The sequence below is a fragment of the Lepus europaeus genome, chromosome 5, assembly GCF_033115175.1.
Source record: "Lepus europaeus isolate LE1 chromosome 5, mLepTim1.pri, whole genome shotgun sequence".
Lineage (NCBI taxonomy): Eukaryota > Metazoa > Chordata > Mammalia > Lagomorpha > Leporidae > Lepus > Lepus europaeus.
In genome coordinates this window covers 124,110,407-124,182,495 of record NC_084831.1, presented here as the reverse complement: position 1 = coordinate 124,182,495, position 72,089 = coordinate 124,110,407, and the positions used below count along the sequence as shown (strand labels likewise).

General features: G+C 38.2%; 1 protein-coding gene across 1 annotated transcript; it reads right to left on the bottom strand.

Annotated features, from left to right (window-relative positions):
* Window positions 1-27,965: 27,965 nt before the first annotated feature.
* On the bottom strand, window positions 27,966-53,737 carry MNDA (myeloid cell nuclear differentiation antigen). The gene is made up of 7 exons (XM_062192548.1): window positions 53,520-53,737; window positions 41,115-41,399; window positions 39,984-40,129; window positions 38,997-39,149; window positions 34,117-34,533; window positions 31,645-31,833; window positions 27,966-28,430 (listed from the first exon to the last, which is right to left on the bottom strand). The coding sequence occupies exons 2-7, from the start codon at window positions 41,377-41,379 to the stop codon at window positions 28,296-28,298; spliced, it is 1,305 nt and encodes a 434-aa protein (XP_062048532.1). The 5' UTR covers window positions 41,380-41,399; window positions 53,520-53,737; the 3' UTR covers window positions 27,966-28,295.
* Window positions 53,738-72,089: the final 18,352 nt, after the last annotated feature.

Sequence of the window (72,089 nt, the reverse complement as noted above, 5' to 3'; positions counted from 1 at the left end):
CAGCACAGTGGTTAAGTTGCTGCTTGTGACCATTGCATTCCTTATCAGCATCCATGGGATTGAGTCACTGCTCAAATACTGATCTAGTTTCATGCTAAGTGCAACCTGGGAAGCAACAGGTGATAACTTAAGTACTTGGGTCTTCACCACTCATATGGGAGACCTAGATTGAGTTCCAGGCTCATAATTTAGGTCTGACCCAGGTCTAACTATTACAGGGATTTGAAGAATGAATGAGCATATAAAAGATATCACTCTCTTGTTGTCTCTTTCTCTCTGCATTTCCCATGAAATAGAAACTTTTTAAAAAGGTACTAAAGAAAAATAGCAAATAGAAAACAAAAATGACAATAGCAAATCCTTTAATCATAATTATTTGAAGTGCAAAAAAATTAAAATTTCCAATCAAAAGTCAGAGTGACTAAATAGTTAAAGAAACATGATCCAACTATATGCTGTCTTTAAGAGATTCTTTTCAAGGGTGCACATTTTGGTACATGGAGTTAAGCTACCACTTAGGAGTGCATGAGATGGAATCCTGCCTCTGCTTCCCAACCCGTTTCCTGCTAATTTGATACTGAGAGGTCACAGATGATGATTCAAATACTTTGTTCCCCGTCACCCATGAGGAAGACACAGGTGGATTATTGGTTCCTAGTTTTGGCCTGGCCCAGCCCCAGCTGTTATGAGTATTTGGGCAGTGAACCCATTGTGGAAGATCTTTCTCTTTCTTTCTCTCTCTGTTTCTTTCTCTTATCTTTCAAATAAATAAAAACAAATTAATAAACTTAAAAAAAAGAGACTCTCAACTCTATACTAAGTAAAGATTTCAACAATTTGTACGGGATAGCCAGTGCCGTGGCTCAATAGGCTAACCCTCCTCCTGCGGCGCCTGCACACGGGGTTCTAGTCCTGGTCGAGGCGCCGGATTCTGTCCTGGTTGCTCCTCTTCCTGTCCAGCTCTCTGCTGTGGCCTGGGAGGGCAGTGGAGGATGGCCCAAGTCCTTGGGCCCTGCACCCGCATGGGAAACCAGGAGAAGCACCTGGCTCCTGCCATCGGATCAGCCTGGTAAGCTGGCTGCAGTGGCTGGCTGCAGCAGCCATGGTGGGGTGAACTAACAGAAAAGGAAGATCTTTCTCTCTCATTGTCCACTCTGCCTGTCAAAAAAAAATTTGCACGGGGGAAAAAAAAAACTATTCCTCAACAGTTGAGACAAGGGCTGTTCAAAGTCATTGCATCTTGAAGTTAATTTCACTTTTTTTTTTTTTAAGAAATGTAATTACCTTTAAACCTTTAAAGAAGCACCCAAGAATAATATAGCTTTTGTGAGCACTTAGACATAATTATAAAACAATTCTTTGAGGACAGAGGTCTTGCAAGGGTAGTGCACAGTGACTCTTGTTGTTAATTTAACAATTAACACTCTTATGTATGACATCAGTGATCTCCTGAGGCTCTTGACATGAGCTGCTTAGGCTATGGAAGCCTTTTGAATCCAAAAACTCTGTCAGTGCTTAGACAAGGCCATAAGCAAAATAGAAGTTCTCTCCTCCCTTCAGAGAAAAGTATCACCTTTTTAGATGACCATTTCTTTCTACTGGGGTCTCACCACTGAGATCCTTCATGTAGGACATTTTTCACTACAGTGTCTTGGCATTCCATGTCTGAAATGCTCTCCTAGATTTTCAGACCAGATCAGAATGCCTTAACAAATATTCCTGAGGTCAGAGTGCTACTTAAAGCGATTGTCATTCTATGAGTCTGGTGTGTGGACTGCTTCCCATGTTGGAGCATTAACTCCTTTTTAATTCTACCTGTCATTATTATGAAACACTTAATCCTATACATATGATCACTTGAACAATTAAGATGGTATTTTTACCACCCAGCTTTATGGGATTTGGGGTCCAAGGCAGGTTTTTAAAATGTACCCTTAGAAGTAAGTCCGTAGGAATGTATGCAGAACTAAACAGCTTTACAGATACAAACTTCATACACTTCATGATTGCAACTTTAGGAACATGGCAGTGGGGGCTAGAGCCTAGGATGGTATACACATATGTTTAACTCTATGTTAAGTAAAGGGTTCAACAAATAGATGAACATGTATCTTAGTGGAAAATGGGACTGGGAATGGGAGAGGGAGGAGGTGGAGGGGTGGGAGAGTGGGTAGGAGGGGGGTATAGTGGGAAGAATCACTATATTCCTAAAGTTGTACTTATGAAATGCATGAAATTTGTAAAAGATTTCTTTGAGAGAAAATAAAATTAATTGAAAATAAAAAAGTGAAGAAATTATAGGTGAATGAAATAAATTTTTTTTTTTTTAAAAGAGACTCCCTGGAAGTTAAGAGAGGAAGAAAGATGCTCAATGTAAATCATAATCAAAAGAGAGCAGAGATTGGTATACTTAGGCAAGAGACAACTTTATTACATAATAAACAGGTTAATTCAACAGTACTATGTAATGTATAAATATGTATGCATATAATAACAGATTTCCTAAATATATGAAGCAAAAATCAAAAGAACTAAATGTAGAAACAGGTAGCAATACAATAATAGTAGAAGACTTAAATGCCTCACTTTCAATGATGGATAGAACAACCAGGCAGAAAAGCAAGAAGGAAACATACTTGAGTAATACTCTAGTCCAAATGGACCTAACAGATATATCCAGAGCATTCCATCCAATAGCATCACTCTACACATGTTTTGAAATAAGACATGGAGCATTCTACAGGATAGATCACATATTGTGTCACAAAGCAAGTCTTAACAAAGTTAAGAAAACTGAATTTTGTCAAGTACTATTTTTCAACTAAAATAAAATTAAACTATAAACCAACAGTATTGAACTTGCACTCATTTGGGATCATATGGACAGTTGAATAATATTAAGAATTCCAATTTGTAGACATGATGTATCTTGAACTATTATAAAGATTAACTGATATAAACCACAAGGCACCAAGTATATTATCAATAAATATAATATTACATTTCAGTCTCAGATATCTACATATAGAGCCTCTGTACTCTAAAATAAATTAATTATTTTTCAGTGTTTGTCTAATGTAAGTCCTTTCCTGCACTGACTTCCTGAGGAAATGTGGTTGGAGAACGAGCTACTGAGGACCTACTGGTACTTGAGTAAACAAATGGGAGCAGATATTTCAAATCAAACAGGTCCAGAAATTCTAAATATGTAGTGCTGTCTTGTAAATCGCCAGAAGGACTCTCATTCAGAAACAAGTGACCAATCATGCCTCATTCAGTAGATCAATTCTGAAAGGATATCCCAGGTACTGGATTAGAGCAACCCTTGTCATGATACAGGGCTTGACAATTGGAACAATGGCTGGATTCTATCCCCTTAAGTGCTCTCTCAGCCGGTATTCCTTGTGCAGAGAACAGCTTGTTCATTCTTGATCAGGGTCAAATAACAAAGTATAAATCCAAATGTTGCTTGAGGCTTTTGTGCCCCACCCGGACTTGCAAAGCACAACTATTTGCTTTTAAGCAACCCATAAGGAATAACAGAGATTCCCGGGGAAGTGCTCTTTTAGAAAATAAAAAAGGTTTGTTATTTTCCAAATTAAAAAATTATAGATACACAATATGGCATTTAGAAAATACAGAAAAGTATAGAGAATAAAGCAGAAAACACTCCTAATACCATATTCCCTATAATGAAGAAGTGGTAAATGCATTTCTAATACACACACATACTTTCTTTGTACTTAGATCTTATCTAGGTAAATATCCTTATCAGAGGCATCTATGTTCTCAGAAAGTGGACTGCAGTGAAGTTTCCATATGTGAATCAGGATTGAGCGTTTCTTCTTTCCTCACCTTGATTACTTGGAAGAAGAGACAAAAGCAGAAAGTTGAGATGCTTCTGGGCATATATTTCTTTCATTCACACTGAGTATTGGCTCCTGGGTTACATAACTTCCTCTATTCCCTTCTATAAGATCACTTTCTTTCTAATCCATTTATTTTAATGAATCTGTGTATGAATCACCCTTGGTTGGCACCATGAAATGAAATGTTCATGCCTGCCCAGCGTGAGTACCTGTGGAAGATCAGGAACTGCAGGGAGCAGTGACAGGAGAGAGGGAGGAACTGATATACACAGTGCTAAGAGTAGAGGGAAAGTTCTCATTGGGCAGAAAAGTGGGAGGAGGATACAAAAGGTATTCCTGGTGCAAGTGCTGTGAAAGGAAAAGTGGAATGTTTGATTCATGGTCCTGAGAGCTGGAGAGATCTAAGAATAAGTGCATTTCTGTGCTTCTGCGAAGCTCAGCCTTTCTGTTTGATCTGCTTGCATTCAAATGTTAACCTTTTTTAATGTTCCAACAATCCCATATGAATGTATGTGTCAATGTGACAGAGGATGAGCCTCTGTCTTAGTTTTCTAACAGCTGGTATGTTTATTTTCATGTTTATTTTAATGGCAGAAAAACAAAGAGAGCTCTTCAATCTTCTAGTTCACTCCCCAAGTGCTTATAAGAGCTGGGGTGGTCCAGCTAAAGTGAGTGAGGATGTAGTTCTCTTGACATTCCCTGTAGTAGTCTCCTATTCACAATTACCCGTGGCCCAGGTGGAGGTGACTGCACTTGGTCACATCATGGCCAAGTAAGGCAGGGTTGGATTTGATCTTAGCACATACATATGAAGGCATTTGTGCATGGTTGTCTGTGCTTCCTCTGGACAAAGAATCTCTAGTGTGTGCATTTTTTTTTTTAGCAAGGTTGAAAAACAACTCATTATTAGAGATTTGATAAATGCTATAAAGAAAATAAAGAGACATGTTCAGGAAATCTTGGCAAGGCACACTCAGTTGTGAAAGTGGGAATGCCTGTGAAGTTCAACTAGAGGAAGGGATTTGGGTCAGTCTAGCAGTATACTGGGACCAGCGAGGAGACTGGTGTAGGGGGCTCTAAACAAAGAAGTGCCATGTGTTAAGACACCTGATATGGGAAGAAGCAGGAACTTAGAACATGAACCCTGAAGTGTGGTCTTTAGCCATAGTGGGGAGTAGTGAAAGGAACCGGAATGTAAGGTATAAAGCTCCTGTGGTAGTCATCCCACTCTCACCTCCTCACACACTTTCTCTGCATTTAGATCAACAAACACAATAACCCCAAGTCTGAAGTAATTTCATAAGTTCACATCTTGTGCGTTGCAGAGGACTTAGCACCCAGTGAACTGTTCAACAATACGTTGACTCATGAAAGAGATATATTAAAACAATGAAATTATATTTAATCAGAAATTAGATGAGAACCTGTTTCAAGATTCTGATCAAAATCAAGCCTTAGGGAGTTACAAAGAATGGGAAGAGGAGGGAAGAGGAGCTGGTGCCTTGTTGAAGGAGCTGCTGAGTGGGAAAGTATGGGAGAATCATGGTGGGCCACAGTTGTTGCTGTGCTGACTGTATACGTTTATGGGGGCTGATGTTGTGGTGTAGCGGGTTAAGCCATGGCCTGTAGCTCCAGCATCCATATAGGTGCTGGTTGGAGTCCTAGGTGTTCCACTTTCTGTTCAGCTCTCTGCTAATGTACTTGGGAAAGCAGCTTTGGGGCCCTATACCCATATGGGAGACCTGGAAGAATCTCTTGGCTCCTGGCTTCGGCCTGGCACAGCCCTGTCATTTTGGCCATTTGCAGAGTGAGCCAGTGGATGGAATATCTCTCGTTGCCTCTCATTATTTCTCTCTGTAACTGTGGCTTTAAAAAAAAAAAGAAGTTTATGGAAGGTGACTCTGCTTGTGGAAGGGGCTTCATCCTTCTGGAGTCAAAAATTTGTGTGAAAAAAAATTTGTGTGATTAGCCTTTCGTTTTTGAAGGAAAGCACATTTCTTTTTCCTGGTTATTGTTTTTCAAGATGAGTTGCATATGATATACAATTTTTCCTTTATAAAAAGATTTGTTTAATAAAAGGCAGAATTACAAAGAAGGAGGGAGGGAAGGAGGGAGGGAGGGAGGGAAGGAGAGAGAGAGAGAGATCTTCTACTCCCCAAGTGGGCACAATAGCCTGGGATGAACCACGCCCAGGCTTGGAGTCAGGAGCTTCATCTTGGTCTCTTAGAGGGTGACAGGGGCTTAAGTACTTGGGCCACCTCCCACTACTTTTTCCAGGCCATAAGCAGGAAGCTGCATTGGAAATAGAACAACTGGGTCTTGAATTGGTGTTGATATGGGAAGCCAATGTCACAGGCAGCAGCTTTTACCTGCTACACTACAACACCTATCCCTTCTTTGTGACTTAAGTCCTATTTTTACACAATTTTTCCTCTACCATTTTTCTCTGGAATAATATAATAAATTTGGTTTTCTTAATTTACATTCTACCATACACAGGGTCCAGCATCATTGTCTCCAGTCTGAATAGATAAAAACTCAGAGGATGGAATTTCACCAATTTTAGACATGATCTTGGCTGTACTCTTGGTGCAATCTGATATGAACCAACCTGCCAGTCACATCTCTTGGGGTTATTTTTCGGTAGTAACTGTCCCTGGTTATGAGGGTAGCATATTTCAGGATAAAAATCACTGAACTGAAGAACACCGACAAGCCTTTCTTATCAAATACACAAGAGATTCTTGTTATCCGCTCCAGGCTGCTAGACTCAATTCTCCTTTTTGGGAGAATGGATCTTCACCTGGCTATAAGTATGCTCTCAAAGTCACAGCCCCAGAGGCAGGATTACGCTACACTTGCTGTTCACATTTAGGCAAGCAAAATTGTTGTGGATTCTGGTCCATAATCAGAAGTGTTTCAGATTACACCTAGGGGAATCCCAATATCTGCTTTTTTAGAACTTGTTTGAGAAAGGACAGGGTGTGTTTGAAAAATCATTTTCTTTTAACTCTCTTCCCTAAATTTGCTTATTCATTTATTCAAATTCAAAATAGATAAGGTCAGAATTTTTAGTTTTGAACATTCATCATTTTAAAGCAATACATCCTACAGAGAAACAAATACCAGGATAGATTTTTAAAAATCATGTATCAGGCGGAGCCAAGATGGCGGATAGTGAGGACGTGCGCCGTAGTTTGGGAAAATAAAGTTTCATAAAAGTGGAATTACTGTAGCCTCAGGAAAAGACTCAAGAAAAAAACTGAAGAGGAAATGCTTCCGGATCTAGTGGATGTGACACAGAGGACCTACAGGGAGCCCACCGCGTGGAAACCCAACCCCGGGAGACGAGCCTCAAACTCTCGCCAGCGCGGGAACCAACGGGAGGTAAGACAAAGACCTCAGAAACCCGAGACATTGGGGGGGGGGGGAACAGAGGCCTCTCCCTTCACTCACCAAGCAAAACAAAGAGCACCGCCATTTTACATATGTAAAGCGCAGCCAAACTCAGTAACTTTGGCACATTGGGGGCTGCATAAACTCTTTGTGTGGTCCCAGAGGTAGATCAAACGAATATTCACAGAGGCCAGATTTCAACTACCCTCAATTCCACTCCCAACTGAGTCAAAAAAAAAAAAAAAAAAAAAAGAGAGAGAGAGAGCGATCCAGCAAGGAGCAAGGGAGTGAACAATCTGGGAGAGTCGCTCTTTGCACAGCCTTAAACCTGAAGAATCAAGCATAGCTCTCTGGCCACACCCATCACAGCCCCTAAGGATCCAACAAAGTAGACAGCCCACTTAGAGGCATAGTATAACGAGAAAAAAAACACCACAGAAAAAAAAACCCCAAAAACATAAATTATCTCCAACATGCCAAACAACAAACATAGAAGCTGAGGTAACAAGAGCAAGGAAGACACTATGATGCCCCCAAATGAAAAAGACACACCAATGCAAGATTATGAAGATGAAGAGATAGAGGAAATGCAAGAAGCAGATCTCAAAAAATTGATAAGAACATTAAGAAGTTCTCAAAAACAAATTCTTGAACTACAGAAATCCTTAATGGACAAGATAGAAAATCTCTCTCGTGAAAATGAAAAATTAAGGAGGAATCAAAATGAAATGAAACAACTAGTAGAACATGAAACTGTGATAGTGACAAAAAACCACAATGAAATGAAGAACTCAATAGATCAAATGACAAACACATTAGAGAGCCTTAAAAACAGAATGGGTGAAGCAGAAGAGAGAATATCGGAATTAGAAGACAGAGAACAGGAAAGGAAACAGGCAAACCAAAGAAAAGAAGAAGAAATCAGAAATATAAAAAATACTGTCAGGAATCTACAGGATACTATTAAAACACCCAACATTCGGGTACTAGGAGTTCCTGAAGGCATGGAGAGGGAGAAAGGATTAGAAGGCCTTTTTAGTGAGATACTAGCAGAAAATTTCCCAGGTTTGGAGAAGGACAGAGACATCCTAGTACAGGAAGCTCACAGAACCTCTAATAAACATGATCAAAAGAGATCTTCACCACTACACATCGTAATCAAACTCACCACAGTGAAACACAAAGAAAAGATCCTAAAATGTGCAAGAGAAAAACGTCAGATTACTCTCAGAGGATCTCCAATTAGTCTCACAGCTGACTTCTCATCAGAAACCCTACAAGCTAGAAGGGAATGGCGAGACATAGCCCAGATACTAAGAGAGAAAAACTGCCAGCCCAGAATATTATATCCTGCAAAGCTCTCATTTGTGAATGAAGGTGAAATAAAGACCTTTCACAGCAAACAGAAATTGAAAGAACTTGTCACCACTCGTCCAGCCCTGCAAAAGATGCTTAAAGATGTGTTACATACAGAAACACAGGAACACGGTAACCAATATGAAAGAAGATAAAAGTAGGAAACATCACAGCAAAAGATCACAGGAGTCTCAAACCATATATTAGAAAAAATCTTTGGTAAATGACAGGGCAAAGTTACTCCTTCTCAATAGTCACATTGAATGTTAATGGCTTGAACTGTCCAGTTAAAAGACACCAATTGGCTGATTGGGTTAAGGAACAAAACCCATCTTTTTGCTGCTTACAAGAAACTCATCTTTCCAACAATGATGCATACAGACTGAAAGTGAAAGGCTGGAAAAATATATACTATGCCAACAGAAATGAAAAAAGAGCGGGCGTAGCCATCTTTACCACAAAAACTGTCAGGAGAGACAAAGAGGTGCACTATTTAATGATTAAGGGATCCATTCAACAGGAAGATATAACGATTATCAATGTATATGCACCTAATTACAGGGCACCAGCTTATTTAAAAGACTTGTTAAGGGACTTAAAGAGAGACTTAGACCCCAATACAATAGTATTGGGGGACTTCAATACTCCACTCCCAGAGATAGACAGATTAACAGGACAGAAGATCAACAAGGAGACAGTAGATTTAAATGACACTATAGCCCAAATGGATCTAACAGATATCTACAGAACATTTTATCCTACATCTAAGGACTTTACATTCTTCTCAGCAGTACATGGAACCTTCTCTAGGATTGACCACATACTAGGCCATAAAGCAAATCTCAGCAAATTCAAAAGAATTAGAATCATACCATGCAGCTTCTCAGACCACAAAGGAATGAAATTGGAAATTAGCAACTCGGGAATCCCTAGAGCACGTACAAACACATGGAGATTGAACAACATGCTCCTGAATGAACAATGGGTCATAGAAGAAATTAAAAGAGAAATCAAAAATTTTCTGGAAGTAAATGAGGATAACAGCACAACATACCAAAACCTATGGGATACAACAAAAGCAGTGTTAAGAGGAAAATTTATATCAATAGGTGCCTACATCAAGAAATTGGAAAGGCACCAAATAGATGAGCTTTCAAGTCATCTCAAGGATCTAGAAAATCTGCAGCAAACCAAACCCAAACCGAGAAGGAGAAGAGAAATAATTAAAATCAGAGAAGAAATCAACAGGATTGAATCCAAAAAAAAAATTACAAAAAATCAGCCAAACGAGGAGCTGGTTTTTTGAAAAAATAAACAAAATTGACACCCCATTGGCTCAACTAACTAAAAAAAGAAGAGAAAAGACCCAAATCAATAGGATCAGAGATGAAAAAGGAAATGTAACAACAGACACCACAGAAATAAAAAGAATCATCAGAAATTACTACAAGGACTTGTATGCCAGCAAACAGGGAAATCTATCAGAAATGGACAGATTCTTGGACACATACAACCTACCTAAATTGAGCCAGGAAGACATAGAAAACCTAAACAGACCCATAACTGACACAGAAATTGAAACAGTAATAAAGGCCCTCCCAACAAAGAAAAGTCCAGGACCAGATGGATTCACTGCTGAATTCTACCAGACATTTATAGAAGAACTAACTCCAATTCTTCTCAAACCATTCAGAACAATCGAAAAAGAGGGAATCCTCCCAAATTCTTTCTATGAAGCCAGCATCACCTTAATTCCTAAGCCGGAAAAAGATGCAGCATTGAAAGAGAATTACAGACCAATATCCCTGATGAACATAGATGCAAAAATACTCAATAAAATTCTGGCCAATAGAATGCAACAACACATCAGAAAGATCATCCACCCAGACCAAGTGGGATTTATCCCTGGTATGCAGGGATGGTTCAACATTCGCAAAACAATCAACATAATACACTACATTAACAGACTGTAGAAGAAGAAAAACCATATGATTCTCTCAATAGACGCAGAGAAAGCATTTGATAAAATACAACACCCTTTCATGATGAAAACTCTAAGCAAACTGGGTATGGAAGGAACATTCCTCAATACAGTCAAAGCAATATATGAAAAACCCACGGCCAACATCCTATTGAATGGGGAAAAGTGGAAGCATTTCCGCTGAGATCTGGTACCAGACAGGGATGCCCACTCTCACCACTGCTATTCAATATAGTTCTGGAAGTTTTAGCCAGAGCTATTAGGCAAGAAAAAGAAATTAAAGGGATACAAATCGGGAAGGAAGAACTCAAAGTATCCCTCTTTGCAGATGATATGATTCTTTATTTAGGGGACCCAAAGAACTCTACTAAGAGACTACTGGAACTCATCGAAGAGTTTGGCAAAGTAGCAGGATATAAAATCAATGCACAAAAATCAACAGCCTTGTATACACAGGCAATGCCACGGCTGAGGAAGAACTTCTAAGATCAATCCCATTCACAATAGCTACAAAAACAATCAAATACCTTGGAATAAACTTAACCAAGGACGTTAAAGTTCTCTACAATGAAAACTACAAAACCTTACAGAAAGAAATAGAAGAGGATACCAAAAAAATGGAGAAATCTTCCATGCTCATGGATTGGAAGAATCAATATCATCAAAATGTCTATTCTCCCAAAAGCAACTTATTGATTCAATGCAATACCAATCAAGATACCAAAGACCTTCTTCTCAGATCTGGAAAAAATGATGCTGAAATTCATATGGAGACACAGAAGACCTCGAATAGCCAAAGCAATCTTGTACAACAAAAACAAAGCCAGAGGCATCACAATACCAGATTTCAGGACATACTATAGGGCAGTTGTTATCAAAACAGCATGGTACTGGTACAGAAACAGATGGATAGACCAATGGAACAGAATAGAAACACCAGAAATCAATCCAAACATCTACAGCCAACTTATATTTGATCAAAGATCCAAAACTAATCCCTGGAATAAGGACAGCCTATTCAATAAATGGTGCTGGGAAAATTGGATTTCCACATGCAGGAGCTTGAAGCAAGACCCATACCTTTCACCTGACACAAAAATCCACTCAACATGGATTAAAGACTTAAATCTACGACCCGAAACCATCAAATGATTAGAGAGCATTGAAGAAACCATGCAAGATATAGGCATAGGCAAAGACTTCTTGGAATAGACCCCAGGAGCACAGGTAGTCAAACCAAAATTAACATTTGGGATTGCATCAAATTGAGAAGTTTCTGTACTTCAAAAGAAACAGTCAGGAAAGTGAAGAGGCAACCGACAGAATGGGAAAAAATATTTGCAAACTATACTACAGATAAAGGATTGATAACCAGAATCTACAAAGAAATCAAGAAACTCCACAACAACAGAACAAACAACCCACTGAAGAGATGGGCCAAGGACCTCAATAGTCATTTTTCAAAAGAGGAAATCCAAATGTCCAACAGACACATGAAAAAATGTTCAAGATCACTAGCCATCAGAGAAATGCAAATCAAAACCACAATGAGGTTTCACCTCACCCCTGTGAGAATGGCTCACATTCAGAAATCTACCAACAATAGATGCTGGAGAGGATGTGGGGAAAAGGGGACACTAACCCACTGTTGGTGGGAATGCAAACTGGTTAAGCCACTATGGAAGTCAGTCTGGAGATTCCTCAGAAACCTGAACATAACCCTACCATACAACCCAGCCATCCCACTCCTTGGAATTTACCCAAAGGAAATTAATTTGGCTAATAAAAAAGCCATCTGCACATTAATGTTTATCGCAGCTCAATTCACAATAGCTAAGACCTGGAACCAACCCAAATGCCCATCAACAGTAGACTGGATAAAGAAATTATGGGACATGTACTCCATAGAATACTATACAGCAGTAAGGAACAATGAAACCCAGTCATTTGCAACAAGATGGAGGAATCTGGAAAACATCATGCTGAGTGAATTAAGCCAGTCCCAAAGAGACAAATATCATTTGTTTTCCCTGATCGGTGACAACTAACTGAGCACCCAGGGGGAAACCTGTTGAAGTGAAATGGACACTATAAGAAAAAATGACCTGATCAGCTCTTGTCCTGACTCTAGATGTACAATGTAATACTTTATCCTTTTTAGTATTTGTTGTTGTTATTGTTGTTCTAGTACTAGTGGTTGAACTCAGTAATTAACACACAATTATTCTTAGTTGTTTAAATTTTAACTGAAAAGTGATCCCTGTTAAATTTCAGAGTGGAAAAAGAGAGGGAGGAGATGTACAATTTGGGACATGCACAATCAGACTTGCCCCAAATGATGGAGTTAGAAATGTGCCAGGGGATTCCAATTCAATCCCATCAAGGTGGCATGTACCAATGCCATCTCACTAGTCCAAGTGACCAATTTCAGTTCACATTCGATGGCTCTGATAGGTCTAAGAATCAAAGGGATCACACAAACAAGACTAGTGTCTGCTAATACTAACTGATAGAATCAAAAAGGGAGAGAACGATCCAACATGGGAAGTGGGATACACAGCAGACTCATAGGATGGCAGATGTCCTAAACAACACTCTGGCCTCAGAATCAGCCCTTAAGGCATTTGGATCTGGCTGAAAAGCCCATGAGAGTATTGTAGGCATGGAAAGCCAAGATACCATGGAAAAGAAAAAAAAGAAGAAGACCTAAATGAAAGATCTCTGTGAGTGAGATCCCAGTGGAAAGAATGGGGCCATCAAAGAAGGAGGTACCTTTCTCTGAAGGGAGGAGAGAACTTCCACTTTGACTATGACCCTAACGGAATAAGATCAAAGTCAGCGAACTCTAAAGGCTTCCATAGCCCTGGCAACTCATGACTAGAGCCTAGGGAGATTACTGACGCCATGAGCAGGAGTTTCAAATTGTTAAGTCAGCAACAGAAGTCACTGTGTACTTACATCCCATGTGGGAACTGTCCTTAATGTGTTGTCTAGTGTGCAGTGATGCTATAACTAGTACTGAAACAGTATTTTTACACTTTGTGTTTCTGCGTGGGTACAAACTGATGAGATCTTTACTAATTATATACTGAATCGATCTTCTGTATATAAAGATAATTGGAAATAAAAAAAAAACCTGGTGTTAAATTGGAAATGGCATAGAAAATTAATTAATTTTTAAAAAAATATTATGTAGGATCTCTGTCTTTAATGTGCTGTACACTCTTATTCAATGCTATAACTAGTACTCCAACAGTATTTTTTTTCACTTTGTGTTGCTATATGGGGGCAAACTGTTGAAATCGTTACCTAATAAATACTAAATTGATCTTTTGTATATAAAGAGAATTGAAAATGAATCATGATGTGATTGGAAGGGGAGAGGGAGCATGAAAGGGGAGGGTTGTGGGTGGGAGGGAAGTTTTGGGAGGGGGAAACCACTGTAACCCATAAGCTGTACTTTGGAAATTTATATTCATTAAATAAAAGTTTAATTAAAAAAAATCATGTATCATGACTATATTAATTACAACAGGGAAAGCACATATCTAATGATTTATATGTGGTGTCAGTTTGTGCAGTTTTTGACTCTTCTGGTATTCAGTGATGTAATCCTTTTGTACCACTTGCTGATAAAGAGGTTGAGGAGAGGGCTTGAACGGCCTGCTGCTGGATTGTGGCCCTCTGCTTAGAACAGACTCCTACTGCTGTCATGTAGCTCAGCAATCAGGGTATTAAATCCAAGCCTATGGGGCTGGCACTGTGGCTCAGTACTTTAAAACCCTGGCCTGCAGTGCTTACATCCCATGTGGTCACCTGATTGAGTATCACCTGCTCCACTTCTGATCCAACTCCTTGCTAATGCACCTGGGAAAGCATCAGAGGTTGGCCCAAGTGCTTGGGCTCCTGCACCCGCTTGGGAGACCTGGAAGAAGCTCCTGCCTCCTGTTTTTGGATTGGCACAGTCCTGGCTGTTGTGGCCATTTGGGGAGTGAACCAGTGGGTGGAAGACCTCTCTCTCCCTCTGTCTCTAGCTCTTTCTGTAACTCTTTCAAATAAAATAAATCTTTAAAAAAATCCCAAGCCTGACTTTATTTATCCTGAGATATCTATGTTCATATCCATCTAAGTATAATGCAGAATATGAACATTAAGAGCTTGGGCTTTGGTTCAGAAGATATGGTCTTGGCACACAACATTTTGCATAGTGTGATAGACAACTAGGAAATAAATGAGTGCATTGCAATACCATATTAAAAACTCTCAGAAGAAAATGGGATGGATCTAAGAATTCGAAAATATGGGATAAATGTAAAAGATGTCAGAGTACAGGTTAATGTCTCAACATTCACCACTATGCATTACAAATGGAGAATCTAAAATTAGAAGGAGAAAAAATTCAAAGATCAACAAAGAGCATAATGGAAGGAAAACCTACCAAGACACAACGTAGAGAAACAGAATTTCAAAAACAAAGCACGAAACTTGAAAAATTCTAGGAACTCAAAGGCTGAAGAATTAGATTCTCAACAGCAAAACTATATGAATGAGGAAAAGGGTACCTGCCCTAAATTCCTTATCTGCACTTCTGAAAGCAAAAACATTTTTGAACTGAAATGATTGCTTTGTGTGTGCATGTGCATGAATCCTTGTACAATAAACAGCGAAAATACTAGCAAAATAAAAACTAATCTGAGGTGACAGGAAAGAGATTTCATTTCAGTGTGAGTGTTGAAATGCTTTGCTGCAGAGGTACTAGTGTGTTTCATCTAGGAGTCATTGCTCAGCTCCTACTGTAGCATCTATGTATTGCTGTGTTTACAGTGTATGCAGATGTGACCCCAAGGTTTGAGAGGGGTTGCCTACTTTTCTTGAAAAAAAATTCATTTTGAAACTAGAATTTTATATTTAGACAAAATGCCATTCAAATGTCAGGGCTTAAAAACTTCTGATATAGGCAGGAGACAGCTAAGGGTTAACCGGGGAAGCTGAGAAAAGCAAATTCCAAAACTGTTTCTTTGTCTCTTTGTATCTTGACCTCCTTATCCTTGGCCTTGAGTCAGGAGACAAAAAAGGGCAAATTGGGGAAGTTGAGAGGAATAATTGCAAACTTAAAAAACCTTGACTTAGGGCTGTATATAGATATGATAACAGCCAGATAGCCTGCACCCCAGCTGACTTCCAAACAACACTAAGGGCCCCTTATGCAATACCAACTCTTGTAAAATCACAGCCCCAATGATCTTTGGGGCCTTGAAGTCTCAGGCTCGATCTGAGCTTTGATGCTTGGCCTGCTTCTACTCTCCTACAAAATGTACATTTCCTACAACAATCTGTTGCATTGTCTTGTGAGCTTCATTCTGCTCATTGACTGAGGATCTAAAAAACCTACATCTGGTCCTCGCCTTTCTACTCTGGACTCCAACACCAGTCACAGACGTGTAAAAGAGAGTCCAAACACTCTTTTGGAAATAGTACTTAATGAGCCAGCACCACGGCTCACTAGGCTAATCCTCCGCCTGCGGCGCCGGCACCGCGGGTTCTAGTCCCCGTTGCTCCTCTTCCAGTCCAGCTCTCTGCTATGGCCTGGGAGGGCAGTGGAGGATGGCCCAAGTGCTTGGGCCCTGCACCCGCACCAGGAGAAGCACCTGGCTCCTGGCTTTGGAACAGCGTGGTGCGCCGGTCGTAGCGTGCTGGCTGCAGCGGCCATTAGGGGGTGAACCAACGGAAAAGGAAGACCTTTCTCTCTGTCTCTCTCTCTCTCACTGTCCACTCTGCCTGTCAAAAAAAAAAAATAGTACTTAATGATAAAATAAAATAAAGACATACTCTATGTTAAAAAATAAATAAGAATGGCTTGATAATAACAACATTAAAAAAACACAACTTAATTAGAGCTTTTGATATCTTAAAAAACATAGAATAAAAGTAATAAGTTGAAATTAAAATGATAGAAACTAGTCAAGTGTCACATTCAATAAAATATGCATAAAAACAAAAGCTATTAAGAGACAGTTTCTATAAAAACATCCACATTAAGGCTGGTGTGGTGGCATAGCAGGTTAAGCATCACATATCAGTGCTGGTTTGAGTCCTGGCTGCTCCACTTCTAATCCAGCTCTCTGCTAATGGTCAAGGAAAGCAGCAGAAGATGGGCCAAATGCTTGGGCCGCAGAACTCATATGGGAAACCCCGAAGAAGATCCTTGCTCCTGGCTTCGGATCGGCCCACCTTCAGCCATTGTGGCCATTTGGGGATGAACCAGTGGATTGAAGATCTCTCTCTCTCTCTCTCTCTCTCTCTCTGTTTCTCCCCTCGCCCTGCCCCATAACTCTGCCTTTAAAATAAATGAATCTTTTTAAAAAATCTACACCTACATCTACATTGTTAAAGAGGTAATTTAAATGTTAAAAAATCATTGGTTATGAACAAATTGAAGAGAGGAGCTCAGATTCTAAACATAAAGTAACATCAAGGAGAAGTCAATGTTAAATATCTTGGTTTGATCAATATTTATCATATATGTTTATTGAAATATCACACTGAACCCTAAATATGCATAATTATTATTAATTTTCCCATAGAAACCCTTTATTTAATGAGTACAAATTTCATAAGAAAAACTTTAGGAATATATTGATTCTTCCCACCATAGCTACTCTTCCACCTCCACTCCCACCCCACCTCCTCTTCCTCTCTCATTCCCAGTCCCATTCTCTATTAAGACACAGTCTGTCTGTGTCTTTTAACTGGAGAGTTAAGACCATTTACATTCAAGGTGACTATTGATAAGTAATGACTTTGCCCTGCCATTTTCCAAAAATATTCCTATTTTTTACTTCAAATTTTCTTTGGACATTTACTGGGAGCTTTCCTTCCTTTACTTTCTTTCATAGCGATGACCATGTTTCTGTGTTTCTGTGTGCAGCACACCCTTAAGCATCTTCTGCAGGGTTGGGTGGGTGGTGACAAATTCTTTCAATTTCTGGTTGTCATGGAAGGTCTTTATTTAACCTTTGTTCAAAAATGAGAGCTTTGAAGGGTATAGTATTCTGAGTTGACAGGTTTTTTTCCTCTTAAGTTTTGGTCTATACCTTGCCATTCTCTCCTATCCTGTAGGGTTTCTGATGAGAAGTCTGCTGTGAGTCTAATTGGAGATCCCCTGAAAATAATCGGGCATTTCTCTCTTGCATATTCCAAAATCTTTTCTTTATGTTTTACTGTTGTGAGTTTTATTACAATGTGTCAGGGTGACGATCTTTTCTGGTCATGTCTATTAGGAGTTCTATGTGCTTCCTGTACTTGGATGCCCCTATCTTTCTCCAAATTGGGGAAATTTTCTGTTATTATTTCACAAAAAGGCTTTCTAGTCCTTTCTATACACACCTTCAGGAACTCCTAGAATCAGTATGTTGGGTCATTTGATAGTATCCTGTAGATTCCCAACAGTGTTTTCTTAGTTTTCTAATTTCTTGTTCTCGTGTTTGGTCTGACTGTATAATTTCCCGTGTTTTGCCTTCTAAGTTGGATATTGTTTCATCTTCTTCACTGATTAAGTTGTTAAGCTTTCTGCTGTTTTTTAATTTGTTCTATAGAATTCTTCATTTCCAATATTTCATTTTTATTTCTCTAGGATCTCAAATTCATGGGATAAATTTTCTTTCATGTCATGTATCATTTTCTTTTTTTAACTTTTATTTAATAAATATAAATTTCTAAAATACAACTTTTGGATTATAGCGGCTTTTCTCCCCATAACCTCCCTCCCACCTGCAACCATCCCATCTTTCCCTCCCTCTCCCATCCCATTCTTCATCATGATTTATTTTCAATTATCTTTATATACAGAAGTTCAATTTAATATATACTAAGTAAAGATTTCAACAGTTTGCACCCTCACAGATACACAAAGTATGATATACTGTTTGAGTACTAGTTATACAGTTAATTCACATAGTACAACACATTAAGGACAGAGATCCTACATGGGGAGTAGGTGCACAGTGACTCCAGTTGTTGATTTAACAATTAACACTCTTATTTATGACATCAGTAATCACCCGAGGCTCTTGTCCTGAGCTGCCAAGACTATGCAAGCCTCTTGAGTTTGCCAACTCTTACCTTATTTAGACAAGGCCACAGTTAAAGTGGAAGTTCTCTCCTCCCTTCAGAGAAAGGTACCTCCTTCTTTGATGGCCCATTCTTTGCGCTGGGATCTCACTCACAGAGATCTTTCATTTAGGTTTTTTTTTTTTTGCCAGAGTGTCTTGGCTTTCCATGCCTGAAATACTCTCCTGGTCTTTTTAGCCAGATCCATATGCCTTAAGGGCTGATTCTGAGGCCAGAGTACTGTTTAGGACATCTGCCATTCTATGAGTCTGCTGTGTATCCCACTTCCCATGTTGGATTGTTCTCTCCTTTTTAATTCTATCAGTTAGTATTAGCAGACACTAATCTTGTTTATGTGCTCATCCTATCATTATTGTTATTATCATTGTTGTTCATCCTATCATTATGATCAATTATGAACTGAAACTGATCACTTTGACTAGTGAGATGGCCTCAGTACATGCCACCTTGATGGGATTGAATTGGAATCCCCTGGCATATTTCTAACTCTATCATTAGGGGTAAGTCCGAATGAGCATGTGCCGAACTGTACATCTCCTCCCTCTCTTATCCTAGCATTTGCTTCTGATTACTCCTGTGTAATATTATGATCAACATTTTTAATTCCGTTTCTGGCATTTCTTCAATCTCATGATCTTCACAATCTAGTATTGAAGTTTAGTGTTCTTTTGGGGGTGTCTTGAACTTTGGCAGCTTGGTCTGCTGCAGTCTGGTCTCACCTCACTCTCCAATGCTTGTGTAGGCTCTTGGCTGCTGGAGTCCTAAGCTGTGCATGTCCTTGCCCTCCACTTATGTACATTGTGTTCATCCAATTTGTTTAGAGTTTCCTCTGCTGTTTTCTCTCTGACTCTTCTCTGAATCTGCACTCTTTCCATTCAATAATTTTTCAAAGATATATTTATTAATTTGAAAGTCAGAGTTACACAAAGAGAGAAGAAGAGGGGGAGAGAGAGAAATTTTCCATCTGCTGGTTCACTTCCCAATTGGCCACAACTGTCAGAGCTGTGCTGATGAAGGCAGGAGACAGGAACTTCATCCAGGTTTCCCACAAGGGTACAGGGGCCCAAGAACTTGGGACATCCTCTCCTGCTTTCCCAGGCATAGCAGAGAGCTGGTTCAGAAGTGGAGCAGCCGGGACTTGAATCCCATATGGATGCTGGTACTGCAGACCGTGGCCTTACCTGCTACGCCACAGTGCCTGGCCCTCCATTCAATAATTTTAAGAAACTTTTAAGGGTATGGAAAGGTAACTGACCTGATTTGATCATCACACACTGAATACAGAGATAATTATTGTACTATATATCCATAGACTTGTGCAATTAAAATAATAATTTTAAAATGTTAGATATTTTATCTTAGAACTGTAACTTGAACAGAGTATCTTGTCCCAATTAGTTTAGTTTTCAATAGAACACACAATAATGAGTGTCATCAGAGCTGAAGCTTCACTACACAATAATGCAAGATTTAAGACCTGGGGATATACAGCAGTTCTAATAACAGTTAACCTTCTCTATGTACAGATCCTACAGCTATGGATGCAAGCAATCATAGATCGAAAGCACTCAGGAAAAAAACTGCATCTGTACTGAACATATATAGACTTTTCTTGTTATTCCTTAAACAATACTATGTAAGAATAACTATTTATGTAACATTTATGTTGTATTGAATATTATAATTAACCTAGAAATAGTTTAAAGTATACATGAGAATATATATGGATTATATGCAAACATGTTTATATAAGAAGATTGAACATCCATGGATTTTTTAAAAAGATTTATTTATTTGAAAGAGTTACAGAGAGAGGTGGAGACAGAGAGAGGTCTTCCATCTGCTGGCTCACTCACCAGTTGACCGCAACAGCTGGAGCTGCGTCAATCCAAAGCCAGGAGCCAAGAGCTTCTTCCCGGTTTCCCACATGGGTGCAGGAGCCCAAGGACTTGAGCCATCTTCTAATGCTTTTCCAGGCCATAGCAGAGAGTTGCATCGGAAGTAGAGCAGCCAGGACTTGAACCAGCGCCCATGTGGGATGCTGGCACTTCAGGTCAGGGTGTTAAACTGCTGTGCCACAGTGCCAGCCCTGGATTTTCTTTTTAACACTGATTCTTGGAACCCAAGCATACTGATCATTGTATATACTTCCTAATAGCAATAAATGCATATTTTATTATGTAGCATATTTCTTTTTTTGTCCTGATATGTGTATATGATATTAAAATGCAATATTTACACAGGTATAAAGTAGTAGTTTAAACTTTGTTTACTGTTATATATTTATAATTATTTACATTGCTATTTTAAGCAGTGACATATACACACTGTACTATCAAGTAGATTTCTCACATGCTTTTTATATGTATTTGTAATATAAAAATAAAATATATACATATACTAGATATACAATACTAGATTAGAAATTCTGACAATTGAATGAAAAGTTTCACATGATCATGCTTATATTTCAAAATTTTAGCATATTTCATTTACTGAACAAAATAAGGAAAAACAAATGGAAAATTATTTAGAAAAGTTGACCAACGTGGTTAACAAGTTTAAACAAAATGCTTCAAACTAAGGCTTAGAGAATGCTGACATATTTACATTCCTTTCACGTACACAGTGTGGAGGTCACCTGGGTGCTTGGCAAAAAGGAAGTCATTAGAGAAAATCCCCAGCAACAAGGAAGTGGTTAGAGAAAGGCATTAAGGAAGTCACTAGTGATGGAAAAACCCATCTAACTCATTTATATAGAGATATTTATCCCCGATTGTAGTCTCTGGGAAGCAGTCCACGAGTCCCTAGCTATCCTGATTACCCAGTGCTCCCTTGCAGTGTATTTAAAAAATCTAACTCTGCTCACTCTATGTGACAGCTCTGTTGAACACTGGAGAACTCCATCGGTTACTCCCTGTGACAAGCACGAAATGTTTATGTATGTTATGTTATGCAGAAAGCCTAAGGCATTCCAAATGGTAGCTACACATTTAAAAGCTATTTCATTCCTACAAACTCTCACCACCAAGGTTTATCTCTGATATTGAGGGAAGCAGACAGAAGGCACAAAATGACTGAAATGCAGTCTTTCACACCTGTTGCAGAATGGAGCTAAAGTAAAAGTTAAAAATAAATGTGGAGGCGAATTTTGTGGCATGAATTTGGGTCAGCGGGAGCGCACTGAGCCTGTTACAGTGTGGTAACAGGGCAGTGGCCAGTGGGGCCTGCACAAGTACAAACACCTAATAGGAGAAGACATGAATAGGACAGGAAGCGAGCAACTCTGGCGTCATCAGACAGCAAAGCTCATTTTTCTATCAAAAGAAAGAGAGTAAAATAAAGAAGCCTGAGAAGGAAATGTGCACCAGCTGGGAGACAGAATATTCTACACAGGTGGTGCTGAAGGAACAGAATGAAGTGGTGGCCCCACATGACTCTCTAGGGTAGAGGCCTGGAGGCAGGTGGCCTGGGGCCTGAGCAGTAAAGGGGAGTAAATTCCTCATGTCATGGCCAAGAAAATGGACATCGGTAAAGATCTCTTTGTTGCCTGCCAGCTCTCAGAAACCCAGTTCATGGCTTGGTCCCTAAGGGGATGGCTGAGGTTCAGACTGGCAGAGTTGGCCACCCTCATCCAGGCTCTAAAATTTCCCCCAGCTGTGGTGGATGCTAAGAAGGACAAGACCACAGAGGTCAAAAAGTCATAGCTGGAGGAGTAGGGCACGCTTCTGATGCAGACCTTCTGTGAGGTGCCCGACCTCCACCGGATCATCCCTAGGCTGCTGGAGGAGGTCCTTGAACGTTTCCTAAGGCACTGAAGGCTGAGTTCAGGGTACTTCGAAACCGATATAGGCACATCCACCCTGCGTGACAGTGGTTTCCTGAAATATTTTGAAGAGGCAGCTTTCACCTTCCAATACAGATATGATGGGCAGAAGGCACTGTTGCATGTTGTGGAAGGTGGAGGAGGTCAAGACCTTCAGCAGGAATCAGGGAGACAATACAGACAGTGCTCTGACATCACCAGTTACATTCCCAAGATAAAACTTTCATTGGTCAAATCCTTCATTCTGCACAGGAAAGCTGTGGCTTGGGACTAGGAAAACAAGTAAATGCAGCTATTTCAAGAAAACACCACTCACAAACACAAGAATGTTTGTCAGATGTGTTAGTCTTTGACTTCATCTACTTCAACAGGGTCCCTATTCCCATGAGTCCATGTCTGACACTGACAGCTACTCTGTGAGAACTTTGAAAAGACTAAGGGCAAGTTCTTCTTCACCTCCCTCCTGGACATCAAGGACATTGATCAAATCTCCAAGTTCTTGGAGCAGTTTGTGAAAGACTCCTGTGAAGGTTGATGGTGAAGACTGGATATTCTTCCCATCTACAAGATTGCCAAGAGATTGTACAACTGACTAAAGCTGCAGAAAGACTATCTTTATGGCCTGGGTGACACCCTTGTCATGTAGTGATTGGTGTTTACCTAGGGTGGAGGAAGTGATCTGCTGTCCTCTTATTAAGATAACAGTGGGGAGCTACAGGCCATATGTGAGTCTAGAATTGGCCTCAGTGCTGAGGAGCTGGAGAACACCACGAGAACCTCCAAGTGCTGATGCTGTCTACCCCATATTCCTGTATATGTACATGTGCTTCTGTGTGGGAGGTTAAGTGCACCCAACTATCTCCCTTCTCAATTACCCTACTGCTCGGAGACTTGGTAGACTGTAATGCTGATCCCCCATACCTTCTGTTGGTTTGAATGCGTCTGTGAAGACAAAAAGTGAAAGGGGGCTGCCACCATTACCGAGGTGCACTCTCTTTGCTAGAAGAAAAATCAGATTAAAAACCAGCAAGGCAAGGACTTAGACTCTGACTTTGAAGAATTTTTACTAAGCCATGCCCACTTGATGTGAAGGGTGGCAGTAATGGAGGAAACCCTAACATATCACCTTTGTTTTTAAACAATCTGGTATTGCAGTCTGCATAGTTTTTGACAGTTAGATGTTTGGGATTCACCTGGTTGTTTCCCTCAATAAATAATTAGCAGACAAAAATGTATGGATTTGTTGATACCATGCATTTGAATAACTGTGTTTGTAAAATTGAGACATTTTAATTTACATTTGTATGTTTCTTTCATGCTTGGTAAAATTGGGGTAATACCATTTAATACAGCTTTATGTCCAGATATGCTTTTTCCTTAATAGCATTTCATGATAATTTTTCATACCATTATCTTGTACTTTACCCACTGCAGCTACCAAGTTTCCTATGCACCCTCTAGTCAAGAAAACCAAAGCCCTCTTCTAAATATCAACTTATATTAATAGACACTCCAAGAATTAACTCAAAGTCTATAATTGGCCAAATGTATTTCCCTATTTTCAGGCCTCAGTTGTGATAGAACACGTCTATTATTTTCCTAAGTGAAAGATTAGAATAAAAATTCTACAGTTTTAATGCTCTGAGTGTAGTTTATAACAGCCTATATCCCTTACTCTACCACCTGGCAAAACTAAAACTGATTTCCCTCTGGTGATTTGGTTATAAATGCAGTACCTGGATTTGTCTTTCCAAGAAAACCTCACAGAATTCTCTTATCTCAGGACTTATTCTGCAATAGACTAGATATTAAGGTCTATGTCAGAAATACAGGAATCACTGGTTGCTTCAAAGAGTAGGATCAGAAATCAGTAAAGTTCTCAAAATTGAAACTAAAATATTAACATCTCATGAGAGAAGGGCAGCAGGAAATGAAACATTTTCAAATGTAACAGGAAACATAACACTGGTTAATCATTTAATACCTTCGCTAGTTCTGGCTTTGTCGTCTTGAGCTATCTCCAAGGAGAGAGGAATTACAGAATAGTAATTCCTGTACTTCTAATGTTCTTGGCTTTTGATTTCTTTAGCAAGAGAGACTAGGTAGTTTCCTTTTTTATAAATACCTTAGTCACGATGGAAATTTAGAGCTGATTTTTTCTCTAAAATATTTTTGTTGTTACAAACATCTGTAGTTGAAAGGAGTTACATTAAAACTTTCATATCCATAAAATTAAAGTGTGGGTCAGTAGAAACCAAAGCTCCTTAAACGAGGCTCAAATATCAAATGAGAACTCTGAAGTTGCCAGCAACTTCTCTCTTCTTTTCTGTTGACCCAGTACCAGTAGTAGCAAGAGATCTTGGTAGAAATATTTATCAACACGAGTACTCAAGCACCTCCAAGATGTAGAAAGGTCTGATGTGAGGTTGCTTGTGGTTTGAAGTATGTGACAAAGTCACATAATTGGCATATGTGAGGCATCATAAAGGGACATCATTATATATATATAATTGTTATTATATATATATGCATCTTTTTCAGAGTTTTTGAAAATGAATTTTGCCCTAATTGCTCACTTACTTATGACTAAGATCTTATTATTACCCTTGATATCCTGAACTATACACAGAAAACACAGATGGATTATAACAGTGTGGCCTTCACACTCTGAGAATGCATATTTAAAAGAGTTTAGGGGCTGACAAAAACCTCTTTTGCACTACTTATTTTCTGTTGTTAAGGGCACTGAGTGCACTATGGAGAATTCTAACTTGAAGATGTACAGTAAGTAGAATCAATAAGCAGATGTAACATGGTAATCCATTAACTGATCTTCAAGAAGGATGAGAACCTTTATGGAGAAAGGATCCCAAAGATGAGTAAGTTTGGTAAATGATCTGAAATCATCTGAAGGGAGAAGAAAAGTAATTAAATTAATTAAAACTAGGATCACAGAAAAGTCAAAATCTGAATTTGGAAGTTGCATGGAACTCCATCAAAGCCAGAGTGAGTCGACGAAAATCAAGGAGGGGCCGGCGCTGTGGCATAGCAGGTAAAGCCATTGCCTATGGTGCTGGCATCCCATATGGGCACCTGTTCTGGTCCCGGCTGCTCCACTTCCAATCCAGCTCTCTGCTATGGCCTGGGAAAGCATTAGAAGATGGCCCAAGTCCTTGGGCCCCTGCACCCTTGTGGGAAACCTGGAGGAAGTTCCTGGCTCCTGGCTTCTGATTGGCGCAGCTCTGGCCGTTGCAACCACTTGGGGAGTGAAGCAGCGGATGAAAGAACTCTTTCTCTCTCTCTCTGTCTCACCTTTTCTCTCTTGTTAACTCTGACTTTTAAATAAATAAATAAATCTTAAAAAAAGAAAATCAAGGAGATTTGCTGTGACTATCACAAACACTTTTGAGTTCTCAGGATAGCTTGTTAAACTCCTTCAGTTTGTTTCTTATGAGATACATTGAGCTGCTTTTAAGGTCAAGGGTAGAGAGGGGCATTAAGGAGGTTAGAGAGGATTCCAATCCCAATTCCAGAGCAAAGACACATGCATGACTGGAAACATCATGATTATGAATATCTTTTCAACTTTACTAGAAACCAAGGCTTGTGATGTAAACCCTCTCTTGGTCCCCAAGGAAACAACAAATAGATTACTGATCCTAATAAAAAGAAGTTGTAAAAATGTTTTCAAATCCCGGTACTGCAGTTGGAATTTTAATATACGAATCAAATAAATGAAAAAGAGTGCACTTTTCTTGACTTTTAGGTAATGGTCACTACACAGAAAGCTCACAAATGGAAAGTGAGGGAAACTATTCAAATTTTCATTATGTCTATGAATAGCTTAAGGTGGAAAATATTCTATTTATTGCTTTAGATAGGAACTGTCATGAAATGTAGAATAAAGGTGATGAGCTCAATTATCCTTACTTTAATTCTGATCAAAGGAAATGTGTTTAGTCCTTCATAATTGTTATTGATATTAACTACCATTCACTTGTTGTTCTTGTGAATGTCCTTTGTTTGTTGAGGAAATTCCTTTGTAGTATTTATTTTTTAGCATTAAAGAGTGTTGAATTTGTGATGTATGAAAACCAATGTATGATATAAAATTTTCAATTTCTATACATGCATATATTAATTTCATCTAGTGTTTCCTCACAGTGACTTTATAGCAATATGCAGCCTTCATGTTGTGCAATGAACCCAATTATTCCATAATAAATTGTGATATTAAGGAAAAAGAGAAATGAATACAATTGACTATGGCATGAAAAAAGATGTGTGTAATTCTTAGTTACAGGACCAGAGTGAGTGGCTTTCTCAAAATAAAAGAAAAAGATAACAACAAAAAATAAAAACTATAACAGAAAAAATTAGAAGTACAGGGTTATCATCACTTAGGTAGTAGAACTGCTAATAGCAAAGATACATCTGGAAGGAGATAGATAAATTATATTTGAATAAAAGATAAAAAAGTTTCTCCAGGAATTAAAGAGAGATGAATGGACTCACATCAAAATGCATGGGGTATGCCAAACTTGATGGAACAAAAAACTTCTCACCTATATGCATTATGATGTGGTTACAGGGAAACTTTCTAAAATCTTCCAGTGAAGGAACATATCATGTCAGGGAAGCGACTGATTGAGGATGGTGTTGCTGGTAGTGAAAGAGTTCACTGAGCAGCTGGATGGAGTGAGCAGAGGTAGATTTATTGAACGTGAAGCAGGGGAGCATCTGGCAAGCAGGACAGCTTAGTAGTTGATTGCAGCTGTGACACAGTCTAAGAAGTTTACTTATAAATGGAGTGCTTTCACTGTTAGGGTGAGTTTTTCTTTCCATGATTCAACAGACTTTCCCAGGTAGAAACAATTTGCATTTCTGGGCTGAGTTGGGGAGCCTACACAGCCCATAAGTCTCACATACAATATGGAAAAGAAAGGAGGCTCATGCTGACAAAAACATTTTGGAATATAGAGCAAGATTTTAACATTCAACCAGGGAAATCATTAGTTCTAACTACAAAATTCTCAATTCTCTAAGAAAGATTATTTTAAAATGTTTTAATTCAAAGCTTATTTGGCTGCCAAACCTGAATTAAAGTGGTGTCAGATTGTTTGCAGCCACAGTGTATCCTAATTTGCATGAGATAACCTAGTGGAGAAATTTTAGAATTAAATTGTCATATGGTAGTCCAAATAAGAGTTCACATAAGGTATAAGCACATCTTGCCTTGCTTTTCTGCCTATGTCTATCTGTATCTCTTGGTTGCATTCCTACACATGGGAAGACAAAAATCTGGATGAAGGCTAGCAGGGAGTCTCTCCAAATCCAGCTGGGTCTCCCAGTCCCCACAAAATGAGCTTTAGGCCCAAATCTCCATAATAAAACCATCTAGATGGAGTTATTTTTGTGGAAATATTTTTGTTTATTGAATTCATTTTATTTAACAGGTATAGGACTGTTCAGGAGTTCTATTTCTTTTAAAAAAAGTTTTTCAAATTAAAAATTAATAGGCATATGAAAATTGTACATATTTATGGAGTACTATTTGATGTTTTGATACATTCCACACTGAATAATGTCAATCAAAGTAAATACATTTATTTCTTTAAACACTGAATGTTTCTTTATGATGAAAACATATTTTTGTCTCAAAATAAATTTATCTTTATTTTGCATGAACTTTATGAATTAACCTTATAGGCTTGGATATTACCACTGAATCAACTATTTAAAAGAAAGGCTCAACTTTAACAATATCACTCCCAAAAACATTTGGTTGATTTGGAGGGTGGGTCATTTCTTCAACTTTCTGACTTAAATTAAAATCCATGGGTGTCTTCTTGCATTTTGTGCCTTTGGTGACCTTGAAGGAGAGAGAAAAGACACAATGAGATCCCAGCAATTTATGTGAAACTCAGCTTTCACCCCTAACTCTCTGTTCTTCCCACAGGCTACATTAGTCCCTCTTCGGCCCTCTCAAGCACTGTTCATTTTTTCTCATTCAATTCTTTTCATACATTACTATCTTTTGAGCCCCCCTTCACCTTTACCTGGACATAAGAGATATTTTCTCATGCCCAGTATGGGTACATTTGAAAAGAGCAAGAATTCTTCACGTGTGATCAGGGGAACAATAAGCAAAAAGATAAAGACTGATTTATCCAATGTGAAGCATTGACTGAGGCATAAAAGTGAAAGCAGTCAACATAATGTATTATGTTCTCTGTGCTATTGCTCTGGATTACTAGGTAGACATAAAACACAGGGAATTTTGCATTAGAGCATCTGAGAAGTGGAGCAACTAATGTATATATGTGCAGGTCTCTACATATTAATATGTCTGTATTGAATCAATACTTGAATTATTTGTACTTAAATTTAGCTTTGATATGTGTTATCAAGAATTCAAGAAAGGGGGGCTGGCATTACCTCCTTTGCCAGCAACCCACATGAACACCTGTTCAAGCCCCAGCTGCTGCGTTTCTGATTAGTTCTCTGCTAATGCACCTGGGAAAGCAGCAGAAGATGGCTTGCATGCTTAGGCCCCAGTCACCCACATAGAAGACTCAGACAGAGTTTCAGGCTCATGGCTTCAGCTTAACCTGGCCCAGCTCTTACAGTCATTTTGGGAGTTAACCAGCATATGGAAGATCTTTCTCTTTCTGTCTCTCCTTGTTTCTCTGTGACTCTGCCTTTCAAATAAAGAAAATGAATCTTAAAAACAATCTCACTGTAGATCTCTTTGTGTGTGATTATGTGAGTTTATTCAGATATTAGAGGAATATTGTGAAGTCATGTGGAGTCAATATTATCTTTCTCTTGTGAGCTGGGATGTGCATTTCACTTTAGATCTTAGATGCAGTTATTCCAAGACATTGGGACCCTTTGGTCATTTGTTTCTGTCATAAGCTGTGTGGACCCTTTCCTCAATAGATTTATTTTCGATCCTATTGATAGATATTTCCCATTTTGCCTTTGATCTGTCCAATTTTTAAATTCTCAATTGTATTGTCCTTTACCTCCAGCCACTCCTAAATCTGTACTAATCAGTCCTTTCCATGACTGCACCCTCCCTGTCTGCTCTTATTTATTTTGCTTAGGACCCTGCATTCTGGAGCGGGGCAACCTCATATGACTCTCGATTCTATCATTTACTTGCTGTGTTGGCTAGGCATATTACTTAAAATTATTGAGCATCAATATTTATACCTTTGAAATGGGGACAATTTTTTATAGCTCCATCATTGTCTCAGTTGACATAGTGAGTGCTCAGTAAATGATTTCTGTCAGTGTCAATGAAGTGTTATTATATTATTATTATTTGTTTTAGAAAATATCATCCAAACCCATGACTTTAATTTGTATCTCTAAACTCAAATACACACACACACACACAGTATCTAGTACAAATTTTTTTGTTCCAATCTGTATATCTAGATTGATGGAGAAATAAGTCTTGAGTATCCTATAGAAATAAACTTGTCCAGAGCAGAACATGTTTTCATTTCCTGTACCATGCTTTTCTCCTGTATTTTCACTATCAGTGGCGAGTGGCACCATTTATCCAGTTGATGTTAGATTATCTGAATCATCCTTGAACTCTCCTCAAATATTTTCTCTTTTTCACCATCATCAATTCATTAGTCACACAATCCTGGAGATATGCCATCAAACAAATCTATTTCTTCCTATTTGCTTTCTCCTTCTTGAGTAGAATTCTGAAATACTTATGTGATATCCTGATAAACTAGATGTCCACTTTTTAAAAATTTATTTTTATTTTTGACAGGCAGAGTGGACAGTGAGAGAGAGAGACAGAGAGAAAGGTCTTCCTTTGCCGTTGGTTCACCCTCCAATGGCCGCTGCAGCCAGCGCGCTGTGGCCGGCGCACCGTGTTGATCCGAAGCCAGGAGCCAGGTGCTTCTCTTGGTCTCCCATGGAGTGCAGGGCCCAAGCACTTGGGCCATCCTCCACTGCACTCCTGGGCCATAGCAGAGAGCTGGCCTGGAAGAGGGGCGACTGGGCCAGAATCCGGCACCCCGACCGGGACTCGAACCCAGTGTGCTGGCACCGCTAGGTGGAGGATTAGCCTGTTGAGCCATGGCGCCGGCCGATGTCCACATTTTTTAAAAGTCTCAATTCGTAGTGTTTTCAGATTTTTGTGATATAAAAACTTCTACTATGGTTAATTTCAAACTGCCTAAGTTTTAATGAACAGCATGTAAATTTCCTGAATGTTTAACCATTATAGTTGGGGTATGAGTAAACTCTAACTTATCACTGCATCTATCTGCTATCTTTGCCATCATACCTAGTGTCTCTCCACTGTATTCTTCCCAGATAGTTTACAGAGCCTTCTTTTTTTTTTGCTAAAATATCAAAGCGATGAGTATTTTTCTAAATGAAATCTTCCAACTTGTACTGCTTTCACACTGATTTTTTTCAATTCTTCATTTCTGACCAAAAAAGCTACATTTAACAAGTTCTTGTTTTCTCCATTGGCCTCACCTTCCCCTGGTCTTCTATATCTACAGAGTTTCACCTATACAGAAAGCACAGTTCCACACTCCCGAGTATTTGCATACGCCATTCGCAGTGCTTAAATCTATCTCTCTATTATCCTCACCTTGATAAGAAAAGTAATACCTGCCAGAGATTAATTACTCATATAGTGCTGGGCGGTGACATAATTGATGTATGCATTTTTCCCTTAACATTTAACCTGTCTGAAGAAATGAAGACACCCATTATTTTAGACAACTAATTAAATTATTTACACATTCAAGCCAACTAACCAGTATCGAAGCCAGGATTCAAATTAAATCTGTCTTATTCAAAGCCCTACCTCGTGACTACTATTTGGAATTTCTTCCTTGTTTTCCAAATTTCTCCTAATAATTTATCATTTAGCACAATCATCACACCTTTCTTGTGCATACTTACTCCTTAATATCTTTTAAAAAACATCTGCTTAGAAATAAGTGCAATGACATTTTTGGACTCTCCTCCTATTTGCTCCCCAAACCCAAAAATAATACTTTACTTTTTGCAACATAAAGTTTCTGTGTAGTTCCCACCTTAATGAAACTGTGAATTCCACATGTGAGTTTTAGATTCTTGTCAATTGTTTTCAGGTGAAAGCAGAAGAGTTGAAGTTTATCTCCTTCTTCACACTTCATGTTGTGCCATTTTCCATTCCCCACAACATCCATCTTTCCTGTGTTATCTTGTATTTCATAAATTGTGTTCTTCAGTTTCACTGTTTTCTAAAAAAAATTAATATTCAGTTTCTAACTCTCATATGTTTGAGAAACATAAAATAATAAAGAGCCAATTATGGGCACAGATGTACACATAGCTTTGACAAGGACTTCTCTGAGTATCTTACTTTTATTATTACGCTTATTTGCCTTTCTTGTTCTAGGTTTTTCCTGCTTGGGAATTATAGAACAAGAATTTGTTCCAATTTTCTATTTCTTCCTTCACAAAAGAAGTTTTGATTTCTTTTACTTTTCCTAATATTTTTTATTTATATAAATGGAAAAAATTCATGAATGTCATAATACAGTTTTATATACATAATAACACTTCCCACCCCATCCTCCCTCCCTCCCTTGCTGCCACCCTTCCTCCTGCTTCCTTCCTTATTCTTCTTTTAATTTTTGTGATAATATACTTTTTTTTGAGAACAAGTTTTATTATTAATCAAAGAAGAACCTGAGGAAACAGGCAATGGAGTTGGACATTAAGGCTTATCTAAAACTTATGAGATGTAAGATTATCCTCCACTTAATACACTAATACAAAGTAGATCTTTAAAAACAAGTTTTACTATTAACTCTCATAATACAGTTCTTTGAGGACAGAGGTGCTGCATGGGAAGTTAGTGCACAGTGACTCCTGTTGTTAATTTAACAATTAACACTCTTATGTATGATTTCAGTGATCACCTGAGGCTTTTCACATGAGCTGTGTAGGCTATGGAAGCCTTTTGAATCCACAAACTCCTTTAATATTTAGACAGGACCATAAGTAAAGTGGAAGTTCTCTCCTCCCTTCAGAGAAAAGTGCCTCTTTCTTTGATGACCACTTCTTTCCACTCGGGTCTCACCCACAGAGGTCCTTCACATAGGACACTTTCTTCCACAGTGTCTTGGATTTTCATGCCTGAAATGCTCTTGCGGATTTTTGGACAGGCCAAAATGCATTAAGGGCTGATTCTGAGGTCAGAGTGTTACTTTAAGTGATTGTCTTCCTATGATTCTGTTGTATGGACTGCTTCTCATATTGGTGCATTCACGCCTTTTTAACTATCTATTAGTATTGTCAAACACTTAATCCTATTTGTATGATCATTTTAACACTTAATCCTATCTATATGATCATATTAATGCCTAATCCTATCCTTATGATCACTTTAACACTTAAAATGCTTTTTTTTTTTTAACCACCCTGCTTATGGGGATTTGGCATCCAATGGCAAGTTTTTAAACTGTACCCTTAGAAGGAAGTCTGTGGGAATATATGCAGAACTGTATGCAATTGTATGCAGAATGTATACAATCACAGGCTTCATATATTTCATATTTACTACTTTAGGAACATGGTGATTCTTTCCGCCGTGCCTGCCTTCCCACCCACACTATCAACCCCCTATGGTATTTCACTCACTAAGCTGTTATTTGTAAAATCTATAGTTGCATTTATAAGTATGGTTTCTTAAATAGAGTGTAACAAGGCAATTGATATTAAGTTAAGGATCTCTCTGAAAGACAGATATATAGAGTTATGAAGCAGTAAATTATTTAAGATGTTGAGTTCATAAAAGTTTGTAAAGTTTGCATTGATTCAATGCATCATTCTAACTAATATCCTGAATTTGGGCACTGAGATCTTCAGCAAAATTTCTAATTTTTTTTTTCATAAAAGAGGAGATTGAATTACTTTGTTTACCAAACATCATGGTATAAAATAATTCTCAAGTGTTCTATAAACTCTGCATGAACAATTAATTAAATGAATGAGTAGGGAAGATGATCTGTAAATGTTATATCATTTACCTAACTACTAAATATGTGTTTGTATTCAGGAGAATGCCAACAAATCTGTTCATTAATTTGAGTATATGTCACAAGCAGAATGCAACCATGTTAAGGAAATCCATTCTTCAAAATAAAAGGAAAATGATGATTTATATAGTTGTAGCAGAGCTCAGGAAATACGATAATTAGCGTTAGGATATTGTGTGCCCTGCATTGTCTATGCTCATTGTGTGCTGAGAAAAGGTAATAACCCTTGTTGGAATGAGGTTTCTTAGTAAATATTTTTCAAAGAATTTATACAAAGGCTGTCTGGGGGAAGTTGAATAATATTAAGTCACATAACCCTACTCCTTATTGCTACCTGTCTATACAAGGTATATACATATAGTATATCTACATAAGACAAGGTTCTAAGTTCTAATAGTCAGTACAGAGTTTGGCAAGTTAAAACACTTAATTCCAGGAGTTGGAGAAAATGAACAACAATAGTAAAACCATTGTGATTACCTTTTGTAATTTAAACGACCCATACACTATTGTTCCTGATGCTTGTTTCTGGAGTTGATCAATCTTGAAGCTTTTGGTTGCTTTACTGATAATGCTTCTGGGGACTTCAATCTGTTGATCAGGACTAGCTTCAGAAACAGATGATGTATCATAAATCTCCAGGATTCCTTTATATTTGAAGTAATCAGATATGATAATGACCTTGTTTTTTGTAAACTTCTCTTTCAGATTGGTATCGAACACTTTCACTTGGAAAAGCTCAGTCTCACTAGCCACTGTAGCATGAAACATTGTGCCTTTCTTCTCTTCTGAAATCTCATATTCAAATGGAGCCATTGCTTTCAGGACCATCACTATCTTGGGGTCTTTGTGTACATGATTTCCTCTTGCAGCCACCTGATGCTGAGTCTGCCTTTTCTGTGTCAAATGGACGGAAGAAAATAAACTTACACATTTGAGTGGAGAATACAAAGTCACTTTCGTATGAAAGAAAACTCAGCAATAGCATTGTTCCCAATAACTTTTAGGGAAATTTGGATTTAGGACAACACTAGAGAGGGAATGCTCAACAGAAATGAAAGACTTGTTGAGTATAGTTCAGACAGAAAAAAATATATAAGGTATTAGATAACAGGCACAGCAGTAGTACTGTCACTGAAATAGAATAATCTTTCTGAAATAAGGCTTGATCCTCTGCAAGCATACCACAGTGGTGGATAATGTTCATTTTAATGAAGTACTTAAGTGAAAGATAATAATATAAACATAAATATATTTTAACTCACTTAATAACACAAATCACAAATGGTAAAGGTTTTCAGTTACTAGTAGAATATTCAGGGTCTTGTGAATCAAGTCCTTTCTAAGAAATAGTGGTCTATTTTAAGTGGTCAGAAACACATGGACTGGTTCAAACTCTCCCATCTAAAACAGACTCAGGTAGAGACACTCTGGTTACAGTCACATTCATAAACATGAATAGACCACTTTTCCAACAAAAATACATCTCTGGAAAACCAGTAACCAATTGATATACCTCCATTGTCTTTTCTCCACAATATTCTGAGTTATTGTGTTATAACAGAAGGCTTTCATGGAAGGAAACAGGTTAACCCATCAGAGAAAATGTGAAGCAAGGGTGGACTATGAGCTTTACAGATACAAGTGTATGATGATGTACGAATTGTCTCCCTACGTTCTGACCTGGCATTCTACACACAGCAAACCCCAGTGAGTGAATAGACTTTTACTTAGATCTGACTTTTCATCAATGTAGCCAATTATCATAATACAGGGAAAACTTTTGAAGAAGCAATTTAGCTAGTAGTAAAGACTCATATGTAAGAAAGACATTATTCTCATGTCATTTGGCAGTATTCCTAGAGATTAAATGTGATCCCAATCAAAATACCAATGAAGCTCTTCTTAGATCTACCAAAAATGATGCTAAAATTCGTATGGAAACACAAGGCACCCCGATTAGCTAAAGCAATCTTAAACAACAAAAACAAAGCTGGAGGCATCACACTACCTGATTTTAAGACGTACTATAAGGCAGTTATAATTAAAGCAACCTGGTACTGACACAGAAATAGACATGTAGACCGATGGAACAGAAAAGAAACTCCAGAAATTAATCAATGCATCTATAAACAACTAATATTTGACACATAGGCTAAAATCAATCCCTAGAGAACGGACAGGCTCAACAACAAATGGTGCTGGAAAATGGATTTATGCATGCATAAATATGAAACAAGACTCCTGCTTTACACTTTACACAAAAAGTCAACTCAAAATGGATCAAGGATCTAAATCTATGGCCTAATACCATCAAATTCCTAGGGGGAACATCAGGTAAACTCTGTAAAACATTAGCATAGGCAAAGATTTCTTGGGAAAGAATTCAGAATCACAAGCAATAAAAGTAAAGTAGATAAATGGGAATATATTAAGCTAAGAAGCTTCTGTACTGCAGAGGAAACAGTGAACAATGTGAAGAGGCAACCAAGAGAATGGAAGAAAATATTAGCAAACCATACAACTGATGAATGGTTAATACCCAGAGTCTATAAAGAACCAGATAACCTCTACAACAAGAAAACAAACAATCCAGAGTAGAAATGGCCAACGGACACGAACAGACATTTTTCAAAGGATGAAATTCAAATGGTCAGTAGACACATGAAAAATTTCTCAGAATCACTAGACAGCAGGGAAATACAAATAAAAACCACAGTGAGTTTTCACCTTACCTCAGTTAGAATGGCTATCAACCAAAAATAATTTTAAAAAATTCAATACTGAAGAGAATGTGGGGAAAAAGATACCCTAAGACACTGTTGGTGGGAACGTAAACTAATGCAACCATAATGGATGACAGTATGGAGATTCCTCAGAAAACTGAAAATAGATCTACAATATGACCCAGTTATCCCACTCATGATAATTTACTCAAATGAAATGAAATCACATTATGAAAGAGTTATATGTATCCCTTTGTTTATTGCAGCTCAATTCATAATAGCTAAGATATAGAATCAACCCAGATGTCCATCAACAGCTGACTGGATAAAGAAAATGTGGCATACATACACTATGGAATACTACTCAGTCATAAAAATGAATGAAATCCTGTGTGTTGCCAAAAAAAAAAAATGTATGCAACTGGAAACCATTATGCTTAGTGAAATAGCCAGTCTCAAAAAGACAAATATCATATGTATTCCTTGATTTGTGTTAATTAATTACAGAGCACACATATACAAAGACATTAGTAACAATAAGATTCAAACTGAGAAAGTTTCAGAATGTGCATGAAAGAAATTATATAACTTATATAACTATTCAGAAGCCACAAAGGACACAAATGCAAGTATGTTCACCAAAGATGCATTACTGTTGGGATACTGGAATGCCAGCCAAAAAGGAATTAATAAAAATTATTTTATATTCATGCAACTCAGCCTTACATATCCCTAAATGAGCACTTATTTATTTATGAACTTGAAAAGATGATTCTTTTATGTTAAATGAGTAAAATAAGTAATAAATAGTGATAATTTTAGGATATTATATTGGGAAAACTTACTAAGTAATTATGAAGAAAATTACTTGAAAGAATACAAGCAAAAGTTTGATAATATCTGATTAGTATATATTTGATTCTAATAACCAATAATTAGCTAACTAATCAGGCCAAAATCAGGGATCTGAAACTCACTGTGGGTCTCTCATGTAGGTAGCAGTGACCCAAGTACTTGAGCTATCATCTGCTGTATTCTAGTGTATTAGTAAAAGTTGGAGTGGAAGCAAAATACCTCAAACTCAAAGCAGACACTCTGATAGGAGATGCAGAATGTCCCAAGCAACTATCTAACTGTTGCTTCAAATGCCTACCTCTAAATGAACATTTTAAAAAAATTAAATGTTTTTTCTCATATATCATTTTTCATGTTAATGTAATAGAACAGATTCATGCAGTTCATAGACACAATTCTCAGAATATAATGTTTTAAAGGCATTGTGTGTTATTATTTCTGCATGGTTTTCCTCAAATTTCTCAACTCTCCATCCTATTCCTTCATGTCATCTGAAGGTTTTGTGTCCTTTAGGCCTTGCAAGAGATATAAGAGATATCAAGTTCTTGATTGGATTATGTACGCTTCTTTCGACCTTTATTTGTGCTGTCATATTTCAATATTTCCAGGTAGTGATAGGAGGGTCTGGCTTACAAGGTTCACAGGACAAAGAGGTAGCCATAATCTTAAACACACAGTGAAGGAGGGACAAACATTTGGTAGTTGTCATAACTGATAGGAAGAAATGAAATCCTATCAGACTGAACACCATACATTTTTTACCTAATCTGAATGAGATTTCATTTCAAGAAGAATTCTGTGAGGGCTGGATATTGATATTGGAACATAGGGGGTGGATAGTTTTGGCCTCCTAAATCTGTATATCTCTATATATGAAATACATGAAACTTGTATAACTTAAGTAAAATTAAAAAAAAAATTCAAGCAAAAAGAAAATAAATTATGTCCTTGGGGGAAAAAAGTGCTTTCGGGTGGAGTGTATTAGTTAGCTTTTTGTAACTTTAACTAAAATATCTTAGAAAAGATGATTTGGAAGAAAGGGAGATTATTTTTATGTGCATTTTGAGGTTCACAGTCCAATGAGGATATTGGATAAGGAAACCATACACAGGACAGATCGCTGGTAAGCCAGGAAACAGAGAGAGAGGGGAAACATACTTGATTTGTGTAACCAAAGCTCTCACAAGAACTACCTTCCCAGGGCAAGCCTTCTGTGACCTCCCACTGGGCCTACCTGTCAGACATAATTAGATGAATTACTCAACCTTCGATTTGTCAACCATTAACATTCATCCATTAACCCTTAACACAAGGGTTTGAGGTTAAAATATCTGCATGAATTGGGAGAGCCTAATCCTGTTCAAGCCATAACAGGGAGGAAATAGGGTGTAGAAAATTTGAGGAAGAAAGGAGCCACAGTAAGTGTTGCTGAAACTCGAATAATTAGTGAGAGAAAGGTACAGGTGTGAAAGGGATGGCAGCAGAAGTTGGTGAGCCCAGTGCTCTATCTGCCTGAACTGTGCAGGACACTCTATCTCTCTCCCTTCCATGGAGCAGCCTAGAACAGAAAACTTCCTAGAGTTAGAGAGAATATCAAATTTATCAAGCATCCCTGTTGAAGGAAAAGATCATGATGCTGTGAATTTCAACATATACATTTGATTAACTACTTAAATTCTGTTGTTATTTTTAAGTAGAGGATGAGATGAGAATTGTGAGAAATGATTCCTGTATTTTAAGTTGGCAAAAAGAAGGAAAAGGGACAGAGGATGAGATTACCTCAGTTGAGGGAGTTTTGCATGGTGTTGATGCTGAGATCTGGCCCATGGTTGTGGACATGTTGGCTCTTTCAAGACAGGGAGATGGAGTCTGCACATCACAGACCTTACTCCTTTTGGTTCCACTGTTTTCTTTGGTTGCTTTCTTTCTTTTCTGAAAGTGGTTTAATTTTCTTGTTAATAGTTTTCAGTGTTGAATGAATTTTGAGAACATTTTCATTATTAGGTAGTAGATTTATTCTTTTTTTTTTTTTAAATTTTTTACAGGCAGAGTGGACAGTGAGAGAGAGAGACAGAGAGAAAGGTCTTCCTTTTTGCCGTTGGTTCACCCTTCAATGGCTGCCGTGGCTGGCGCGCTGCGGCTGGCGCATCGTGCTGATCCGATGGCAGGAGCCAGGTGCTTCTCCTGGTCTCCCATGGGGTGCAGGGCCCAAGCACTTGGGCCATCCTCCACTGCACTCCTGGGCCACAGCAGAGAGCTGGCCTGGAAGAGGGGCAACCGGGACAGAATCCGGCGCCCCAACCGGGACTTGAACCCGGTGTGCCGGCGCTGCAGGCAGAGAATTAGTCTATTGAGCCGCAGCGCCGGCCTACATTTAGTATTCTTAAGAATGTTTTTCTAGAAAATCTGATGATGTGCTGGTCAAGCCTTGGCCAGTGGTAAGATGTGGGGATAAATGGTTTAATAAAAAAGGCAGAGGGAAAAGTTATACGTATCTTTCCTCTAATTATCTCTTTGGTACCTTGTGACCGACTTGGAATTAGAGAAAGTATGTTTTTGTGAACATAGGCAAAGTGTTTTCCTATCTGTTTGTACACTTCTCTAGTAGAGATGAAGATATCATATTTACATAATGCATATTTTCATTACTTCTTCCACAAAGATGACTGATTATTACACAGCTTGGTAAATCTGGAACTGAGTGGGAAGGCCATCACAGTTTTTTTTCTGTGGGACGTCTAGCCTGCTCCTCATCCTCAAGCTTACCTGAGCTTCTGGAGTCTCCTCTGCTGTTGTAGTGGTGATGGTGTTTCCTCTGGTGGGTTCAGGTGTAGCAAGACCAGTTTCATCTTGATTAATTTTTTTCAATGGGGTTGCTCCTTTTGCTGCTTTTGGTTTACTTTTCTTCAAAACTAATCATAAAAAAGAAGACAGATAAACTCAGGGCAGATGATTTAAGACAGCCGGAGTAATCCTCAGACTATCTCTTTCACCTCCTGTTTATGAATCTAGCTATTCTGTGTCTACCTCTGCTTAGTCCAACCTGGCTATAAGGTGGTCAATGGTATCCAGGCAGTCACAGACACTGTTTCAGCTCCATAGTGCTTCCCTTATTCATCACGTGTGCCCTGGACTCATCCTTCTCATCTTCTGAACTTCATGTACTTAACTCCAATACTTTCTCAATCCTGTGCTCCTGTCAGCTCCTATAACAAATCTCAGGTTTTCATGATCTGACTTGTCATATTTTCCAGATAATCCATTGAAATTACAGAAATGAGTAAAAAGAAATAGAAAGTGTCTTTAAAATGTTTATAGAAAAATCCATATTATTAAAAAATTATGAGTGGATTTCACATTTTTATGCACTAAATAAGCTTATCTTTAATTCTGTCTTTTTATTTAAAAAGTCATTTATTTATTTGAAAGGCAGAGTTACAGAGAGAGAGAAGACGACAAAGAGAGAGAGATATATATCTTCCATCTACTGGTTCACTCCCCAAATGGCTGCAACAGTCAGGGCTGGACCAAGCCAAGTCAGGAGCCAGGAGTTTCATCCAGGTCTCCCACATGGGTGCAGTGGCCCAAGCACTTGGGCCAGCTTCCACTGTTTTCCCAGGCACATTAGCAGGGAGCTGGATAGGAAGTAGAGCAGCCAGTACTCCAACTGGCGTCCATGTGGGATGCAGGTGCTGCAGGCTGAGGCTTTAACCCGCCAAGCCTCAGCACTGGCTGCCTTAATTCTAATTCTTAACACGCATTTTGAAGTAGAAAAAAAAACTGTAAGTTGTTAACCTGTTGGAATTTGAAGTACCAAAACAGTCTCAGTAACTGAGTCATAAAACGGGAAAAGGATCTAACATGACAAGAGGTTCATGTTCCCCATTCCTTCCTTACGTTTTAACTTCTCTGTTTGAAGCTTTTCAGCCAGGTTTTTAAGTGGGTCTATATCTTTGAACAGTTTTATGAGCGTGCTCAATCCAGCATCACTTCGGAATTTGTCTGCCAGTAAGTCAGCAATCTTAATTCTGTCATATTCATCTTGCATTTTCCCAGTCAGTTTTAAATCATCTGTTAGTAAGGACTTAATTGTGCGAAAATGGTAATCATTGATGACCTCTAATCCTTTCAGCAAAACAATTTTCTTGTATTCATTCCCCATCTTTCAAGATACAGATGGATCTACAAGAGAAAAATGGGACACAGTGTTACATGTATTCAGACGATTTAAAAAATGAAATCTTGCTTTTCTGAGTGACTGGCCCATGCCGGCATATTGGGAACAGGTATGACTATAACAAACAGGGACTTAATTACTGGGCATGTGAAGGTAACACTTCTTCCATATTAATGATGATAGTTGAGTTGGCTCAGGAGTAGCTTTTTTGTTTAAATTTTATTTAAGATATACATATTTCATGTGTTTCATACACACAGGTTCAGGAACATAGTGATAATTTCCACACTATCCTGCTAACTCACTCCCACTCTTCTTCCTCCTCTCTCTCCTATTCCAATTGTTATTTTTGTTTTACAAGATTCTAGTTCCAGTTGACTTTATACTCATAAGAGTATCCTTACACTAAGAGTTCAACAAATAGTATAAAAAAAAAAAAACACTGTTTCTCAACAATTGAGACAAAGGCTGTTAAAAATCATATCATCTCTAAGTGTCAATTTCACTCTTATCAGTTACCTTTTAGGTAATCTATTAGTTACCACAGATCAGGGAGAACATGTGGTATTCATCTTTTTGAGACTGGCTTATTTAGGTATAATGGTTTCCAATTGCATCCATTTTGTTACAAATGATAAGATATCTTTTTTTTTTTTTTTGTGGCTGTGTAGTAGTCTATAGTGTCTCTCTGTGTGTATACTATTATTTCTTCTTTCCCCAAAGAAACCTTTTATTTAATGAGTACAAATTTTGTAAGTATAACTTTAGTAATATAGTGATTCTCCCCAGCGTACCTGCCCTCCCACCCCCACTCCCACCCCACCTCCTCCTCCTCCCTTTCCCATTCCTAGTCCCGTTCTCCATGAAGATTCATTTTCAATAACTTTATACACAAAAGACCAACCAGTCATTTGGAATATCTCACATTGGGTATATTTACAGACATATGGTTTTCTAAACTATGAATATAATGTAGCACATGAGACTTAGTACTTAAGAAAATGATACTTCTATATTATTTTGAAGGTTTATTTTATTTGAATGGCAGTGTGTGTGTGTGCATGTGTGTGTGTGTGTGTGTGTGTGAGAAAGAGAGATATCTTCCATCTGCTGGTTCACCTTCAAGTGGCTACAATGAGCAGAGATGGGGAAGGTCAATGCCAGGAGCCAAAAACTCCATACTAGTCCACAATGTGGGTGTCAGGGGCCCAAGCTCTTAGACTATCTTCCACCACTTTCCTGGGCATGTTAGCCAGGAGTTTGGGCAAAAGAAGAGCATCAGGTACTTAAACTGGTGCTCATGTGGGATGCCAATGTTACATGCACCAGTTTAACCAACTGTGCCACAACACTGGCCTGACTTCTATAATTTTTAAAATAATGTCTAATACATTGACTAAGAAAGAAAAATATGAGTATTAAGAACGTAGGCTTTGGCTGGCGCCGTGGCTCACTCGGCTAATCCTCCGCCTTGCGGCCCTGGCACACTGGGTTCTAGTCCCAGTCAGGGCACCAGATTCTGTCCCGGTTGCCCCTCTTCCAGGCCAGCTCTCTGCTGTGGCCAGGGAGTGCAGTGGAGGATGGCCCAAGTGCTTGGGCCCTGCACCCCATAGGAGACCAGGATAAGCACCTGGCTCCTGCCTTCGGATTAGCGCAGTGCGCCGGCCACAGCGCGCCGGCCATGGTGGCCATTGGAGGGTGAGCCAACAGCAAAGGAAGACCTTTCTCTCTGTCTCTCTCACTGTCCACTCTGCCTGTAAAAAAAAAAAAAAAAAGAACTTAGGCTTTAGAGTGCAGACAATCTTTCTGCTATGCATAATGGTTTGGATATATGGGTAAATGGAAATAACTGTAACAGATACATGATTTGCAAGATATGATTGATTAGACGTAGAAAATATGGGGCTGGTGCTGTGGCATAGTGAGTTAAGCCTCCACTTGCAGTGCTGGTATCTCATATGGGTGCAGGTAAGAGTTATGGCTGCTCCACTTCTGATCTAGCTCGCTACTGATGGCCTGGGAAAGCAGTGGAGGGTGGCCTAATTCCCTGAGTTCCTGGATCCACATGGGATACCTGGAAGAAGCTCCTGGCTCCTGGCTTCAGATTGGCCCAGCTCCCACCATTGTGGCCATTGGGGAGTAAACCAGTAGATGGCAGAATTTTCTGTCCCTCTCTCTGTAACTTGCCTAACAAAATGGAGGAATCTGGAACACATCATGCTGAGTGAAATAAGCCAGTCCCAGAGGGACAAATTTCATATGTTCTCCCTGATCGGTGACAACCAACCTAGCACCAAAAAGGAAACCTGTTGAATTGAAATGGACACTATGAGAAACAGTGATTTGATCGGCCCTTGTCCTGACTGTTGATGTACAACTTAATACTTTATCCCTTTTAGTATTTTTTTTTGTTCTACTTAATATTATTGTTGAACTCTGTAATTAACACACAATTATTCTTAAGTGTTTAAATTTAACTGAAAAGTGATCTCTGTTAAATATAAGAGTGGGAATAAGAGAGGGAGGAGATGTACAATTTGGGACATGCTCAATTGGACTTGCCCCAAATGGTAGAGTTAGACACGTGCCAGGGGATTCCAATTCAATCCCATCAAGGCAGCATGAACCAATGCCATCTCACTAGTCCAAGTGATCAATTTCAGCTCACAATTGATGGCTCTGATAGGTCTAAGAGTCAAAGGGATCACACAAACAAGACTAGTGTCTGCTAATACTAACTGAAAGAATAGAAAAGGGAGAGAACGATCCAACATGGGAAGCGGGATACACAGCAGACTCATAGAATGGCAGATGTCCTAACTAGCACTCTGGCCTCAGAATCAGCCCTTAAGGCATTCGGATCTGGCTGAAAAGCCCATGAGAGTATTTCAGGCATGGAAAGCCAAGACACTCTGGCAAAAAAAAAAAAAAAAAAAAAAAAAAAGAAAAAAGGACCTAAATGAAAGATCTCTGTGAGTGAGATCCCAGTAGAAAGAACAGGCCATCAAAGAAGGAGGTGCCTTTCTCTGAAGGGAGGAGAGAACTTCCACTTTGACTAAGACCTTGTCTAAATAAGATCAGAGTCCGTGAACTCAAATAGCTTCCATAGCCTTGGCAACTCATGACAAGAGCCTAGGGTGATTACTGACGCCATAAACAAGAGTGTCAATTTGTTAAGTCAACAAGAGGAGTCACTTTTACTTACTCCTCATGTAGGATCTCTGTCCTTAATGTGTTGTCCAATGTGAAGTAATGCTATAACTAGTACTCAAACAGTATTTTACACTTTATGTTTTGTGTGGGTGCAAACTGTTGAAATCTTTACTTAATATATACTAAACTGATCTGTATATAAAGAGAATTGAAAATGAATCTTGATGTGAATGGAATGGGAGAGGGAGCAAGAGTTGGGAGGGTTGTGGGTTAAGTGAAGTTATGCAGGGGGAAGCCATTCTAATCCATAAGCTGTACTTTGGAAATTTATATTTACTAAATAAAAGTTAAAAAAAAATAGAAAATATAAAAAGTAAGAAAGATAATATATAGATAAAAATGTCAGTGTTAACAAACTGTTAGTTGCAAAAAGAGAAAAAAATGAAAAAAAGAAATGAGATAAATTTCTCACAATTAAAGTAACATAAATGTACTTAGATTGATCTGATCAATAGAGCGTAAAACAGGAGACTCAAACAGAAGCCCATATCAAGACACAGTGGAGAAATTTAAAAATATACAAAACTGAGAAAGAGTTGAAAGATTCATTGCTAGTGAAATTGGACTTTTCTCTTACAACATACCCAAAATAAGTTCAAAATGGGTTGAAGACTTAAACATAAGACTTGAAACTGTAAAACTAGAAGAGAACTTTGAGGTAAATATACTTGACATTGTTCTCAGTAATGATATTTTGGATTTTAGCCCAGAAGTACAAATAACAAAACGTGGGAGATATATCAAGCAAAATGTTTTTAAACAAATGATATGACAACAAATGAAATGACAACATACAGATGGGTGAAATGTTTGCAAGCCACATGATTTGTAAGGAGTCAATGTCCAAAAAATGTAAGAAGTTCATATAATTTAAATAGCAAAGCAAAAAATGAACACAACTAAAAGTTGTGAAAATTTGAACAGACATGCTTCCAAAAGCATACAAATGGCCAACATGTAAATGAAAAGGTGTTCAACTTCACTAATCATCAGTGAAATATAAATCAAAACCCTGATGAGCTATCTCACACACTTTTTAGGATGGCTATTTTCTAAATAGTTAGAAAGACAACAATGTGAATGAGAATAAAGGAAAAGAACACTTATTCTCTGAGGTATGAAGTAAATGTGTAGTCATTGGAGAAAAAGTTTGAAGGCTACTCAAGAAATTAAAAATTGTGTTATAGTTTGATCCAGCAATTCCACCCCTGCATATATAGCTAAAGAAAGATATAAGCATCTCAAAGAAGTATTTGCTACCAATATTCATTACAGCATTTTCCACAATAGTCAAGATATGAATACAATCTATGACTGTCAATGCACGAATTGATAAAAAATGTGCTATATACTTACACCAGAATGTTATTCTGCCTTAAATAAAAAGGAAATTTTGTCGTTCCTTCATTCAGAAATATTTATTAACATGGGTGAACCTAGAGAACATTATCCAAAGTAAAATAAGCCTGGGATAGAAAATTAAATATTGCATGATCTCATGTTTATGTGGAATCTAAAAATACAGGGAGAGAAACAGAGACAGACAATAGTGACACAGATAGACAGAATAAGAAAAAGTAGTCCAGTATGGCCAATTGTTAACAAAGTGAGCAATTGGTAAACTGAGAAGGGTTTTTTTTTGTTGTTGTTGTTCTACTCTTTTGGGTATTTTATAAATATGCAATTATTTAAAAGTTAAAAGAAAATGAATTGATCAAAACCAAAATGAAAGAAAAATCCATGGATTAATTTTAATAATGTTTTCCCCAAGACTCTGTCTGTACTTCTGAAACATCTCAAAATGTGAAGCCAAAAATTGTGTGTGTTATGTGTGTAAATTTGGTAAAAAATTATTTTAGAAAAATATCTGATATGATATTACACAGCAGACTCATAGAATAGCGAATATCCTAAACAGCACTCTGGCCTCAGAATCAGTCCTTAAGGCATTCGGATCTGGCTGAAAAGCCCATGAGAGTATTTCAGGCATGGAAAGCCAAGACACTCTGGCAAAAAAAAAAAAAAAAAAAACCTAAATGAAAGATCTCTGTGAGTGAGATCCCAGTAGAAAGAACAGGCCATCAAAAAAGGAGGTGCCTTTCTCTGAAGGGAGGAGAGAACTTCCACTTTGACTATGACCTTGTCTAAATAAGATCAGAGTCTGCGAACTCAAATAGCTTCCATAGCCTTGGCAACTCATGACAAGAGCCTAGGGTGATTACTGATGCCATAAACAAGAGTGTCAATTAGAGGAGTCACTTTTACTTACTCCTCATGTAGGATCTCTGTCCTTAATGCGCTGTACATTGTGATTTAATGCTATAACTAGTACTCAAACAGTATGTTTCACTTTGTGTTTCTGTGTGGGTGCAAGCTGTTGAAATCTTTACTTAATATTTACTAAACTGATCTGTATATAAAGAGAACTGAAAATGAATCTTGATGTGAATGGAAGGGGAGAGGTAGCGTGGGGTGGGAGGGAAGTTATGGGGGAGAGGAAGCCATTCTAATCCATAAGCTGTACTTTGGAAATTATATTCATTAAATAAAAGTTAAAAAAATAAAATAAAATAATAAAAAAAAAAACAGAACAAAAAAAGGAAAAATATCTGCTACAGGGGAGGGGAAGAACAATGCATATTTAAAACTCTAAATTTAGTACGAATGCCTCCACATCTTACTGCAGAAATATGAGTGCTCTGAGTCATGCCTTAGCTCCTACTGAGTCATGTACATAAAATCTCTTATGGTGTGTACATTAAATAGCCTCTCTTAGGTTCAATTGCAAGATAGCTGAATAGGAAATGATGTGCTGTTTCTGACCAGTGGAACAAAACAGAAAAAAGGCAGGAAGTGTATACCCAGGGGAGAGTTGGAGAGACGTTTGCAGTAGAAATTCTACAGAAAGAAGAGGAACACAGCATGGAGAGTGTGGACACATGGCAATGAGAAGGGGCACCATCCACAACTCCAGCAGCTGGAGGCTGGAAGAGACACCAGATTCTGAGAGCGAGGTGAGAGCAGGCTTCAGCAGACAGTGCCACTGGTGATATTGACTGAGGGAGAACTTTGCAGACCACACTGTCTTGGAATCCAGCCTGGAGCTCTAGCTGGGGCAGGGTAGTCCCTAATCTGGTGAAGTAAAAGCACGTTTCTTTCTCCCCATTCCCCTACAAGGGTGCCTGATAACGAGGGGAGGAGGTGCCATCTTGAGACAATTGGCATCTGACAGAATATTTGCAAACTATGATACTGATAAAGTATTAACATCCAGAGTCTATAAAAAGCTCAAGAAATTGAACAACAACAAAATAAATAATCCACTTAAGAAGTGGGCAAAGGACTTGAACAGGCATTTTTCACAAAAGAAAATTTCAATGATCAACAAACAAGTGAAAAAATTGTCAGGATTACTATCACGAAATGCAAACCAAAACCACAAAGAGGTTTCACCTCACCCCAGTTACAATGGCTCTCATACAGAAATCACCAAACAATAAATGCTGGTGAAGATGTGGGAAAAAAAGTACCCTAATCCATTAGTAGGGTAAAGTAGTACAGCCATTGTGGAAGATAGTATGGAGGTACTTCAGAAAACTGAAAATATATGTACCATATGATCTAGAAATCCCACTTCTAGAAATTTACCCAAAGGAAATGAAATTACTTGATAAAAGAGTTATCCATATCCCCATGTTTATTGCAGCTTAATTCACAATAGCTTGCATATGGAATAAACCCAGATGAACATCAGTTGATCACTGGTCATGAAATTATCATACATATACACTATGGAATATTACTCAGCTGTAAAAAAGAATGAAATAATGTCTCTCACAACAAAATATATGCAACTGAAAGTCACTATACTTAGTGAAATAAGCTAGTCCCAAAAAGACAAACACCATATGTTTTCCCTAATCTGTGGTAACTAATAGAGTATAAAAATGTGATATATGGGGCCGGCACCATGGCACACTGGGTTAATCCTCCGCCTGTGGTGCCTGCATCCCTTATGCAGGTTCTAGTGCAGGTTCTAGTCCCAGCTGCCCCTCTTCCAATCCAGCTCTCTGCTATGGCCTGGGAAAGCAGTAGAAGATGGCCCAAGTCCTTGGGCCCTGCACCCGCATGGGAGACGAAGAAACACCTGGCTCTTGGCTTTGGATTGGCTCAGCTCCAGCCATTGGGGCTGTGAACCAGTGGAAGGGGAGTGAACCAACGGAAGGAAGACCTTTCTCTCTGTCTCTCCCTCTCACTGCCTCTACCTCTCAAATAAATAAATAAAATCTTTAAAAATTTAATATATGATTACTTGCACTGCAATCTGTATAAAATTATTTCTAGGCATAACCTCTTGAGAAGAGAAGGCTTAAAGCCTAAATGAATTTAATTATTATATTATAACCACATAGTAAATGTATAGATGTTACATTTTCATTGGTTGTTTTTCATTGAAAAAATTATAATGAGTGATTGACTAAAAAAATTGTATATGGGTGACATGGTTATTTATACATTCAATTATTATTTAAAGCTGTTATGTATGTTTTTCATTGAAAAAATTATAATGAGTAGTTGACTAAAAAATTGTATATGGGTGACATGGTCATTTATACATTCAATTATTATTTAAAGCTGTTATGTATATTTCCAATAAACTAGGGTATTTTTGCTTTTTACTTGTTGTAACTCTTACTTGCTGAAGTATTATGCCTTTTTAATGTAATGTGTATTTAAAATATGTTATGTCAAAAACTAAATAAGAAGCAGAGAAAGAAGACTAAAAGGAAGGAAGTTAGGAGGAATAGAAGGATGGAGATAGGGAGAAGGGGGATATTACTATGTTCTTAGACTTGAATATACAAATCATTTTGAATCTGTTAAAAATTAATTAAAATTAAAATAAAAAATGAAAAATAGCCTTTTCTTGTCAACCAAATTTTGAATACCTAACTATATATAACCCCAAGGATTTCCCAAAAGTGTTGCCAACTTAACTTGAAGGAAAAGTGATTTTGAAACTGGAATTTTGGGACCGGCGCTGTGGTGTAGTGGGTAAAGTCACCGCCTGCAGTGTCAGCATCCTGTATGGGTGCCGGTGTGTGTCCTGGCTGTTCCACTTCCAATCCAGCTCTCTGCTATGGCCTGGGAAAGCAGTGGAAGATGGCTCAAGTGCTTGGGCTCCTACACCTGTGTGGGAGACATGGAAGAGGCTCCTGGCTTCTGGCTTTGGATTGGAACAGCTCTGGCCATTGTGGCCAATTGGGGAGTGAACCAACGGATAGAAGACCTCTCTCTCTTGTCTCTCTCTCTCTCTTTCTCTCTCTCTCTCTTTCTCTCTGCTTATCCTTCTCTGTAACTCTGATTTCCAAATAAATAAATAAATCTTTAAAAAAAAAGAAACTGGAATTTTATATCTAGCTCAAATGACATTTAAAATGTGATGTCTATTGATCATTCTGTGATACTGATTCACCAATTAAAATCAAGATCAGTAACACTAAAACACCTACCAAAAACTATTTTGGAAAGAATATCCAACAAGAAAATAAATAAATTAAGTTAAAATTATATAGTGTAGCATTCTAGTAATATGGAAGAGAGAAAGATCCCATCCGCTAGTTAACTTCTCAAATTCCCACAATAACTTGGCAGCCAGGGCTGGGCCAAGGTCAAAACTAGGAGCTGGAAACTCTGTGTGGGTGTGTCTTATTGGTGGAAGGGACCCAATGACTCAAGCCATGAGCTATTGCCTTCCAGAGTATGCATTAGCAAAAAACTAGAGTTAGGAGCAGAACTGAAACTGAAACCTAGGCAGTCTGATTTGGGATGTGAGTGTTTCAAGCAACAACATTTTTAAGATTTATTTTATTTACTTAAAGAAAGAGTTACAGAGAGAGGAAGAGATACACAAAGAGAGATCTTCATCTAAAAGCTTTACTCCCTAAATGGCCACAACAGCCAGTGCTGGGCCAGCCAGGTCAAAGCCAGGAGCCAGGAGTTTCTACAGGGTCTCCCATGTGGGTACAGGGGCCAAGGACTTGGGCAATTTTCTGCTGCTTTCCCAGTCAAGTCAGCAGGAAGAAGGATGGGAAGTGGAGCAGCAGGTACTAGAATCAGCACCAATTTGGAATGCTGGTGTTGCAGGAGGCAACGTAACCATTGTGCCACAATGCAGACCCCTCAAACAACAACTTAACTGATAGGCCAAACACCTACTGCAATATGGTCTTTTGTTGTTGTTGTTAAAGATTTATTTATTTGAAAGGCAGAGTTATAGAGAGGCAGAGGCAGAGAGAGTGATAGAGTGTGAAAGAGTGAGAGAGAGGTCTTCCATCCACTAGTTCACTCCTCAAATGGCCACAATGACTGGAGCTGCTCTGATCTGAAGCCTGGAGCCTGGAGCTTCTTCTGGGCCTTCCACATACGTGCAGGGACCCAAGGACTTGGACCATCTTCCACTGTTTTCCCAGGCCATAGCAGAGAGCTGGATTAAAAGTGAGCAGCTGGTACTCAAACCCGAGCCCCTATGGGATGCCAACACTGCAGGCAGCAGCTTTACCCACTATACCATAGTGCTGGCCCAGTATGGTCTTTCAATGTGTAAAAAAACAAAGCCTTGAACAAGAAGAAACAAACCAGGAAGTAGATGAGGTGGGGTGAATGTAATGAGACAAGAAGATACTAGTTCTCAGAAGTTATGTGTGCTTGAGGGGAAGCTAGAGATAGAAATTTTAAAAAGTACTGACTAAGGAGACATAGATGGAAGTACAGAATAAGTGTTACAACTTGAACAAAGGTGGTAAAATTAGTCAAATTATAACATTTGATTCAGTCTACATTATTTACAAAATTATTTGTTATACAAGCTTCATGTATTTCATACACACAGATTTATGAACAGTGATACTTCCCTCCCTCTCACCGGTGCTCCAACCCTTCTTCCTCCCTCTCCCATTCCCACTCTTAAATTTTACAGAGATCTACTTCCAGTTTACTTAATGATTGTAAGGTTAACCCTACACTAAGTAAAAGAGTTCAACAAATAGTATGAAGGAAGAAAAAACACTGTTTCTCAACAGAAGAGACAAGGGCTGTAAAGCTAAATCCATTAAGGAACAAGGTTTTTCAAATTATCATCAGAACAGAGTTTTATGATTTAATAATAAAATGTTTAAGTTCCAGAAAGACACAACAGTTCTAATTATTTATTCATCTGATGGTAATATATATACAATTTTTATCATTTTATACAATTCCATCAAGTTAACATAAATAGTATTTAGAATTGAAAAGATAAGTTTATTTTAGAGTAAAAATTTTTGAGGTTAGCATAGTTTTCTGTAATGTACATTTTCCATAAACTTTTTGAAGACTGCTGATACAATCAATTTCAAATTTTTGCCCCCAAATAAGCTCTTTTTTAATTCCATTTTTCTATGAATATTTTGAAATACCATCATATATATGTAATATTAATATTAGAAATAGGGAGAGCCGTAAGAAAAAAATGGACAAAATCTTGATTAAAGTTTGATATTTTAGCATTTGTTGTCATGTTTTATAAATCTGGGGCAATGCCATATAATACAGTGAGATTGTTTTCTAGTTAATGTTTTTTCATGATTTTTTAAAAATAAAAAATGTATTAATACAAAAAGAATAGCTTACAGGTATTTCATAGGTACAATTTTAAGAAGATAACTATAGTTCGCTCCCACTCCTCCCGCAATCCCCCCTTCCTTTCTTTATTTTTCTTTTAATTTTTGCAATAACAAGATTTCAACCTACTTTATAATCACACATTGTTCCATACAAATATAGACAAAGGCTATAAACAGTAATCAAATCATAAGATGTCAGTTTCATTTATACTTTTTTGTATTCTACATTAACTACCACACATCAGAGTAAACTTATTATATTTTTCTTTTTGGGATTGGCTGTCTTTTGCAACAAAATGGATGCAACTGGAGACCATTATGCTTAGTGAAATAAGTCATGAACTTCTTAATGTCATTATCTGTCTTATTTAAGCCCCAAAAGTCTGAAATTTTAGCACACGTCAATTACTAAAAATAAATAAAAAGAATTAAAAATCAGGAAAAAGTTTAGAAAACATGACCTATACTGTTAACAAGTATAAAAAAGAAAGTTCATCTAGCCCTTAGGGAATTTTGAAATTAACATTTAAATCTTTAAATCTTTATGCCCTAGGCTTTATGGAAGGAATAAAGCATTCTACAGTTTCCTACAAATTCTCATCAACAAAATTCGGCTCTGACTTGAAGAAAGAAAGAGGAATTAAAAAATGGCTGTCTTTTACACTGAGTACAAAATGGAACTGAAGTGAAAGTTAAACGCAAATACAAAAATATTGAGAAATCATTTATTTGGATAAATGTGTGAAACACAATTTCTATTAAGTGTGTGTATGCCTTGTAAAATTGGCATGATATAATTTAATACAGTTTCAGGTACAGATTGCTTTATGCCTTATTTTGTTGTGATACTTTTTTCATGTCACTACATTGTCTTTTACCCAAGCTCACATCAGAGTCACCAAATTTTCTATACCCCTTCAGGCGTGAAAGCTAAAATCTTCTGAATATCCACTTTTGTTAATACATACTTGGAAAATGTATTTTAAAATCTGAAATAGCCAAAATTCATTTTCTTTTGTCCAACCCCCAGTTGTGGTGGAATGAAACATGTCTGTTATGTTCCTTAATAAGTGAAGGATTATAATTAAGCCTCTGCAGTTTTCAGTTTTCTGAATACAGAAATGCCTTCCTGCCCCCCTCACCTCGCCACTTGGAAAAATCAAAACTGATTTCCCTTTCTTATCTAAGTTTCAAAAAAAAAAAAAAAATCACTGGATCTTCTGTACAGAAAAAGCTAAAGGGACTTACCTCACAGGAAATTTCTTCAACACTTGTCCAGATCTTGAGATCTTCAGAAATGCAGGAAACAAACGCTGATCTTGTTTGAATAGGAAGATAAATCAGTAAAGCAGAAACAGAAAGGCAGATGTTATAACCTGAAAATGCTAAGAAAATGGAGCATCTCTAAACTTGATAATGAGAAACAGCGCAGTTAGAGTCACTTACTAACTTCACTGGCATGAGGAATTGCCTATCCGGAAGAGGAGTTACGTAATTATGTTGAAACTCCTCCCATCAACGTTCTTTTGAATAAATCTTTTGATTTTCTTAGCTGGAGAAACAGAACAGTTTTTTTTTTCATAAACATCTTAGTGACATTGAAAAATTGAACTACATTTCCCTAATTTTTAAAAACGATACCTATATTTGAAAGAGTGCCAACTTAGAACTTTTTTTATCTGCAGGCTGAGTTGTAAATCACAAACTTGATTAAATGAGGCTTCAAGAGTGAAAAGGAAATGAGTCACTCACCCATTTCTCCCTCCTTCCCTTTTAGCTTTGCTATTTATATATACTATTTACTTGGTTGCCTTGCACTCTAGTGTTATAAGGTAGAAATGCATACTATTTGTTTTGCTGGTGTCTTCTTTTTATATTAAACACTTATTTTTCTTCCCCCTGGAAGCACCACTTCTTATCTTGTTCTCTAAGTTTTATTGGCTATGTTTCATTGTCTCTAATATTCATTAGCATACTGTCTTTAATTCATTGGCTTGCAGTGCTGGCATCCCCTATCACTGAGGCAGATTGAATCCCAGCTGTTCTGCTTCTGATACAGCTCCCTGCTAACATGCCTGGAAATGCAGTGGAAAATGCCAAGTACATGGGCCTGTGTCACCCATGTAGAATGCCTGGATTGATTTCCTGGCTCCTGCCTTCAACCTGGCTCAGACCCCAGCGTTGTGACAATTTGGTGAGTGAATCAGTAGATGGAAAGTCTCTCTATCAAAGTATTGAGCATTTTCTAAATACCTTATGCTTGAGCTCAGATTTAATGTTGTTGTCATAAAAATCACAGAACATACAGTAGGATTTCAAATGTGAATTTTAATGAAACTTACTGCAAGTCACTGCTTATTTCACTTTGGTGAACCTATATGTATTCTTGTAGGAAACGTGTGGTCTTTGTTGTTTTCACATGTTCTTTAAATGAAAATTGAGTCATACTGATTGAAGGTAGAATTGCAATTTTTTTTTTTTTGCCAGAGTGTCTTGGCTTTCTATGCCTGAAATACTCTCATGGGCTCTTCAGCCAGATCCGAATGCCTTAAGGGCTGATTCTGAGGCCAGAGTGCTAGTTAGGACATCAGCCATTCTATGAGTCTGCTGTGTATCCCGCTTCCCATGTTGGATCGTTCTCTCCCTTTTCTATTCTTTCAGTTAGTATTAGCAGACACTAGTCTTGTTTGTGTGATCCCTTTGACTCTTAGACCTATCAGTGTGATCAATTATGAACTGAAATTGATCACTTGGACTAGTGAGATGGCATTGGTTCATGCTGCCTTGATGGGATTGAATTGGAATCCCCTGGCACGTGTCTAACTCTACCATTTGGGGCAAGTCCAATTGAGCATGTCCCAAATTGTACATCTCCTCCCTCTCTTATTCCCACTCTTATATTTAACAGAGATCACTTTTCAGTTAAATTTAAACACTTAAGAATAATTGTGTGTTAATTACAGAGTTCAACCAATAGTACTAGAACAAAAAAATACTAAAAGGGATAAAGTATTAAGTTGTACATCAACAGTCAGGACAAGGGCTGATCAAGTCACTATTTCTCATAGTGTCCATTTCACTTCAACAGGTTTCCCCCTGGGTGCTCAGTTAGTTGTTGCCAATCAGGGAGAACATATATTTGTCCCTTTGGGACTGGCTTATTTCACTCAGCATGATGTTTTCCAGATTCCTCCATCTTGTTGCAAATGACTGGATTTCATTGTTTTTGACTGCTGTATAGTATTCTATAGAGTACATGTCCCATAATTTCTTTATCCAGTCTACTGTTGATGGGCATTTGGGTTGGTTCCAGGTCTTAGCTATTGTGAATTGAGCTGTGATAAACATTAATGTGCAGACAGCTTTTTTGTTTGCCAATTTAATTTCATTGAGTAAATTCCAAGGAGTGGGATGGCTAGGTTGTATGGTAGGGTTATGTTCAGGTTTCTGAGGAATCTCCAGACTGACTTCCATAGTGGCTTAACCAGTTTGCATTCCCGCCAGCAGTGGATTAGTGTCCCTTTTCCCCCACATCCTCTCCAGCATCTATTGTTGGTAGATTTCTGAATGTGAGCCATTCTCACCGGGGTGAGGTGAAACCTCATTGTGGTTTTGATTTGCATTTCCCTGATTGCTAGTGATCTTGAACGCTTTTTCTTGTGCCTGATGGCCATTTGGATTTCCTCTTTTGAAAAATGTCTATTGAGGTCCTTGGCCCATATCTTAAGTGGGTTGTTTGGATGTTGTGGAGTTTCTTGATCTCTTTGTAGATTCTGGTTATTAATCCTTTATCTGTAGCATAGTTTGCAAATATTTTTTCCCATTCTGTCGGTTGCCTCTTCACTTTCCTGACTGTTTCTTTTGCAGTACAGAAACTTCTCAATTTGATGCAATCCCAAATGTTAATTTTGGCTTTGACTGCCTGTGCTTCTGGGGTCTTTTCCAAGAAGTCTTTGCTGGTACCTATATCTTGCAGGGTTTCTCCAATGTTCTCTAATAATTTGATGGTTTTGGGTTGTAGATTTAAGTCTTTAATTCATGTAGAGTGGATTTTTGTGTAAGCTGAAAGGTAGGGGTCTTGCTTCATGCTTCTGCACGTGGAAATCCAATTTTCCCAGCACTATTTATTGAATAGACTGTCCTTACTCCAGGGATTGGTTTTGGATCCTTGATCAAATGTAAGTTGGCTGTAGATGTTTGGATTGATTTCTGGTGTTTCTATTCTGTTCCATTGGTCTATGCATCTGTTTCTGTACCAGTACCATGCTGTTTTGACTAAAACTGCCCTGTAGTATGTCCTGAAATCTGGTATTGTGATGCCTCTGGCTTTGTTTTTGTTGTACAAGATTGCTTTGGCTATTTGACGTCTCCTGTGTCTCCATATGAATTTCAGCATCATTTTTTCCAGATCTGAGAAGAATATCTTTGGTATTTTGATTGGTATTGCATTGAATCAATAAGCTGCTTTTGGGAGAATGGACATTTTGATGATATTGATTCTTCCAATCCATGAGCATGGAAGATTTTTCCATTTTTTGAAATGAAAGATCTCTGCAAGTGAGATCCCAGTGGAAAGAATGGGGCCATCAAAGAAGGAGGTACCTTTCTCTGAAGGGAGGAGAGAACTTCCACTTTGCCTATGACCCTGTCAGAATGAGATCGAAGTCAGCGAACTCAAAAGGCTTCCATAGCCTTGGCAACTCATGACTAGAGCCTAGGGAGATTACTGACGTCATAAACGAGAGTGTCAAATTGTTAAGTCAACAATAGGAGTCACTTTGTACTTACTTCTCATGTGGGATCTCTGTCCTTAATGTGTTGTCCAATGTGAATTAATGCTATAACTAGTACTGAAGCAGTATTTTACACTTTGTGTTTCTGTGTGGGTGCAAACTGATGAAATCTTTACTTAATATATACTAAATCGATATTCTGTATATAAAGATAATTGAAAATGAATCTTGATGTGAATGGAATGGGAGAGGGACCGGGAGATGGGAGGGGTGCGAGTGAGAGGGAAGTTATGGGGGGAGGGAAAGCCATTGTAATCCATAAACTGTACTTTGGAAATTTATATTTACTAAATAAAAGTTAAAAAATGTGAAAAAAAAGAATTGCAATTTTTCAATTTTTTCCTTTGATTCTATCAATTACTGAAGCAAAGTTTTCATACATTTAACTATGATCATTGATTTGTATTTTCTTCCTTTTAATTCTATTATATTTTGCTTTATAATTTAGTACAAGAAATGTTTTGATTTATGATCTATATTTCATAGTGAAATTTTTATTTTCTCCATTTATAACCAATGATCACTATCTGGCCTTATATGTTATTGACTATCCTTATTTCCTTGTGCCCATCCATATCTAAAAATATTTTTACATAGCTCATTTGTTCTTTTAGACTTTTGAATATTTATATGTGACATTTCTCTACTTTATTTTTATTCTTTAATAAGAATAACATCATCTATTGATTGATTTTTCCTAATGTTCCAGGTCTACAATTGAGTAATTTACAAACATTATTTCCATTTAACTTTCAAAATAATCTCTGTATGATAGACATTTATTTACCCTATCTTAGAAAGAACCATGTAAACTATTTCCTTAATATCATGCAGCTAGTGAGCTGAAGCCAGGATGTGTATCAACTCTTCTTGACTCTACAGCGTTATAGGTGAGAATAAAGAAAACTAAAGCCCTAGAAAAACCAAGGAGACCTCTTGCCTAGGAAGAAATCCAAGCGAAGATTTCCCAAGAAAGAGGCATTAACAGCAGGACTCAGAAGATGGACAGGTTTGATCAGATTGAGTTAGGGAGTCTCTAGGGAGAGCAAGCATGATAGAAGCGTTGAACAAGAAGGGAAAATGATGGGTTGAAGAAATGTTACTGTATCAGTGAGCAAGAGGAAAAGCATTAAAGAGATTTAACAGTGAATATGATGACTGCTTTTGATTATAAACACTACATTTCCTCTTTTTCCTCTAGAACAACACAAGACAGAAAACTAGTGGTTAGAGACAACGCACAGAAGATTAATGTTAGTGAGTCTCTATAAATTCATTTGAATTGGTATTTATTGGAGTCATTCTTAGGTAGACGAGAAGAAATGTTCCTTTGAAAGGTTTGAATCTTATAAAATGTACAAAACAAAAATGGACAAAAAAGGAACAAGATGAAAATATCTTAAGAGATAATTTCTCTGTGATCTTAAAATACCAATGAAGGATTCAAGTTTTTTCTCTAAAGAAATCCCCACAGGTATCACTTCACAGGAGACTTCTAGCAGTCTAGACTTTCAGACTGCTTTTCCGAAATCTAAGATTAGCTCTTTGCTTCATAGTGATGGAAAGACAATTCAGTAAAACTATCGAGAGACTGGACTTCAGAATGTAATGATTTTGTGGTGGGTGAAGCAAATGAAGTATTTTGAAAGACAATATAAAAAATGACACTGGTTTGGATCATTTAGAAACTTGACTAGTGTTAGCAGCCTCATATTGCGTGCTCTCCTGGGGAGGCAGAAGTTTTGAAAGAATTCTATGACTTCTTCCATTTATATACCTAGATTTAGACACCTTTAGCCAAAGAATCTGAGCTGCTGTATCCTGTAAATTTATCACAAGGAAAAAATGTAACAGAATTATTCTCTTTCACTTTGATAACATATCCATGTGCAATCTAAATCTGTGAAGCTAAGCTAGCAAAGGGGAAGGATGAGTCACTCAGCTGCTTCTCCCTCTTTGTTGGTCAGGGAATGGCAGTGGCAACTTGAGACCCTGTTAGAGGTTTCCATTACTATTGCACTTGACTGCGTTTCCTGAGTAGTGGAGGGCTGCTACAAAGTCCTTTTTGGTTTAAATACTGCGCAAATCATGAATCATTATGTAGATCTTTTTTGCTTCCTTGACTGGGTAAGCTGCATTATCTGCATGACTGAAGTCATAATTGCGTAAACATTTTTGCACTGGTGATAGATTAAAAAAGAAAAGTTAGTTGTTGTCTCCTGCCAGGAGAGCATTAAATCTTTTCAAGTTCAGAAGGAGCACCAAACTTCTGGTAGGGTAGGGGCCTAATAAAACTTTTGTTTGATATAGGTGTTTGTGGTTCTCTTACAGGTTAGGTTGCTGCTGATGTTGACTGCCTGATCTGATCTTTAGGTAAAGGCTGGAAAGGAACACAGGGAACTTCCTAGAAGGCCTCCATGCAGAGATGAGGGTATACAGGATATACTAGCCAACTGAGCAACTTGTTTCGTTAATTTGCTCTCCTGGGATCATCACATAATAGTGTTGCCATAAAGTCACTTTTAAGGAAAGATTAGAATATAGCAAATTTTGTATATGTCCTTTACTAACGTCAATGATCAAGAAAAACAACAGCAATCGCTAAGTAGTCCTGCATTTTTGACTTGGCGTGTTTAAGCAAGTTGGGCTGCACAAAGTGACGCATAGTTCCTTGAAAGCTTATGTTTACCTTGGGGAAATATATAACTAATCAAAGCATTGCTCATAATTATGAAACCCCAAGGCTGTAAAAAATTAGTATTCAAAAAAAAATTGAATCAGAGCCTACTTGGCTGCCAAGCTTGACAATCTGAAGTCAGGCTTTTCTAGTCACTATTTACCCCTCTTTGTATGAAACTATTTTTTTTTAAGGTTTATTTATTTATTTGAAAGTTAGAGTTACACAGAGAAAGAAAGAGAGGCAGAGAGAGAGAGATGGAGAGAGGGCTTCCATCTACTGGTTCACTCCCCAATTAGCCGCAACGGCCGGAGCTGGGCCAATCCAAAGCCAGGAGACAGGAGCTTCTTCCAGGTCTCCCACGTGGGTGCAGGGGTCCAAGGACTTGGGTCATCTTCTATTGCCTTCCCAGGCCACAGCAGAGAGCTGGATCAGGAAGTGGAGCAGCCGAGACTAGAATCGGCGCCCATATGGGATGCCAGCACTGCAGGGGGCAGCTTGACCCGCTGTGCCACAGCGTCGGCTCCATATAAAACTACTTGAAATTTTAGAATTAGCCGTGATATAAAACTACTTGAAATTTTAGAATTAGCCGTGATATAAAACTACTTGAAATTTTAGAATTAGCTGGCACCGGGGCTCACTAGGCTAATCCTCCGCCTTGCGGCGCCAGCACACCCGGTTGTAGTCCTGGTTGGGGCGCCGGATTCTGTCCTGGTTGCCCCTCTTCCAGGCCAGCCCTCTGCTATGGCCCGGGAGTTCAGTGGAGGATGGCCCAAGTGCTTGGGCCCTGCACCCGCATGGGAGACCAGGAGAAGCACCTGGCTTCTGCCTTCGGATCAGCGCCCTGCGCTGGCCGCAGCGCACCGGCCGCAGCGGCCATTGGAGGGTGAACCAACGGCAAAGGAAGACCTTTCTCTCTCTCTCTCTCTCTCTTTCACTGTCCACTCTGCCTGTCAAAAAAAAAAAAAAAAAATTAAATTTCCAGGTGCGGGTTCAAATGTAGTTGCGAATTTTACATAAATTAATGATATAAACATCTTGTCTTTGTAACACTGCCTAGATATGTTTATCTTGTTTGGATGCCTCCTCTAAATGGGTTGTGTAATGTTTAATAAAGCTAAATCGTCATTTATATTGAGGGCATAATAAAGTTATTCTCAAGCCTTTGGGGCTTCCACAGACTTACATATGGAGATCCACTTTTAGAAGAGGCATCCAAACAGAAGGTAAACAGAACTAAGAAACATTACAAATCTTTGTTATGTTAGCCTGATTGGTTGCTACTAAACTTAAGTGAGGGCCAACAGAGGAAAAAAAAAGGAATTAAAGCCAAAACAGCTTACACCACAATTGTACCAGCATAGTGGGGAAGGAGGGCAGACAAGAGGACTAAGAGCAGATCAAGTTCCTACTACATCAAAGGAAAATTATAAATAAAAACTTCTTAAAACACTAACAGAGAGTCCTAGCTCCTCTGCTTCTAATCTAATTTTTGTCAATGCATCCTGGAATGCAGCAGATGATGGCTCATGTGTTTGAACCCCTGACGCTGAAGTAGAAGATCTGTATGGAGTTTCAGGCTCCTGGCTTTGGTCTGGGCAAGTCTTTTGTGTGTGTGTGTGTGTGTGTGTGTGGCCATTTGGCAAGTGAACCAGTGGATAGACGATCTCCTTTTATCTTTCCCTTTCTTTCTCTCTTTCTCTTTTTTAATCTCTACTATTTCAATCTGTCACTCTGCCTTTCAAGAAGAGAAAATATTTTTTTTGAATAGGAAAAATACTCTCGCTTACATAGTATCTCATGTAAGTGATAACCAAAAATGCCAAAGCAAATAGACTTTAAGACCTAAAAAAGTAATATTAGAAATTGAGTCCTGCTACATAATAATGAAGTTTACATTTTCCAAGGAGAAAGAATATTTACAAACATCTACGGATCTATTAAAATAACTTCAGCCTATATAAAAATCAAATTTTGTAAAACTACAAGGAAAAGTTGAGATTGTATTTATGCAATTATATATATAATTTACTACTATTTTATATTATTCTGTATGATTACATATATTATGTCCACTATATATGAATATATATCGTAGAAACCAAGAGAACTACAATGAGGAATTGAGAAAATCCTCACTAGTGTTGGAGATTTTTTTGAAAGCATTAACAAAACTGAGTGACCTGATCTTTCAAAAACAGTTAAGAAATTTTAGACAGGTATAGCAGTTAAATCACTGTTTCAGATGGCTGCTTCCTATATCAGAGTGCCTAGTTTGAGTCTCAGCTATTCCATTTCTGATCTAGCTGCTTTTGCAATCTTGGAAACATTCAATGATGGCTCAAGGGCTTGGTTCTCTGCCCCACCCCATGAGGAAACCTGGATTGAGTTCAGGATCCTGGCTTTGGCTTGGCCCAGCCTGGCTCTTGCAGGAATTTGGAGAGTGAATCAGTGGGTGCAAGATATTCTCTCTCTCTCTCTCCCTCTCTCTCTCTCTCCTTTCACCACATAATGAAAATAAATAAAGCTTGCATTTTCTAAGATTAAAATCATTATCTTACTTTTGTATTTCTCCATAACAAATGACTTGAATCAAGACGAATTTATTGTTTCACAATTGTGGGTGACCCAAGTCCAAATTAGTATCATTGTGTATTAATCATGGCTCCAGCTTTGTAAACTTAATGTTCTACATGCATATGTGAGACCCAGTAGCACAACACCATAAATCCTCTTGGGACTGACCTTAGTGCCTTCCTGTGTGGCCCTGTGTGTGCTTTCTCCTCTTGGAAAATTACACATTATCTTTCCAATGACACTTATCTCCTCAACTGTTGGCCTTGTTGTTTCTCTAATTTTCTACTGACACATGCCTCCTAAATCACACTGTGTCCTGTGTTAGCAGGGCATGCTCGTGTTGGAGCCTGTAGAGGAGAATCATTTCCTTGTCTCTTCTGCCTTCTCATGGTTGTTGACATTCACTGAGCTAACAGCACACCATGGCAGTCTTCAAGTTCAGCTCCTCAGATTTTTATTTGTTATGTGTTCACTTCATCTTCTCCTCTGGTTACATATCAAATCTCATCTTGTCCCCCTCTTAGAATGAAACTTGTTGTGGCATACAGGACTCACCAAAATAATTCAGATTCATCTCCCTATCTCAAAAATCTTAACTATTTAAAACTGTAAAGATCCTTTATCTGAATAAGACATCATTCACATGTTTCATGGATAGCTTTGGAAACCATTATCAACCTATCACAGCCTTCATGCTTAAGTTTAAGGGAGAAAATCTTCCATGGTTTGAAAACCATGTCCACAGTTACAGCTCTATCCTCTTGGACTCTTGTCTCTATATATTCTATGTCTTATTCTCTCATTTAAGACATCACACTTTTTTCAATTTAAGATATGCTCACAGAAACTGGAGAAGACACATGACCATGTGGACAGAGATTAGTGTGATCACAAGCCAAGGAATGCTGGCATCAAGAAGAAGCTGAAGGATGCAAGGAATGATTTTGACCTAGAAATTCCAGAGACAGCTTGGCTTGCCAATACCTTGATTTGGGCATTTTTGCCTCTGTAAATGAGAGAGAATAAATTAATTTAACTCACCAAGTTTGTAGCAATTTGTTAGAGCAGCCACAGGAAATTAATAAGATCAACTAATTGGGTAGGTGTTTGGTGCAATTAATTGGGTAGTTGTTAAACCCCTGCTTGGGATACCAGCAACTCCTGTAGGAAAGACTGCATTCAAGTTCCAGATCTGCTCCCAACTCCAGCTTTCTGCTAATGCACACCTGGAAGGCAAGGGTAATGGCTCCAATACTTGGGTTCCTGCCACTTTTTTTTTTTTGGTACACCTGGGCATTGAATTCCCATCTCACTGCTCCAGTGTGATCAAGCCCAAACTATTGCCAATATTTTGGGGAGTAAACCAGTAGTTTAGAATCTGCTGTCTCTCTGCCTTTCAGAAGAAAAGAAAACCAACTTACTTGAGAAAACACAATGCTCATCAAGGTATAGAATTATTTAATATATTTATTTGTTAATACATTTATTGTCTGCCTCTTCTAATTAAAATGTCAGCTATACTACAAAGAGATGGGATCTTTGTCTTCCTTATCTCAGTATTCCCAGCACTCACAACAGTATCCAGATCTTTTATAAAAGTGCTCAATAAATACTTCATGAATGAGTCAGTGATCCTAGATTATAGAAAAAAAACATACTAAGAAGTAGTTCTAAAGGAAGGAAAGACAACTCAAATATAGTACACATATTCTGTTCTCTAGAAGACAACTCTAGCTAAAGCTATACTGAATAATTCAACGCATTCAATAAACACACATAGAAATATTTTTTCTCCGTCTCCTCCTTGTTCATTGTTCTAATCACACAATCCTGATGATTTTATCTCATGAATGTTTCCCTATTCTCATGAATATAGCCTATTGTTTATCCTTAATATCACATCTGTATTTCAAGTTCTAACAATTTCTTGCTAGGATAACTAGTGATAACTGATGTGTGTGCCTCCAGTTCAAAGTTCTCAAACTCACCCTTCACCATTTCAATTATTATGTATCAGAAATTAGATGGTAACATGTTCTGTTGATTACCTAGCCATATTTTACTCATCTAATGCTTCCTTTCATTGCAAGAATTAGCTATTTGAATACTTGTGGGAACTTGATGCATTTTTCAGCCCCAAGGAATGGATTACTAATCATTTAAATCAATCAGAGGACTTTAAATTTCTTTTCATCGGTTTAATGAAAAAAGAGAGATGTGAATCAATTCTAGCCAATAGTGGCTAAATAGAAACCTTCAGTAGAGGAACACATGAAAAAAGGTTTTCTTTGCTAGTAGATACAGAGGACGAGGAAGAAATATCTTTTTTTAAAACTAATGTTCGCATTTGGACTGATTTGACCTATAGTTGGATTTAGAATATCAGAAGAACTCATCTACGGAAGGCATTATCAATAACATGAATTCACTATTGCTTCCTCCTCCTTCAATTAGAGAATCTTGTTATAAACCTTTTATTTTCAAGCTACCTACTTAAAGCTTTATGTTACCTGAAGCAGAAAGATATTCTGTTTCATTGATCATTTAAGTTCCCTTCCAAAGATTCTGTAGCAATTCTCTATCATGCACTGGATAAAGTTGATTCCTTAGCTTGCTACTCAAGAACCTCCATGATCTGGTATGTCTTTCTTTCTCTAGCCTTATTCCTTGCCAGTTCCTGTATTCTACATTATTGCCCTAGGAACAAGTGACAGTCCAAACTCTCCATCGTTTCAACACTTTCTTGTGGATTATATTATCTCATGACTTAGTAGATTTCCATCTCATCCAGAAATGCCCTGTACACATTTTTTACTTCGCTAAATACTACATTTATCTCAAAGAATGATGATAAAGCTTAACTCTCCTTAGGAAACTTTTCTTTTAATTATAGATTTGAAAAATGTCCACCTGTGAATGATTCCATACACTCTACACTTTCCTTATATCTTTGCATTTATTTCATCGTATTGAAATTTTCTATTTTTTTGTCTGTGTTTCCCTATGTGTTGAATAATCCTGCTTGGGAGTGGCCATGAACTATTCATTCTCTCTATGTAAACAATTGCCTGGCATATATCAAGGTGATAAAAAGTATTTGTTGAGGGGCATTCAAGATGGCGGAATAGGAAGGGAGCACATTGATATTCTTCGGCAAGACACAGGTTAATAAAAGTGGAGATACTGCAGGGTCAAGGAAGAGTAGGGGAAGAAACAGCAGAGGAAACTCTTCCGGAACTAGTGATTCACAGTGGACCTGCGTGGAGAGCGTGGGAGCCCAAGTTCAGGACACCAGCAGCAGACTCAACGCACCAGCGCTGGAACGCGAGGTGAGCCGAACCTCCATAGCCCGAACACCAGCGGGCAAGCGGAAAGAGGAGGCTAGAGGGAACAAGGCTTGAAACTCCGTGGGGAAAAGTTCACCAGGCTAACTAGAAGAGAGAGAGGAAAAAAAAAAAAGTGACCGAAACGGACACGAGTTTCTCTCTCTCCGCTCACCCCTCAAGGGCGAGCAAGACAAAGAGCAGGCGCCATTTTGGACATACGTCATAAGCAGGGCGACCTCAGGTCTGCACCAGCCCTGAGCCTAGCAGAAAAACCTGACTCTGGGGGGAGGGGTGAAATAACTGGAGATTAGCATCTAACTTGGCAACCCAGTGGGAGACTGCAGGAGAATTGGAGCCCACACCGAGGGCAGAGGGCAGCAGAGATTCCCTGTGTGGTCCTTGGGAAAGAGCTTCCAATCTCTGGCTCCTGTGGGTATATCATTTGCCTGCTAACTACCTCCAATTACATTCAGCTGTGCGGAATTACTTCCCTTTTGAATCAACAAAAGAAAGAGAGATTTACCACGCCTAACCTGGGAGTGTCATCTTGACACACCCTCAACCCTGAGGAACCAAACACAGCTCTCAGTCCACACCCATCTCAAGCCTCTAAGGCTCCACCAAAAGCAGACAGTCCACTTAATCTAGAGTCATAGTATAACAAGAAAAAAAAAAAAACACCACAGTGAAGAAACCAAATATTTCCAACATGCCAAACAACAAACGCAAAAACCGAGGTAACAAGAACAAGGAAGACACTATGATGCCCCCAAATGAAAAAGACACCCCAACTCAAGATTATGAAGATGATGAGATAGAAGAAATTCAAGAAGCGGATCTCAAAAAATTGATAAGAACATTAAGAAGTTCTCAAAAACAAATTCTTGAACTACAGAAATCCTTAAAGGACAAGATAGAAAATCTCTCTCATGAAAGTGAAATATTAAGGAGGAATCAAAATGAAATGAAACAACTAGTGGAACAAGAAATGGTGATTGTGACGAGAAATCATAATGAAATGAAGAATTCAATAGATCAAATGACAAACACATTAGAGAGCCTTAAAAACAGAATGGGCGAAGCAGAAGAGAGAATATCAGACTTAGAAGACAGAGAACAGGAAAGGAAACAGGCAAACCAAAGAAAAGAAGAAGAAATTAGAAATCTAAAAAATATTGTCGGGAATCTACAGGATACTATTAAAAAACCCAACATTCGGGTTCTAGGAGTTCCTGAAGGCATGGAGAGGGAGAAAGGATTAGAAGGCATTTTCAGTGACATACTAGCAGAAAATTTCCCAGGTTTGGAGGACAGAGGCATCTTAGTACAGGAAGCTTATAGAACCCCTAATAAACATGACCAAAAGAGATCCTCACCATGACACGTGATAATCAAACTCACCACAGTGAAACATAAAGAAAAGATTCTAAAAGGTGCAAGAGAGAATCGTCAGATTACTCTCAGAGGATCTCCAATTAGACTCACAGCAGACTTCTCATCAGAAACCCTACAAGCTAGAAGGGAATGGCGAGACATAGCCCAGGTACTAAGAGAGAAAAACTGCCAGCCCAGAATATTATATCCTGCAAAGCTCTCATTTGTGAATGAAGGTGAAATTAAGACTTTTCATAGCAAACAGAAACTGAAAGAATTTGTTGCCACTCATCCTGCCTTGCAAAAGATGCTTAAAGATGTATTACACACAGAAACACAGAAACATGGGCATCAATATGAAAGAAGGTAAAGGAAGGAAACCTCACAGCAAAAGATCACAGGAAGCTCAATTTCTCTTTGACATAGAATTACACTCTGATGCACTGTTAGAGCAATGTGTTAAAGTAATCTATTATGTTCTCTTGATGTCTGTTAAATTCTAATTATTCAAAAACAGCTGAATTTTTATTAAGAGCTATGGGTTATTTAACTATGTGCTTATTTTCAAAGACTTGAATAATCACCTTGTAACAATGATCAAATTTGGTCTATGTTATGTCATGATTTTAAGGAATCTTATTTCAACCAGATATTTTGGATTTTGATATTGGTCTATTATGCTATGTTATATGTGCGTACATATTGTATATCCACATGGGGAAATTTTATTAAGAGTTTTATTTTAAATGGCTTTTAGATAAGATTGTCCATAAATTTAAGCTGCTAAAATCAATCAAAGATACATTTTAATTTGTGTGACCTGAATCTGTGTATCATATGTTTTAAACTTGTTGGTAGAAAGAAACTAAAAACATTTTATACGGTTGTGCTTAAGTTTACTGGTTAAACAAACTACACCATCTTAGATATTTAAGAGGTGTTTTCAAATACATGATTCTTTAAATTTATAGAAGGCATTGGACCTTCTGGTAAATGTTTTATTAAGTTCTTATCTAAGGGTTGAAACGGTTTGCTAAGTATTCATGTAATATTGCTATTGTCAGCAAGTGATCTAGGACTTGCTCCCTCATTTCTCTATTCTAAGCCCAACTTGTTCTTTCATTTCTCTATTCTCTTCAAGGTAGGAAACTAATTCTATTATGAAGGAATCTGTAGGACGCACAATTTAATCTTTAGACCTTATAAGAGATGGCTAACATTTTTCTGTAATAGCATAGCCAAAATAAGAGCTTAAATTATAATCTCATAGTTAGATTCACATCGCCATCAGCGAAGTATACAGTAAGTAGAAAAAAAAAAAAACCTCCCTTTCAGACCAAAGGGAAAGAAAGTTTTAAAGTGAGAATATAATTTTCCTCATGGGCATTATCTACCTTAGAAAAACTACTACAGAACATGCCTGTGACTATAGACTTGTAGTTCAGGCCACCGAAGATTAGAGATGGGACATGGGCACTCCCTTGACTTGCATCCTCTGGTCTGCTTCAACAAAAACCAGGAGGAAAAGAAAGCTAGGCATCAGAAGCAATGGGTGGCAGGCCTATTAATGGCTGATCTGTACAGTGATCTGCCCTCAAGGAGACCCAACAGGCCAGTCCACTGCAGTGGCTTTCAATGTGGTAAGTCTGGGCTTCAGCAGAAGTCAGCTTGTGAAGAGCCCTGGCAGCTCTGCCAAGAGTTGGATCACTGGAAATGGACCTGCCCTGGAGTCGAAGGATGCCCAGGTCAGAGCCACAGATCTTATTGGCTCCAAGCTGAAAAGCCCTTCACTCAGCCCAACTTCCAAAGTGACCACTGCAGCTGAGGGGATGGTCAAGTAGGGTCAGCAACATTGCAGGCAGAACTGTAAATTTCTTGTTAGAGATGCCACCTGCCTTTACCTGACCAGCTCTCCTCCCAGGCCAGCCAAGTAATGAAAGTCAACAGAGTGCCTTCCCCTAGGAGGTTCACACCTCCCTTAGGATATACCCCATGTGAAGAGATAGATAGGTCTGGGCCTCTTAACTTACAAGGCCTAAAGACCACCAGATTATTATCAAGCCCCTTCTGTCAGGTTCTATTTGCCTCTCAATCAGAAAACTTAATTGTAGCTTAGACAGCACCTTTCTTAGCTCCTCTAATAATGACTCTGTCCTTTGTTCTAGACCCTGTCTAGTGCACTTGGGCCTCATTCCTTTGTAATCATAACCTCTACTCTACCACCAATGGCTCTACTCCCAACCTGTGTGTACTGATGGTCCTCTTCCCCACTTAATGCTGTATAATTGTTCAGACCTATTAAATGCCACTCTTAGGATCATTGGTTACTATCCTCACTCTGTCTTTTATGACCTTGTCTAAATATGATCAGAGTCGGGGAACTTGGAAGGCTTCCATAGCCTTGGCAACTCATGACAACAGCCTAGGGTGGTTACTGGTGCCATAAACTAGAGTGTCAATTTGTTGGGTCAACAACAGGAGCCACTGTGCGCTTGCTCCTGATGTGGGATCTCTGTCCTTAATGTACTGTACATTTTGATTTAATGCTATAACTAGTACTCAAACAGTATGTTTCACTTTGTGTTTCTATGTGGGTGCAAACTGTTGAAATCTTTACTTAATGTATACTAAATTGATCTTCTGTATATAAAGAGAATTGAAAATGAATCTTAATGTGAATGGAAGGGGAGAGGGAGCGGGAGAGGGGAGGGTTGCGGGTGGGAGGGAAATTATGGGAAGGGGAAGCCATTGTAATCCATAAGCTGTATACTGGAAATTTATATTCATTAAATAAAAGTTAAAAAAAAAAGTATTTGTTGAGCTAAACTAAAGTCAGACATGCACAAATCAACTAAATGTAGTAATTAAATGCAATTTTTGAAAGATTTATTCATTTCCTTGAAAGGCAGAGCCACAAAAAGGCCAAGGTAGAGGTTGGTTCACTCCCCAAATGGCTGCAATGGCTGGAGCAAGACTGATTTGAAGGTAGGAGCCTAGAGCTTCTTCTGGTCTCCCACATGGGTACAGGGGCCCAAGCACTTAGGTTATCCTCCATAGCCTTCCCAGGCCATAGCAGAGAGCTGGATTGAAAGAGGAGCAACTGGGACTCAAACCAGAGCCCACATGGGATGCTGGCATTGCAGGTGGTGGCTTTACCCACTATACCACAGCACCAGCCCCAAAGGCCATTTTCATAACCTTTTTGTGATTATTCTTTTTCCTATGTATTGAAACTAATAAAATGTCATGAAACATTCTTCAATATTTTCTACTCTGTAGTTATTTTTTGCTAATGAAATATGCTTTAATAGAGGGCATCTTCCTCAATTTTATAAAGAGCATCTGCAAAAAGTTACAGCTAAAATAATACTTGTTGGTAGAAACTCAAGATTTTCTACTAAGACCAAGATCAAGACAAGAATGTCCCTTCTCACCACTGTATTTCAACATCATCCTGGAAGTCATAGCTAATGCAGTAATACATAAAATGAAATAAAAAGTGTAGAGATTAGGAAAGAAGAAATAAATCTTTGTTCACAAGAATCAACAAATACTCCTAGAACTAATATGTGATTATGGTGAGGTTGCAAGAAAGAAGGTTAACACATGAAAGTCAGTTGTTTTGGGGGCTGGTGCTGTGGCATAGCAGGTTAAGTCTCCACCTGAGGTGCCCGTATCCCATATGGCCACCAGTTGAGTCCCAGCTGCTCCACTGCCGACACAACTCTCTATTAATGCTCTGGGGAAGCGGTGGAAGATGGCCCAAGTCCTTGGGCCCTTGTACCCATTTGGGAGACCTGGAAGAAGGTCCTGGCTCCTGGTTTCGGATTGGCACAGCTCTGGCCATTGTGGCCAACTGGGAAGTGAACCAGTGGATGAAAGACCTCTCTCTCTGTCTCTCCCCCTCTGTCTGTAATTCTGCCTCTCAAATAAATAAATAAATCTAAAAAAAAAGTCAGTTATTTTTCTACTTATTAACAATGATAACATTTCCATTAACATTTAGAAAACGAACTATGTGAATTAATGGTATAACTAGTACTCAAACAGTACTTTATACTTCGTGTTTCTGTGTGGGTGCAAACTGTTGAAATCTTTACTTAATGTATACTAAATTGATCTTCTGTATATAAAGATAATTGAAAATATATCTTGATGTGAATGGGATGGGAGAGGGAGTGGGAGATGGCAGGGTTGAGGGTGGGAGGGAAGTTGGAGTGGGGGAAGCCATTGTAATCCATAAGCTGTACTTTGGAAATTTATATTTATTAAATAAAAGTTAAAAAAAGAAAAAAAATTAGAAAAATGAAATAATTAGCTATAGGTCTGATAGAATATGAACAATATCCATGTGATAAGAACTACAAAATTCTGATAGATGAAATCAGAAAGCCCTATCCACATTCATGGATAGAAAGACTACTGATTGTCAAGATGTCAGTTTTTGCCAACTTGATATATGGATTTAATATCATCTCAATCAAATCCCAGCATTTTTTGTATCATCAATGTTTTCACATTCTTACTGCCTGTACTTAAAATGTACAACATGATGTTTTAATGTATTTATAGTTAGTAAAATGATTATTGTATTCAAGCAACTAGCATATCCACTCCACATAGTTAATTTTTTATTTTGTAGCAAGAGTACATAAAATGTAGTCTTTTAGCAGAAATTGTGAGTTCAATATAATATTATTAACTAGTCTCTAGACTAATTAATACAACAAATCTGTATCTTTATATCCCATGGCTTTCATCTCTTGGTTTTCTCTGCTCCCTCTCTTGTCCCTGTAATCACTATGCACCAGTTAGAATGGCTAAAACACAAAACATTGACAATATCAAGCAAAATTCTCATTAATTGCTAGTAGAAAGGAAAAATGGTACAACATGACACAAAATGGAAAAGACTTTTGTAGCTTCTTCTAAAAGGTCATCATACATTCCAGAAGTTGTGATCCTTGGTATTTATCCAAAAGGAGTTTTGATTAAAAAGCAAGCAAACAAACAAATAAAAAACAGGAGAAGCTGAGTGTGTTTTGTTAATTGTGACAAAGATGTTAAT

Coding starts and splice junctions, on each gene's coding strand:
- MNDA (XM_062192548.1), bottom strand. CDS start 41,379: ATGGGGAATGAATACAAGAAAATTGTTTTGCTGAAAGGATTAGAGGTC. Junction 39,150..39,983: donor AGGAGACTCCAGAAGCTCAG/GTAAGCTTGAGG, acceptor AACCACTTTCAG/AAAAGAAAGAAAGCAACCAA. Junction 28,431..31,644: donor GAATTCACAGTTTCATTAAG/GTGGGAACTACA, acceptor CTCTCCTTCAAG/GTCACCAAAGGCACAAAATG.